Raw genomic sequence first — 72,089 nt, 5'->3', positions numbered from 1 at the left:
GGCAGCATCTCTGGAGAACAGGGATAGGTGATGTTTTAGGTTGAGACCCTTCTTCAGACTGATTAGGTCAGGCAGCATCTCTGGAGAATGCAAAGTAAAAGGTAATCTTTCAACCTTCTACACTGCCCAATGGCGCTCTCTGACAGTAAAGATTCATGACTAAACCCTGGAAAATATAAACCATTTTCATTAACTTAAGTGCCACATTTCAGTGAAGGCAGTCATTGATAATAAAACTCTCAACTTAATTTTCAGCTTCCCACACAGTCTTTGGTCATCTAAGGAAAAGATGTCTAAAAATCAAGGCTTCCAACCTGGTACAATGTTCAAAGTTTACAGCCAACCCTCTTGCACATGCCTTAAATATGATAATCAATAGCAGTTTCATTAAAGCATTAGAAAGATATCTCCATTATTTTCTCCATAAAATTCACTAGAAGGATAAGCAAACCAATATCCTCTCTGCATCCAATAATCCCAGGATTGAGGCTCAAATTACACTCCACTGATTCCAGTGGCATTCCCTGGTTAAATTCCTGGTACAGACACTCTACTTCAAAGTCCTTCATGGCAAGAGGTAATCAGGTGAACAGAGGAAAAGATTTAAACTTGTCCTCAAAGGTTCCTTGAAGAAAATGTAACACCTGCATAAACTCATGAGAATCCCTAGCCGATCCTCAGAACCATTGACAAGGTTTACAGATAAGCCAAGAGTAAACAGTGGAAAGAGCAGAGAACCTCCTAAAATATTCACCACAAAGCACCTCCTGACCCATATGCTGATCCCATTTGGCTTCACCAGTTACTTAAAAATCCATAGAAATAGCATGGAATCGAACTATTCTTGATGCAGTGGCTGAAAAGAAAACATCTAAGCCATATTGGACGGAGCAAGAAGCTTTATTTCCCAAATAAGTTTTGGCTTTAGAAATCCAGCAGCTTCACGGTCACCTTTAATGGTAACAATCTGTGATATCAAGATTTGATCATAAATAAAATTCTCACATCATTATGAGGATATTTTCTACTTATTTTGGCGGATTACCACAAATGATGAGGAAAATTACATTTGAGCATGGTGAGGCCAACGTACCGTGAAAATATTCTTTGCTAGTGCAAGTTATCAATAACGCATTAAGAAAAGGAAAACAATGACATTTATTTGTCATAATTTTATTTTACGTTCTTCTGTGTTTGTTGAGTTATTTAACAACGTAAGTTAGATCCTATATGAAACATAATGGCCATTTCATTGAGCTCCCATGAGAATATTGATAGTGTTCCAAAGGCAATCATCTGATTCCTCCGGTCTTGTACGTTTTTACAGCAGAAGGTTAAAAAAAAAGCAGAAAAATTAGATGCAAGATTGTAACATAACATTCCACCGCTTCTGAAGAAAACTCTTATCTTTGTTTTCCAGTTGGATTGTCGAAGCCGCAATGTGCCTCATGGGAATTGAGATAACACTTGAAAACCCACACTGTGAAACCTCAGGTAAAAGAAAACAAATGTAAAACTCTAAATTAATACCAGATTCTTACATTTATTTACAAAACCTAATGCTGTTCTATCTTTTCTTTTACATTTTCTAAATACACAATGCCTGATTTTATTTTAAATGTTTTCAGTGCCAATAGTGCATTTGTATTTTCACTGTTTTATATGTATATGTAATTATGTATACATAATTTTATATGCATATATACATTTCACATACAGTACTTAGGTTAGTAGGATATCTTGAATCAGGAATATTCATCTAAAAGCACATGCACAATAAATAAATGTTGCAATAAAAGATTTGCAATCTCTATCAAAAAGATTATTGTTGAACATCAGTCTTATTAGTCATCACCTAATTTCAGAAAGAGTTCCAGATCATCACGTTCCCAATGCCAAATCACTTACTGGTTCATGACTACATCTGATTGGTTCCTTTAGGTTATCAAATTATTGGTTGATAATCATCAGATTTCTATTTTATCAATTAAAAAAATAAAAAGGGATTAATGTAGGATTGAAGTAATGGGTACTTGTTGATCAGCACAGACAGTGGGCCGAATGGCTTGTTTCGGTGCTGTACAACTCTATGACACTGAAAATGTCCCTGAGGTTGCTCTTGACTGGGTCGCCAGTAGAAGATGTGAGAGGGGTTTGGGAGTACATTACTGGCCCCCCTCTCTCCCCCGCCCCTCCCCTGACCCCACCCCCAGCACTGGCGCTGAAGGATGAGATGAAGGATGGGAGGGGATCTTATAGAAATATATAAAATTCTTAAGGGATTGGACAGGCTAGATGCAGGAAAAAAATTCCCGATGTTGGGGGAGTCCAGAACCAGGGGTCACAGTTTAAGAATAAGGGGTAGGACATTTAGGACTGAGATGAGGAAAAGCTTTTTCACCCAGAGAGTTGTGAATCTGTGGAATTCTCCGCCACAGAAGGCAGCGGAGGCCAATTGAATGGATGTTTTCAAAAGAGAATTCTAACTGGGGGGTGGGGGGGAGGGGGGTTGTGGGTGGGGAGATAATACAGAACAATACATGTATAATCGAATTTATAATGTATAATTGAATTTATAATGTATGTATCATTGGGTACGATGGGCTGTAACATGTATGTGTTTTGTTAAAATTTAAATAAAATTTAAAAAAAAGAAAAAAAAAGAGAATTCCATATAGCTCTTCAGCTTAATGGAATCAAGGGATATGGGGAGAAAGCAGGAATGGGGTACTGATTTTGGATGATTAGCCATGACCATATCGAATGGAGGTGCTAGCTTGAGGGTGCCGAATGACCTATTCCTACATCTATTTTCTATGTTTGTATGTTTCTATGTTTAAGATTCTCAAAAAATATTATTATGGCAAACATGTTGCATATCTGCTGTAGATATCCACACAAAAAATGTTTAGATACTTCAGAGGAAGATGAAAGCTGCCATGTTGCAGGAGCTTGCACAGAAAGTTCTCCCCATAAAACACCCACTCACTTCCTCTCCCATAAATCAGGCAGCACACTGTAGAAATAGCTCATGTACACGTGCATTTAGTGTGCACCTCAAATTCAAATTTATTTCCCTGCCCCTACACTGACCTTTCTGTCTGAATTATTGACACATCCTGATGACCAAACCTGAAGCCTTAGGAATTATTGTCTACCTTACCTGAAATGTTTTGTTAAAACCCCACATACCTCCAAACCCTACCCTCAATTTTTATGAATATCAAACACCTCCTGAATCCATGACTCAATATTTTAACCGTCAGGAAAAGCTGATGCAAATCTACAACGGGTTTGTCAGGTGCACGCAGTACGCTCAATATGCAATGGCTCTGAGTGTTTTTGGAACAGTGGATGCTACGCTGGAAAGTTGACCTCACTTCTGCACCACACAGGCATGTTGTGCCTTTGTTTAAAAAAGGTTCTAAAAGTAAACCTAGCAATTATAGACCTATTAGTTTGACGTCTGTGGTGGGAAAATTAATGGAAAAGATACTTAGGGACAATATATATAATTATTTGGATAATCAAGGCCTGATTAGAAACAGTCAACATGGATTTGTGCCTGGAAGGTCATGTTTGACTAATCTTCTTGAATTTTTTGAAGAGGTTACCAGGGAAATTGATAAGGGCAAGGCTGTGGATGTTGTCTATATGGACTTCAGTAAGGCATTTGACAAGGTTCCACATGGAAGGTTGATTAAGAAGGTTAAATCGTTGGGTATTAATAGTGAGGTTGCAAGATGGATTCAACAATGGCTGAATGGGAGATACCAGAGGGTAACGGTTGACAATTGTATGTCAGGTTGGAGGCCAGTGTCTAGTGGAGTGCCCCAAGGATCTGTGTTGGGTCCACTGTTGTTTGTCATTTACATTAATGATCTGGATGATGGTGTGGCAAATTGGATTAGTAAATATGCAGATGATACTAAGATAGGTGGAGTAGTTGATAGTGAGGTAGATTTTCAAAGTCTACAGAGAGACTTGGGCCTTTTGGAAGGGTGGGCTGAAAGATGGCAGATGGAGTTTAATGCTGATAAGTGTGAGGTGCTGCATTTTGGTAGGACAAATCAAAATAGGACGTACAGGGTAAATGGTAGGGAATTGAGGAATGCAGTGGAACAGAGGGATCTGGGAATAACTGTGCATTGTTCCCTGAAGGTGGAATCTCATGTGGATAGGGTGGTGAAGAAGGCGTTTGGTATGCTTGCCTTTATAAATCAGAGCATCGAGTATAGAAGTTGGGATGTAATGTTGAAATTATACAGGGCATTGGTGAGGCCGAATCTGGAGTATGGTGTGCAGTTCTGGTCGCCAAATTATAGGAAGGATGTCGACAAAATGGAGAGGGTACAGAGGAGATTTACTAGAATGTTGCCTGGGTTTCAGCACTTAGGCTACAGAGAGAGGTTGAACAGGTTGGGTCTTTATTCTTTGGAGCGTAGAAGGTTGAGGGGGGACTTGATAGAGGTTTTTAAAATTATGAGAGGGACGGACAGAGTTGACGTGGGTAGGCTTTTCCCTTTGAGAGTGGGGAAGATTCCAACAAGGGGACATAGCTTCAGAATTGAGGGACAAAGGTTTAGGGGTAACATGAGGGGGAACTTCTTTACTCAGAGGGTTGTGGCTGTATGGAATGGGCTTCCGGTGGAAGTGGTGGAGGCTGGCTCGATTTTATTATTTAAGAGTAAATTGGATAGGTATATGGATAGGAGGGGATTGGAGGGTTATGGTCTGAGTGCAGGTAGATGAGACTAGGTCAGGGAGAATGGTCGGCGTGGACTGGTAGGGCCGGACAGGCCTGTTTCCATGCTGTAGTTGTTATATGTTATATGTTATATGTTATATGTTACAGTGATGAGCTAGTACCTGCAGCTCATGACTGACTTTATCGGTGATACGTGCTCCTGAATGTCTAAAATGTATACCTCCAGTTGGTAGTAGCTGCAAATAGGCAAAGCAATAAGACTTGTGCCTGTAAATTGTGCTGACAAGTGGTAAACAGCTGGGAGACGTCAGCAGCAGGATGTGGCAAATACATTCAGGTAGATGAGGAGGTGAAGAGGAACGGCATCTCTTACCTATGAAAGAGCAAGATGCTCTACAAATAGAAAGCATAAAATAATGGAGTGGAGAGGTTAATGGCAGTGGTCAACCCACATAGAATTTAAAACCCTCATAGAATTAAAACAAATTGATATCCTGTAAAAAAAAGCACAATCAATCCAACATGAGCTCATTTGCTGATCAAAACCCTGTCATCTGCCAATTTGCTGACACAAAGCAGCTGCACAAATAGTCAATTCCAAGAGATAACAACTGCTTATCCCACTGGATCAAGAATCTGTGAAAAATTAATTAAAAATGTCTAATTGCATTTTTACTGGTTCATGTAAACCTAAGCCCTGAATCTCATGAAAATGATTTCAGGTATTCCAGAGTACAGACAATGGAATGCAGATAATTAAGGATCCACTGCAGTGCTATTCCTGATAGTAAGCTGGTTTGAATTCAAAAAGATAAAATGCCCATCCTACAGCTCATGCCCCTGGAGTTCTAGAACAAATGAAGTGGACATTGTGGCAGAGAACTTTTGATCAAAAGTGCAAGTATAAAAGTTCTTGCTGTGATTCACACTAATTGCTTCCAATGCATGTTTGGAGACATGATTTAAAACTGCATCATCTATCCAGAAGATAGAATACAAACATACCAAGTGCACAAATCAAACATCACTTTGGCATGCCTGATGTGGGACTACTGTCTTTCCCTGCCTATCCACAATTACAACAGTCCAGTAATTGAATTGCTGCTGGTTGTGTAGATGTCCTGGCTGAGGAATTTGTAAATGAAAAGATGCCTTATTTCTGCATTCTGCAGTGATATGTCCTTATTTGAGGTTAGTGTCATAGAATGATACAGTGTGGAAACAGGTCCTGCGGCCCAATTTGCCGACACCAGCCAACGTCTCCCAGCTACACCCGTCCCACCTGCCTGCATTTGGTCCATATCCCTCCAAACCTGGCGTATCCATGTACCTATCTAACTGATTCTTAAATATTGGGAGAGCCCCTGCCTCAACTACCTCCTCTGGTAGCTTGGTCAATACACCTACCAGCCTTTGTGTGAAATAGGTACCCCTCAGATTCCTATTAAATCTTTTCCCCTTCATCTTAAACCTGTGTCCTATGGTCCTCGATTCATCTACTCTAGGCAAGAGACTCTGCATCTACCTGATCTATTCCTCTCATGATTTTATACACCTCAATAAGATCCACCCCCATCCTCCTGCCCTCCAAGGAATAGAGTCCCAGCCTACACAACCTCTCCCTTTATCTCAGACCCTCTAGCCCTGGCAACATCCTTGTAAATCTTCTTTGTACCCTTTCCAGCTTGACATCATCTTTCCTGAAACATGGTGCCCAGAACTGAACACAATACTCTAAATGCAGCCTTGTCAACGTCTTATACAACTGCAACATGACCGCCCAACTTCAATACTCAATACTCTGACTGATAAGGTTATGAGAGGGTGGTACAGTGTCACAGTTGGAAGAGCTGCTGCCTCAGAGCACCAGAGACCTGAGTTTGATCTTGACCCATGTTGCTGAATGTGCAGAGTTTGCACATTCTCCCTTTATCAGTATGGTATTTCTTCTGGGTGCCTTGGTTTCCAACTACATCCCAAAGATGTGCAGCTTTATATTAATTAGCCTCTGGAAATTGCCCCAGAGTGTAGGGAGTGAATGCAAAAGTGGGATAACATAGAAATAGTGAGATACTTCATATTCTGGTTGGGTAACTTACAATGTAACAGGCGCCAACGCCACAATATGGTCAAAAGCAGCAGCCACGGACTCCCCAGAACAACAACCAGAGACGACCTCACCTGTGGAAACTGTGGAAGGATCTGCCTGTCATGGATAGGCCTAGTCAGTCACACAAGGAAATGTAACCACAGATGAAAAAATCCCCCTCTCCAAGCAGGACAACGCCAAGCCGCACCATCATCTCCCGCAGATGGATGAATGCCAGAGAGTTTACAACCTGACATTATGAATATTGAATTCTCCCATTTTAGGTAACTAACTTACATTGCCTATCATATTCTCCAGAGATGCTGTCTGACCGAATGGCGCAGCAGTAGAGTTGCGGCCTTACAGCGCTTGAAGCACCAGAGACCAGGGTTCAATCTTGACTACGGGTGCTGTCTGTACAGAGTTTGTACAATCTCCCCATGACCACGTGGGCTTTCTCCGAGATCTTCGGTTTCCCTCCACACTCCAAGTACGTACATGTTTGTAGGTAAATTGGCTTCGTACAAGTGTAAATTGTCACTAGTCTGTGTAGGGTACTGTTAATGTGTGGGGATCACTAATCGGTGCGGACTTGGTGGGCCGAAGGGTCTGTTTCCATGCTGTATCTCTAAACTAAACTGAAACTAAACTAAAACTAAGTGGGTTTCTGCTGTACCTCATCTTAACATATAAAACCATTGTATTTTTCATTAACTGCAGATATAAATAGTATTTGGGAATTTTCTTTCAAGATAAACAAACATTTCTATTTTAATAGTGACATTGGAATGGAAAGAAAACTTCTTCAATAAGCCGTTCTGAAATGATAAAATCTTGATGTTGTGGGAGGGGATTTTTAAACCTACACACTTAATCTGTTTAACCTGAACATAGAAAATAGGTGTAGGAGGTGGCCATTTGGCCCTTCGAGCCAGCACCGTCATTCAGTGTGATCATGGCTGATCATCCACAATCAGTAACTCATGCCTGCCTTCTCCCCATTTCCCTTGATTCCACTAGCCCCGAGAACTCTCTCCAACTCCCTTTTAAATTCATCCAGTGAATTGGACTCCACTGCCTTCTGTGGCAGAGAATTCCACAAATTCACAACTCTATGGGTGAAAAAGTTTCTTCCCCACCTCAGTTTTAAATGGCTTCCCCTTTCTTCTTAGACTGTTTCCCCTGGTTCTGGACTCCCCCAACACTGGGAACTTTGTTCTTGCATCTAGCTTGTCTAGTCGTTTTATGATTTTATATGTCTCTATAAGATCCCCACTCATCCTTCTAAACTCCAATGAATACAAGCCTAGTCTTTCCAATCTTTCCTCATATGACAGTCCCTCATCCTAGGGATTAACCTCGTGAACCTACGCTGCACTGCCTCAATAGCAAGGATGTCCTTCCTCAAATTAGGAGACCAAAACTGCACACATTACTCTCGATGTGGTCTCACCAAGGCCCTATACAATTGCAGAAGGACTTCTTTGCTCCTGTTGTGGCGGCTCAAATCCTCTCGTTATGAAGGCCAGCATGCCTTTAGCTTTCTACACTGTCTGCGTACTTTTCAGTTTGATATATTGTTTAAAACAATATATCAAAATGCATGTTGCTCTGTGTTGATCTATACCTGTAGTCAATTTAAAGCAAGGTGACTCTAGAATAGAAAAGAACAATGACTCAATTAATCGCTGGTTTTAGATTCAAGGTATTGATAGTTATTAATCAATAGTCAATTTGCTACAATATTGTGCAATTTCAACATTAACAGCAGAATGAAATAGGAATTAGGGGATTGGCTGAATCCATTCTTCGCCCATGTTGAAACTGGAAGTTTCAGCAAGACAGATCATTACCTTCTCTGTCTATGATGTTTCTTTCAGTTCATCTCTTCATTGCAATTTCTCTTCCATCCTTCACTGTGCTACATTTTTGCCTTCATATATTTGTGAAACCAATTACTGCTATTTTTGGGGAGAAGGTACAGGAGTTTGAGATCCTGGAGTTAGAGCAGAGATTTGGCTGAGGAGCTACGTGTGCAGAGGGAGCACGGTAAGATGCTGGGAATGCATCCATGTAGGCCCCGGGCATTAAGAATTGTTGTGGAGAATATTTTGTTGCATATGCTTACAGATTGTAGTCAATAGGTCAGGAGTTGAGGATTCATTTGCAGAGGAGGGTGCTTGTCCTAAATCCTAGAAAAAAAGAGCTGAAGATGAGTTTATTTTGTGTTATGATGTTGAAGGCAGAGCTAATCAATAAATAGGAGTCTGACTCAGGTGTCCTTGTTATCTAGATGCTTGAGGATGAGTGTAGGGACAGAGAGATTGTACCTGTTGTTGACTTGTTGCAGCGGTTCCAAGCTGTCTGGGAGTTGATGTGTGGCATGACCAGGGTCTTGAAGCAATTCATGATGGCGGATGCCAGAACCACAGGGCGTTTTCATTAAAGCACTTTCCTTCTAAGGCACCAGGATGCTAGTACTCTTCTTAAAGCAGATGGGAACCTCAGAATGGAGTAGGGAGAGGTTACAGATATCTCGAATACTCCTGCAAGCTGGTCCATGCAAGTAATGAGGATGCATCCGATGTCTCCATCCAGGCCAATTGCTTTCTGTACGTTCACTGTCACGTAGGCCGCTCTGACATCTGTGACAGTGATTGTGGGTGAAGGTGCATCCAAGACTGTCAGCACAGGTGACACAATTTCACTGACCTTCTGTTCGAAGTGAGCATTGAATGTATTGAGGTCTTTGAGGAAGGGAGGTGTTGTTGCCAGTCATACTGCCTGACTTCATTTTGTAGCCCGTTGTAGCAAGTCTTGCTATAATTCACAGGTGTCTGTGCAGTCATACTGAGACTCTGCCTTGGTCCCAAATTCCCTCTTGGTGTCCTTGCTTGCTTTATGAAAGTCATATATAGATTTCTTATACCGCACGGGATTGTTTGACTTGAATGCCACAGAAAATATATTTATTTTTAGTGTTGTTGGGTCTAATGTGAATGTAAAAGCCCAGCAACTGAGAATTTTATTGTTCAGGTTCACATCCAGTGTAAATGACAAATAAACACTCATAGCTCCTGAATCTACTTTCCCCGATGATTTCAGTTCCATCGACACTAAAGGGTTTTATCATAATCCAGGACTTGGCAGCCAACTCGTTGTTCACCCCAACATAAAACTTCATTCTTTCACCACCAGCAGTCACTGAAATGTGGTTTGATTTACAAATTCACTGCAGTTACTCACCATATTACCCTGATAGCACCTCCAAAACCCATTCTTCTGCCACCAAGAGAGATAAAAGGAGCAAGTGAATGGAAATAACAACACACTCAGGTGCTTTGTCCTGGGTGCAGACTGCACCTGGCATGGAAATATGTCCCTGTTTCTTCATTGTTACTGGGTACAAGACCAAAGCCTCACCACCTGACATTACCATGAGAGTTCCTTTATCAAAATGTCAGCAACAGTTCAAAAGGCTGCACACCATCACCTTGTTACGTGCAAAGAGAATAGGCAATAAATGGTGACCTAGCCAGCGATACCTTCATCCCAGAAAATGAAATAAAACAAATGAATTAATTAAATCTGGCATTGCAGGCCACCTGCTTTGAATAGATTTGCAATCGATTTAGCAATGTTGAAATTAATTAATTTATTCAATTGATTTCCAAACACAACAGCTTGCTTTCATATGTCCATCAATACAAAATACTTCAGATCTGGGATATGAGCCAAGAACAAATTTAGAAAGAGAGGGGGATCTAGAAACTGAAAATTGTGTTATGTCACTCGACACATATTTCTGGATGTGTTAACACCAGTCAGTGCTGCAATATGGTCATTTTGGTGCAAGAGTTTCTTGTTTCTTAACAATGTCAAGCTTACCCTAATGACGTGAACTGTAGCAGCATGCCCAAGATTTAGGTGCTCTGGGATTTTTAACCTCAGATGGTTGACAGGCTGCACACTTTCCTCTGCAGCTCCCTCTACCTTTCTTAAGACAAATATCTGCTGTGTAACTGGTGAGATGCCTCTGAAGCTTGGGATTAGAGCGAAACGTCAGCATTATTATAGGTACAGATTACATTTTGTTGCCAGGACTCTGTTTTAATTATAGTTAGCAAAGAAACCAATTATAGTGTGGACTTAGAAATTTCAGTCTTTAGTCATAGTGTCTTGAAGAGAAAATAATTTATAGAGTTCCGAGTTGCTTGCAGAATTCTAATTGCCAACCTACTGAGATCGATCAGGCTTGTGTATATGGCACAATTTAAAGGTTATGTTCCATTTCCTAAGCACAACGGGAATGTGAAAACGAAAGGATCAAGAGCAAATAGATACTCTGTAGATTTTCAAGCAGACTACACAGTTAGCTCACAAAGGAATTTAAGATTTTATACAGCTATCTACCTGTTTGCAGCTACAACATGATCTTTACTAACCAAGTTGAAATGTGTAGCACTGTAGGTGGTGAATCTTTGGAATTCTATGCTCCAGAGAGCTGTTGCGGCTCAGTTGCTGAGTATATTTAATGCAATAATCAATAGTTTTTTTGGACATTAATGGAATGAAGGGATAGGGGTGAATGTAGAAAAATGACTCTGAGATAGTCAGCCATGACCTTATTGAATGGCGGGGCAGGCTTGTGCACTAAAGGATTTACTGTAGCTTCTTTTACTCATGTAATGTTAACATTCGCATAAACATTTCACAACTAATAGAGATAACTATTTTTACAAATAGCTCAAGAATTACTTTATGAAGAGAATGTCGCAAAATGAGGAGAGGAGAATAAACAGAGAAATAACAACAACTATTCAAGAGTCTAGTCTAGAGTGTTTTATTGTCATATGTACCAAAGTGGAAAATGTATTTCTTCCTTGCAGCATCACAACAGGTTTGTAAACACAGTACTATGTTTATAGATAATACTGTATAATATACAACCAAAACCAAGTTCAATAAATTAAAAAACCCAGTATAGTGCAAAATACAAAACAAAGCCTGAAGTCCCTCGTGCAAGCAAGGCAGTTCATAGTTTGGAGTTTATTTGGAGTTCATGGTGTTCAATAGCTGGTAGTCATTTGGAAGAGGCTGCTCCTGAACCTGGACATTGCAGGTTTCAGATTCCTATACCTTCTTCCCGGTGGCAGAAGATGAGAGTGTGGCCAGGTGGTGTGAGTCCTTGATGATGCTGGCTGCCTATTTGAAACAATGCCTCCTACGTCTGCTTTTGATGGTGGGGAGCTCAGTACCCATGATGAACCAAACAGTGTTCTCCACTTCTGTAATCTTTGTTCCTGGCTGTTCAAATTGCTGAACCAGGCCATGATGTAACCAGTCAATATGTTCTTAACTGTACACTTGTAGAATTTCAAGAGAGTATTTGTTGGCATACCAAATCTCCTCAATATTCTAAGGAAGTAGAGGCGTTGATTCACTATTCGTTCACAGAGACTGTTTTCTCTGGAACGTCAGAGAGTCTAGTCTAGAGTGTTTTATTGTCATATGTACCAAAGTGGAAAATTAAATTCTTCCTTGCAGCATCACAACAGGTTTGTAAACACAGTACTATGTTTATAGATAATACTGTATAATATACAACCAAAGCTAAGTTCAAATAAATTAAAAAACCCAGTATAGTGCAAAATAAAAAACAAAGCCTGAAGTTTATAAGGCTTTATCCAGTGAGATTATGATAGGCAGTTTATCTATAGTGTTGCAATATGTTTGCCACTGTGAGTAGGGTTTGGGCAATTGGAAGGGCTCTCTGATCATCTGGAGAGAAGGAATGAAATGATGTTGACTGGTCAATCATCAACAGTTACCCTGGAGTAGACTGGATTTACCTGGTTCGAATTTAACATTATTGAGCCTGCCACTGAGGATCAACTTCATTGAAGTCTCCATCATCTTATGAGTATTCTTATAACTACACAAACTTAATTTATACGAGTTGCTTCTGTGACAACCCACAATGAGATTTGAGATTAGCATACTATGTTACAGCGGAAACATTTGTTTCTATTTTCAAGAGGTGAATGGGAGATATGAGGAATTCCTCTTGAGTGGGATGAGGAACGGGATAAGATGACTGCATTTTCACCATGGCATAGGCATGCACTCATCATACTGAGTTGTGGGTCAACATTAAGTCCACACTATATAATTGGTTTCTTTGCTAACTATAATTGAAACGGTGTCCTGGCAACAAAATGTAATCTGTAACTCTAATAATGCTGACCTTTCGCTCTAATCCCAAGCTTCAGAGGCATTTCACCAGTTACACAGCAGATATTTGTCTTAAGAAAGGTAGAGGGAGCTGCAGAGGAAAGTAGGCAGCCTGTCAACCATCTTAATGTTTTATATACAAGACCATGTAGCTAAATTTAATCACAAGAAACTATGCAATCAGATGTATTTGCATATTTCTCAATTAGAATCTAATGTAGACTCAGAATATTCCTCTCTATCCACAACAGTCATTTGTTGCAAACTTTGAAGCCTGGCTCAGTCTCAATGAAATCATTCCAGCTTATATAGATGAGAAGGATGAGTGTCCTGCATGTTCTAATAGGTGACAATGCCAGATTAGAACAGATTAGAACACAACGAAAATCATATTACTGTATTTTCAAAGGGTTCCCAATCTCGTTGTACCCCTGGGTACAATGACAATAAAGATATATTGTATTGTATTGTATTGTATTGTATTGTATTGTATTGTATTGTATTGTATTGTATTGTATTGTATTGTATTGTATTGTATTGTATTGTTACAAAATCACCTGTTTAGAAGTTGCAAGCATCCACATCATGAATGCAAATGATCATTTTAACAAGGTTTTCAATACAATGACATTTTGGGAATTATTAATTTGAAACTTACACACATAGAAACATATAAAAATAGAAAATAGGTGCAGGAGTAGGCCATTCAGCCCTTCAAGCCAGCACTGTCATTCAATATGGTCATGGCTGATCATCCAGAATCAGTACCCTGTTCCTGCTTTTTCACCATATCCCTTAATTCTGTTAGCCCTAAGAGCTAAATCTAACTCTCTCTTGAAAACGTCCAGTGAATTGGCCTCCACTGTCTTCTGTGGCAGAGAATTCCACAGATTTACTACTCTCTGGATGAAAATGTTTTTCCTCACCTCAGTCCCAAATGGCCTACCCCTTATTCTTAAACTGTGACCTATGGTTCTGGACTCCCCCACATGGGGAATTTTTTTCCTGCATCTAGCCTGTCCAATTCCTTATGAATTTTATATGTTTTTATAAGATTCCCTCTCATCCATCTAAACTCCAGTGAATACAAGCCCAGTCAACCCATTCTTTCATCATATGTCAGTCCCGCCATTCCTGGAATTAACCTGGTGAACTTACGCTGCACTCCCTCAATAGCAAGAATGTCCTTCCTCAAATTAGGAGACCAAAACTGTACATAGTACTCCAGGTGTGGTCTCACCAGGGCCTGTATAACTGCAGTAGGACCTCTTTGCTCCTAAACTCAAATCCTCTCACAATGAATGCCAACATGCCATTAGCTTTCTTCACTGCCTGCTGTACCTGCATGTTTACTTTCAATTTATACAAGGACACCCAGGTCTCGTTGCACCTCCCCTTTTCCTAATCTGACACCATTCAGATAATAATCAGCTTTCCTGTTCTTGCCACTTTGTATCCACAAAGTATTCTAGTGGGTCAGGCAGCAGGTCTGGAAGACATGAAAAGGTGATCTTTTAGGCTGGAACACTTAGTCGGACTGATTGTAAGAAAGCTGGTAAAGAGGTGGGGACAGGACAAAGCCTGACAAGCGATAAAAATAGTCAATTATGCCCCAGGAGAGGCCCGTGGGAGAGATTTGGACCCAACGGGTCCACCTCAGTCTAGTTTCATTTAAATGTGCCCAAGAACAACACTAGTCTCACCTGCCTGCATTTGGTCCATATCCCTCCAATCTTGTCCTATCCATGTACCTGACTTACTGTTTCTTAAATGTTGGGAGAGTCCCAGCCTCAACTATCTCCACTGGCAGCTTGTTCCATACACCCACCATCCTTTGTGTGAAAAGGTTACCCCTCAGATTCCTATTAAATCTTTTTCCCTTCACCTTGAACCTATGTCCTCTGGTCCTCGATTCCCCTACTCTGGGCAAGAGACTCTGTGCATCAACCCGATCTATTCCTCTCATGATCTTATACACCTCTATAAGTTCACCTCTCATCCTCCTACTCTCCAAGGAATAGAGACCCAGCCTACTCAACCTCTCCCTATAGCTCAGATTCTCTAGTCCTGGCAACATCCTTGTAAATCCTCTCTGCACCCTTTCAAGCTTGACAATATCTTTCCAATAACATGGTGCCTAGAAATGAACACAATACTCTAAATGTGGTCTCACTGACGTCTTATACAACTGCAACATGACCTCCCAACATTTATACTGACTGATGAAAGCCAATGTGCCAAAAGCCTTATTGACCACCTTATCTACCTGCGGCTTGACCTTCAGGGAACCATGCACCTTCACTCCTAGATCCCTCTGCTCTACAACACTCCCCAGAGGCTTACCATTCACTGTGTAGGTCCTACACTTGTTAGACATTCCAAAATGCAACACCTCACATTTCTCTGTATTGAATTCCATTAACCATTCCTTAGCCCACCTAGCCAATCGATTAAGATCACAACCATCTGGTTAAACATTTGTTTTACTGTATATTTTCCATAATGATTTTATGGAAAAAAAAAATATATATATATAAATAGTTTGTAATATGCCTTGATATAGAACATACAGCACAGGTACAGGCCCTTCAGCCCATAATGTCTGTGTTGAACATAATTCCAAAGGCCAAATCATATCTGCTTGCACATAATCCACATCCCTCCATTCCGTGCATATCCATATGCCTAACCAAAAGTCTCTTAAATGCCACTATTGTATCTGCCACCAGCATTCACCACTCTCTGTGTAAAAACGTGGCCCACACATTTACTTAAAACTTTGCAGCTTTCACCTAAAAATTATGGCATCTAGCATTTGATATATTCCATTCTGTAAAAACAATTCTGACTGTCTGCTGTATCTATCCTCTCATAATTAAATATACTTTTATTAGATCTCCCTGTAACCTCTGGTGTTCCAGAGAAAAAAATCCAAGTCTGTCGAACCTCTCCCTGTAGTTAATATCCCCTAATCCAAGCATCATTCTGGCAAATCTCCTCTGCAACCTTTCTCAAGCCTTCACATCCTTCTCGTAATGAGGTGACCAATGCTGCACACAGTACTCCAAATGTGGCCCAAAGATGTATCATGACTTCCTGACTCTTATACTCAGTGCCCAGATGCTCAGATGCAAACCCAGTAAATGGCAAACATACCATATGCCTTTTCTTTGCCATCATTTGTGCTTATTGTGCAGGGTGGTTGATGATCATATAAAGCCCAGGACTTTGTGCCCATAGCACTATTTATATTAGCGCTCGATGTGTAAACAGTCATTTTTGGAGGGTGTGAAATTATGATGATTCCGGATCACTTCAAGCAACTTTGGATATTCACCCAGCCACTGCCAGCCATAAAGCTCTGTTGCATGGCCAGTTTAGTTCTACTGTACCTATGCGTGATTCCTAATGCAATGTTCCATTTGATCATTGACTAGGGAGTAGGTCATTAGACACTTCCAGATTAATCATATTTTGACAGAGCCCTTGAATTGATCACACCTTGTGGCTGAGAGCACCCCCCCCCCCCTTCTCCCAAACAAGTTACTGAATGCCCGACTTCCCTATCCATCAATATCACTCTTTATTTGTAATTGACCTAAAACTCTGCCTAATGCAGCTTCCTGAACTGGACGACAATACAAACTCACTGCTTGATGGGAATTGCCAGCTCTTTGGCTCCCACAGCCTGAGATCTGGATACTTTAATTTGTGGTCTCTTTAGTTATGCCACTTGTGAAACAAAGCACATAAGGATTATTTAACAGTGCCTGTGCTTCGGTTTTTGAACACTGATGAATTTCAGTGATGTGGACCCATGCCTAAAATGCTAATGGATCTGTCATGCAAAGATCCTGTGATGTGCTTCCTCCCCACAATTGCCACACTGATGAATCTTAAGGTTGTGGTCTTTTCATCGATTTGGCATTAGTATCGGAGAAATATGAATCAAGTTTGGTGTAACACCCAATGGTGATTTCTAATTTTAGGGATAACTTTTCATTTTCACACTCCCTGGGTCTACACTGTGATGAGCCCCCAGCAACCAGTTAACCAGCAATATATTTTCTTCTGCGTGCATTGAAGGAGGACAAAAATAGGTACGTGGATTTTAAATAAGGAACTTTCATATGAAGGAAGCAATGCCCGGCGCTACATTCATGGTGGTGCACGTGATTGGTAACAGGCTTATTCTACTATTACACTCAGATCCTCCCACTGATGGAGAAAGGTGTCAGGTCGACAGAGAATCCATATTCCCTGGGTAAAATAAAGATTAGGGCCTGAGATGGCAAGCTGCTATCATCCATTTCCTCTAGTAACTAGCCAAAGAGTGGCACTGGAGGAGATCTAGGAGAAAGATACAAGATATCCTAAAGTGGAGGGGGATGGAATCACTTAGAGAATATATGCCGTTGAAGAAGTTAACAGATCTCTCGTAAGCGCACACGTCTCCAAAAAACCTACAGAGCAATTTTTTTTTCATTCACACTGTTTGCCTTCTCCTCTGAAGTAAACTTAATCTCTCCTTTCTTAGATCATGCATTTGATCTGGAAATAGTCATAATAAATCAGTGGACAGCCAGCATCAGTGTTTATTTTCTAATTGGTCTGGCCTATACATTGATTGAACTGAGTGTCTGAGTAAGCCTTGCAGTGAGTTGCGATAAATAAACCCATAAATCAAAAAGTTACGATCCAGTGCTAGGTTTCCAACTATAATCTAATTATCTAAATCGGTCATGTTATGAGCATAAATGGCTCGATTCAAGCACAATGTTCTGTTTTCGGCATAGAGAAGAGTAATATGCCAAGATTTTTCTATATCCTTTAGAAAACCAGCAAATTCCATTATCTGTATTATAATTGTGAATGCCTTAATGAGACCCATTTTCTATTTAACTGCTTCAGTTCTACTTTGCAAGGTTGGGCTGCCCTCTAGAGACTATTTGTGGAAACATTCGTGTCCTCCTGCATTTACATGGCTCGTGACTCATCTGTAGACATTAAAACTAGATGTACTGAATTAAACATCAATGGGAACTATAATGCCTACATTAAAGAAATGGCAAAGCAGTGAATTTTAAAAAGACATGTAGAGATCCTGTTTATGCTCCAAATGATCTATAATCAAAATGCATCAAACCCCAAACGACTGTAACTGCACAGAGGAGATAATTCCATCCCTCCAGGCTCTGCTACACGTATCTCTGAATAGGGCAATGCCATCAGTCTCATTCCCCAGCGTTTTTGCTGTGACCCTGTAAATTAATTTTCATCAAGTTATTCTCTTAATGAAAAATTTAACTTCTTTGAGAGCAAATTAATCAGATTCCATCAACATATCTTTTGAAACAAACCCTCTGCCTTTAGCTCAATCACAAAAGCACACAACCAAGAAACCTTAGGCCGAGAACTCAAAAACATCTATTCAGCCTATATCTTCTGATGGAACTTGAATGTATTCCCGATGTTTGACTCACTTTTATAAGTTTGTAATGGTCAAGGCCAATTGAAGTATTGTTCCACTGGAAGTAAAACTTGTGGCTTTAGGTATGTGGATTCGGAAATGTGCTGTAAGTTTTCTGAAACCGCTTATTCCCATGCCGAAAAGACATGTTTAACATATTTTGAATTACTTTTCTTGATCTAGCTTGCAAAGAAATGACCCATCTATAAACTGGATTACAAAGCATCTCTGGAGAGAAGGAATGGATGGTGTTTCGGGTCAAAACCCTTCTTCAGACTGATACTTGAAATGGTATAATATGCAGACTGACGCACTAAGATACAATTTACACAGGTCATGGTGAGATCAGGGTAAATTCAATGCAGCAGTTAGTACTTGACAGTGTAGCACTCAGAGAAGGGCAACATTCACAATTATTGGAAAATGTGAATTCCCAATGGCAGGCAGAAACCAGAAACGAAGCTGCCATGTAAGAGAAAGTGGCAGCAAGGAAGAGGAAATGTTAGTAACAAGAGTAAGACAGTGACATTGATGTCCTGGTTAATGAGATAAATGTGGGACATCAATGTCTTTGAATTGTGGATACCTTCATTCGCATGTATTCTGCTGCATCATCCAAAAGATGTTTTTGGGCATAGCTAAGGGGTGGCACCAGTTGCTGTCTTACAGCGCCAGAGGCCTGGGTTCAATCCTAACTACAGGTGCTGTCTGTACGGAGTTTGTATGTTCTCCACGTGACTGTGTGGATTTTCCCCGGGTGCTCCGGTTTCCTCCCACACACCAAAGAAGGACAGGGGTGCAGATTAATTGGCTTTGTTAATGATTATAAATTGTCCCTAGTGTGTAGAATAGTGCTAGTGTATGGGGATTGCTGGTCGGTGTGGACTCGGTGGGATGAAGGGCCTGTTTCTGCACTGTATCTCTAAACTAAACTAAACTAAACATAGAAGAACATCTATCTTCAGTTATGTCATTAGAGGTTATCATAAGAAGCTTTCTCGTTCCTCCTTGGTAGAACACCATAAATCTAAACAAGAGCAGTAGAAGGGAAGATGGGATGGAGAAGTGAAGGAGAAAACAACGAAGAAGTTGATTTTAACCAAGGTACATCATTGCAGCTGCCATGCAAAACACTGGCAACATGAGCGATGTGAATGTTAGGTTCAAGGAATGTCTGTCACAAGGAGATAATCAGGTGGTTGTGGGCTGCGGTCTAACAACCGGTAATAATAATCAAGCGTGAGGCTTGCTAGACGTTGGGGGTTGGAGGAAGGGAACAGAGTCCTGGAATCCAGAGGAGTTAGATGAACGCTGGGATGAACGCTCACTGGGATGATGAGAATTATGAGAGGCTTGCTTGGTTGAATGTAGAAGATGACAATGGGTATGGAGGAGTACATTTCTAAGCTCCTACAGAATGTTATGCAGAGCCACAAGGCCGTTACTGCCTGTCCAGGTGGTATGCACTTCTCTGCAAGGGTCTAATGAAGATCCCACCGCTCTCAGGTGTCACAGCTATTGAAAGCACACAGAAAGAGGGGCCATGCAAAGTCTTTCACTTCACTGCTGATCCACATAGAGGTCTGAAATTTGCCTCATAGGAGCAGCTTGAAGCTGTATTACATCAACAGCAACGCACAATTCTTCATTGTGGGCAGCATACTGTTTAGTTTAGTTTAGTTGAGTTGAGTTGAGTTGAGTTGAGTTGAGTTGAGTTGAGTTGAGTTGAGTTGAGTTGAGTTGAGTTGAGTTGAGTTGAGTTGAGTTGAGTTGAGTTGAGTTGAGTTGAGTTGAGTTGAGTTGAGTTGAGTTGAGTTGAGTTGAGTTGAGTTGAGTTTAGTTTAGTTTAGTTTAGTTTAGAGATACAGCGTGGAAGCAGGCACTTCGGCCCACAAGATCCACACCGACCAGCAATCTCCAAACATTAACTCTATACTACACACACAAGGGACAATTTACATTTTTACCAAGCCAATTAACCTACAAACCTGTACATCTTTGGAGTGTGGGAGGAAACTGAAGATCTCGGAGAAAACCCATGCAGACCACGGGGAGAACGTACAAACTCCGTACAGACGAGCACCTATAGTCAGAATTTAACCCGGGTCTCTGGTGCTGTAAGGCAGCAGCTCTACCACTACACCATCATGCTGCCTTTAGGTTGCATTGATAACTAAGCGAAGTGAAGACTATGTGGACTAATGTTAATCAGTATCTGTCAGTTGGGACAGCTCCATGATTTCTTGTGATCACATTTAACACATTGAGCTTTTGCTGGCTCTTAGAGCATTCCCATTATTCTCACTCCCTACTCACTTCCCTATATTCCATTCTCTCTCACATATTCATCAACTCCCCGCTGTCCCACAACCCTTTATTCACTTGCCATTCACTTGGACAAAGGACTTATTTACAGTGGTCAATCAACCCACCTGCAAATCTTTGGGATGTGGGAGGAAATCTGAGCAACCAACAGAATCCTGTACGTGACATTCATCATGAAAAAATAAAAATATTGTAGCAAGCAATTTCTGAACTAGCTCAGGGCCACAATCATTCCTGTTATAATCTTGCAGTTAGATCTATAAAGCAAGATATAAAGTAATGTGATGCATTAAGGGCAGCACAGTGGTGCAGCGGTAGAGTTGCTGCCTCACAGTGCCAGAGACCAGGGTTCCATCCTGACCACGGGTGTTATCTGTACAGAGTTTGTGTGTTCTCCCCATGACCTGCGTGGGTTTTCCCTGGGATCTCTGGTTTCCTTGCACACTGCAGGTTTGTAGGTTGATTGGCTTGATATAATTGTAAATTGCCTCTAGTGTGTGTGGGATAGAGTTAGTGTGCAAGGATCACTGGTCGGCGCGAAGGACCTGTTTCCTCACTGTATCTCTAAACTAAACTAAAGTAAAATCGGAGCTCCTCAGTTTGAGTACTGGTGATGATTGGTGTCTGGAGCAACTCACTCATTTTGTAATAAGTGACGTTGATTGTGCAGGCTTCTTACAAAAAGTGTCATTCCATTTGGTGTTACCTTACACTCATGTATCCAAGAGCTGCTGTACTGTTCAACTGGGAGATGATGTTGCAGTGATATGTTGCTGGGAGTCTTCCTCTCCTTATTTATGCTCTTGCTCCTGTTGATCTCAAAGTTCCATTTCAGGGCCCTCCTTGACCTTCTTCCAGCAGCAGCTGCCAATTATGTTTGACAAATCTGTGCAATGTGCAACATGTAAATCTTAAAGGTTGAGAAGTTTATTTGATCTTACTGCAAAATGCGTGCAGATCACTGGTGGCAACAAAGTCTCATCTTCAAGATCCTTGTGGAATTTTCTGCTGCAATCCCAGTACATCTCTGGGTCTTGTATATCCCCACTCAGCTGCTGTAGTGCGAGAGGTCACGGCAGTAAATGATCCCACAGGAGCCATCCCACCTCACTGTAAAAATGTAAGGGGTCCATAGATCATCACTTTTTACCACATACACTTTGCCACTTGTCACATCTCAAATTACTCTCATATTTTATTCCAAAACATTATGTTCTCAAAGAAATTTATAATGTTAATGAATCGATACTAACAGGTTTTAACATTTCCCTGAGGAGACAGCTCATGGATTGACCAGTCACTCACTACATTCAGAGATTAATTCTGAATACATCCTCATTCAATTGCAGGCCACAATCTCTCATTCAACTGATCTAGGCTAAGTGCAATAACTTGTCATGGTCCACATTATCTAATCCCTTTAGAAACATAAAACATCGCAATCATATCATCCTGCATCCTCTTTTCCATTGAGAACATGCCCAATTACTATCACCTCTCATAATACCTCCCTGCGATCCTTTCAATCATCCTAGCTGGTCATCTCAGTATCCTTTTCACAATTAAAATGACCTTTTCATATTGCAGTTACCAGGATAAATTTAAGCCCAAAATATGACATAATAAGGAAGTTCCTGAATTCTGTCCAAATTTAGATAGAGACGACAGTATCAACAGTAAACGATCGTACTTCATACCAGGTGCAGTTCCGAATTAACATTCACTTGGTTGGTTGCTAGATCTCTCCCCGCCCCCCACCCCCCGACCTCCCCACACCCCCATTCCAGTTTGGCTTTAAACTGAACTCCAATATGTATCAAATAGACATTTCTGATTTTGTCTTGAATCCTTTATTTTGCCACATGATACCAGCTAGTGGACCAGCTAGCATCAATGTTTAGCACAAGAACATTGTCTATTGTCTATTGTCTATTGTCTATTGTCTATTGGTCACAGAGGCAGAGAAGGCAGCAAAGACGGGGGCAGTTAATTTCTAACTGGGTTTTACAATTACACGAGAAAATAAGAGATTATAATATTCACAGGGATATAAAAGTCTTGGAATACAATTGTCCTCAGGAGTCAAGAGGAGATAGAATTTGAGCAGGGAACCATTACCTCAGGAAGACTGGGGGCAATATATTTTAAACATGGGATAGCTGACAGGATTTCCCAGATTAACCAACTGCAAAACTTATTATTTTCAAGAGTTAAGAAAAGATGCTTGAAATATGTTAAAAAGACCAAATCTGATTTTGAAACATTAGCAATGGATCATAGAGCAATATACAGAGTGTTTTAAACATGAGACAGACTGGCTAAACTCCTGGGTCTTCAGCAGATCGAGTTTTATTCATCTTATGGAATAAGATGGCTATTTCCTTCATCAAGGTTCTCTTTCATAAGTGGCATCTATGCCAGCAATGTTCAAATGCCAAGAACATATTAAAACGCGTAGTTCTACATCCTTTACCTTTATACTATTGTCACGATTTGATACTCCAAATATAATTTAAAGGTAAGTTTGAATGGGAAACCATTGCCAGTGAAAATTAGGAGTTATATGTTTTCAACATGTGATGAATGAGAGGATGTCCCAGATTACTCTTGCAAATCTCGTTATTTTCAAGGGTTACTTGAAAAATTCAAATAATGTACAATAATTAAATGATGTGTTTTATATTTTTGCCATTGCTGATGTTAGAAATTGCTATCACTTATTGCCTCACACAAAGATTGTTCCTGAAACTCTTATTAATAAAATACAAACCCACTGAAAACATTTAAGAAATACCAATACATCAGATGCGACAATTAAGCATGGTTTTTTTGTGTAGATTTAAAAATAGAGTGTAATTAGCCCAAATTAAATCAGTGCATAATGATCAGCTGCTTTAGAATTCAATGTAGTTATATTCCACAGCCTGAAGCTAATAGTTCCTGATTCCCATACAGGTCCACCACCGATTTCCTGGCAATTGATGGTCTGATGCCTCCTTTAATCTGGACAAGAGTGCACATGAAATCCCCCTGGATGATCTCCCAAAAATGTGGCACCTCGGCTGAGTGAGGCGACCGATCTCGATCTCATCAGGACTTCCACAGCAGGACTTACAATCAGCAGGCCAAGTTTGCCCCCTGCGGCCGAGAATCTGGAACCATGGCCCGGCTAGAGCCGACAGATCTGTTCCTGAAGGTGACTGCCGTGGGTGATCGGCAGGTCAAGTTTGCCCCCTGCGGCATCGAGTCTGGAACCATGGCCCGGCTGGAGCCGACAGATCTGTTCCTGAAGGTGACTGCCGCGGGTGATCGACAGGTTGAGTTTGCCCCCTGCAACCAGAACTGCAGCCTAGCCAGTGCCAGTGGATTGGTTCCCGTAGCCATCTTCTGCGGCCAACTTTGCAGGCCAGTATTTCCTTCCCCCAGTGGCCTAGGCAGTCAGTTCCAGTATCGTTCGACTACTCTCAGAGACCAAGACCTCTGTTGGTCTGACAAAACAGATAATCGAGCAAGGCTCTGGAACCAAGGGTGCCGGAAAATCGGTGGTGGACCTGTAACTCTAAATTGTGGCCAAATTCTATCTCCATCTTTTCTTTAGAATTTTTAGTTATAGGTGGAAGCCTTTCCTGTTGGGTATAACTTGCAGATACAGACCATTCTTAAGAATTAAATATTCAATTGTGCAACATGGAAATTCATCCCACAACTGGGAAATATGCTGCAATTTATTCAAATTCCATTCCAAAACAGAAATAATTCCTACAGTAGAAACGAGGAACCGCAGATGTTGGTTTACAAGAAAGACACAATGTACTGGAAAAACTCAGCGGGTCAGGCAGCATCATCGCTGGAGAACATGAATAGATGACGTTTTGGGTTCGGACGTTTCCTCAGACTGATTGGGTTGGGGGAGGGGGGAGGTAGATAAAGCGGGAAGAGAGGAGGCTCAGGGGGTATATGGGGTATATTTGGATTCAATTGTTGATAATAAATTCTGTTACATGGTTAATGTTACACTTGAGTTTGTTTGCCATTTGTTAAGCTGCCATACTGACATCATCTATTATTTTTCACAACTGGATTTATGTGATTGTAATTCATGCATGACGTAATCATTTTCAGAAAAGGTATCCTTGCCAAAAACGGATCACACGAAAAGTTTTACTGAAAAAGGAAGATGAACAGCTGTAATTGAAATCATGATATAAATCCTAGAGTGAAAAAAAAAGTATTTTGCAATTGTGGAGGCTATGAACTCACAGGGGCCAAAATACAAGAACATTTAATTGAATTTTAAACCTCCAAATTGAAAATGACTGCAGATATTTCAGAATCTGTGATTTAATCTTCCTCGCAGGAAGCTCCCCATGTATGGTGCTTTTCATCTGAAATGCTGGAGAAACATCTCAACTCCAGCAAATATTAGCTCAAACACGATAAACATTGGAATTATTTAATTGGTAGAGGGCGATATTTCAGTCCAGAGGTATTTCAACATTTTTGTCTTCTCTGCATGGTTCCCATCGATTGTATTTCTCAAACAGGCCAGAAGCCACATCAGGACTGCTGCCTGATTTGAACATCTAACAGTTAGAGGCCATATGACAGCAGCTAAAACCTCACTAGCAGAGCTGAGTTACTCAGAGGAGAATTTTGGTATGAGGATCCCCAGGCTGGGTAGGTTGGATGATGGCTCCAGATCTTCCTGGAACTACTGAGGAAATATTTTGACTTTTACTGGAGGAAAGTCTCCCACAGCTATTGACTTTTTCAACCTGGTTGAATAGTTCCACTTCAGGTCAAACTACTAAGTTCAATCAGGATCTCAATTTTGCAATAGGTGGCCTGGCTTGTATAAATATTTATAAACTTACAATGCTCCCACCTGCTTTCTTGAGTCTCTTAGCTGTTGGAGAGTGCTGCAAAGTTAAAGTAGTGTCTATTATAATTCCAGCAACAAAAGATGATAAGGTGGACATTCTATTTAGAAGTACTCCTACTTCACGTTCTCCAGCTGATGGCATTAAAGTGCTTCTTAGACAAATAATTATGTTCTTCACAAACAACATAATCTATACTTATGTCACACTATGTTATCATTACCACAAGATAGAATATGAATATTCACAGCAAAGGAGGAGTCAGCTAACCATGTTCAACTCTCTCATTGTCCACATTTATATGCAGTTTGGTGTTGCCCTGAATTGATGAGTCCTCGTGGGAGAAGGTCTGCCTGCCAGACGTTGAAAGTTTTATTCCCCAGAAATCCTCGGCAGCCAGCTAAGCTGTTGAACTGCACTCAGGCTGTTAGAGACTGTGGCTTCTGGCCTGCTTCAGTCACACCTTACCCTTGTGCAGATTTGGTTGCCCAGCTAAAGGAAGGATGTCATTAAGTTAGAAAGGGGGTAAAAGAGATTCATCAGAATGTTATCTGGGCTTGCAGACTTGAGTTAGAGGAAGGCGTTGGAAAGGCTGGGATTTTTTCTTTGGAGTGCCAGAGGCTGATGGGAGACCATAATGAGGTGTACAAGATCATGAGGTGCAGGGATAAAATGAACACACACGGTCTTTTTTTGCAGGACAGAGGATTCTAAAATTGGAGGGAATATGTTTAATGTGACAGAGGTGGGATTTTAAGAGGGACTTTTTCTCTCATAGGGTAGTCCATATCTGGAAGGAGCTGCCAAAAGAAGCAAAGGAAGCAAATAGAAATATTACTTTTTAAAGGCATATGGACAGATATATGGATAGGTAGGGTGCTATTGTCTAAATGCAGGCAAATGGGAGTAGCCCAGCATGCTGTTAGTCGACATGGATAAGGTGGGCTGAAGGGCTTGGTTCCTTTCTGCATAGCTCTATGCCTCCATGACTAAAATACAGTTCAAGCAATTAATCAAGCTGATTAATAATTAAATTCATTTAAACTAACTCAATTAATTGAAAGAAAAATGCAAATTACCTGACACAGCTCCCTTCGAGCTGTTTCTCTCTGTTGAAATTAATGGAGTAACTGAACCTATACCTCAGATTTATTGGTGTGATCGCTGGCTAAACTGTGGGCAAGTTTAGCTCCACTGCTAGAATCTATGGGAGTACAACATAGGAACATCGTCAAAATGACACAGCAAGGACCTTTCAAAAAGTTTCTGAACTCCACAGATAGCATGAGTATCCCTCTGAAGTGCCCAAATGATCAGCTTGGACCTTTTTGCAAAAGAATTCTCTGCAAAATGCAAAGTCCTTTTCATATTGCTGTGAGGTCGTCAATGTGGTTTATTTATTTCAGACTTAATTCCAAGTTTCTCATTTTCAGGAGCCTCTTCATGAAATTTAATATAATTTAGTTCAAATTTCTTATTTGCATAGTCATAGTGGATTGTGTACATCTAGAAGTCTTAGTTCAAATGCCCCTGTAAATAGGCACAGGAAAGTCATGAATCTTAATTAGCGAATGCCATTGATTGCAATGCAGACAGCATGCCAACATTGAACTGCCTGCATATTTTAAAGATTTCACCATCAGAGTGGTTGATTGGCTAATGTATTAGCAGGGGACCAGAAGGCCAGTATTTACATTTTAAAGGAGAATACTATGCAGTTTATGCCAGTTCTGGTAGGTGTTTAGAAATTGAACCTGGCATGAGAAACAAGGAAGATTAACTCAATATAGAAGAGAACGGACTCCAAAAATTTCAAATGCTTTGCTGCAGGCTTAAGTGAACCGGTGATAATTAAGAAGTTTGTCCTGTCACACTGGAGGCAGGAAGCCCTCTAGAAACATTTATTGAGGGTACTGGGACTAGGCAGCCAGGGAGAGCAATGCCTGAATTCTTGCGCCAAGCACTTGGATGAAAATGCAATGCATTTAATGAGTGCTTAAAGCCAGCAAATGCGTTTTCAAAATGCTGTATCCCACCAGTCACTCAGGTGCTGACACCTTGTTTGCTCTGTGTTGTTGGGGGTGACTGTGAAGGTATGAGACACGGTGCCATTACCCCAGAGGGACAGGTCATAGACAAGTTTTGCCGCCAAAGATTCATGTGAGGGCTTTGACCTTACAATAGAAAGCTGATGAATGATGTGCTTAGCACGTTTGAAAGAATTTCTGGAAAGTGCATTATAACGACAGAAGAATGGCAAATTTGGCGAAGGGTTTTCCTGAAACTTCGAGATCATCTTTGTCCTACATTTTCCAGATTGTCAATTTCAATACAGCTACACCACCTCCAGCAACTGATGGTCCAGCAACTGATGGTCCAGCAACTGATGGTCCAGCAACTGATGGTCCAGCAACTGATGGTCCAGCAACTGATGGTCCGGCGCCTCCTTTAATCCAGACAAAATTACGAGAGCGCACTTGAAATTCACACAACCACCAACCATCACTAATCATTTCTTGATTAGTACAGGTATCAAGGGTTATGGGAAGAAGGCAAGAGACTGGGGTTAGGAAGGAGAGATAGATCAGCCATGATTGAATGGCAGAGTAGACTTGATGGGCCAAATGGCCTAATTCTGCTCCAATCCTAATGACCTAATCACTAGATCACTGGGTGGACACAGATGGCATTGTGTGTGGCACATACTTTTACAGGATGTGTGCCTCCGTTCAGAAAGAGTTATTTTTTGTGTCATTTAAGTTTCCATGGTGCTTTAGAGACACAGGAGGGGTATAATTAGTGGGTCAGAGGTGTATTGTTGTAATGTCATGAAGTGACCTCTATTGGCTTAGCAAAACGGATAATCTGGCAAAGCTCTGGAACCAAGGGTACTTGAAGATCAGTGGTGTACCTGTCATATCATGAACTCTACCATGCTGTACAGTCTACCTGCTGAAGTGGCAGCTTTATTGCAGCGGAGGAAATAGTTTCCCAATGTCTGAGTGCTGCAATAGAAGTGGAGGCTACTGAAGACACATGTAACTGCAGATACTGAACCTTCAGCAAAACACAGAGTGCTGGGGTATCTCCACAGTTCAGGCAGCACCTGTATGCTGCCTGACCCACCTAGTTACTTCAGCACTCTGTGTTTTGCCCAAGTTGAACCTTTTGAAAGTTGAAACTTTTGTCACACAGGATTATTGTTGTGTTAATTGTTAATTGATTATTGTTGCAAAGATGCTGAGTTACTGCCTCTGGGAACCAGCCCTGTGTCAAGCGAGTGGGATCCCGCTGATACTTCTTTAGAAGACAGAATTTGTTCTTCCGCCATTATCGTATAACTGTCCTTAATGTCTTTAGCCACCTCAGACTGTGCCACACATTTTAAGATTTTCAGTGTCATGTTCCCAGCCTGAGAGTTGTTTGAGAATGTCCACTATTACAGTCTCACCCATCGTGTCACATGCACTTTCTGCCAGCCATGCTACAGACATTGCAGTAATAATCCCTCGGAATAGGTATTGATTCCCATAAAACAGCCACAATGGCAATGAAAAATGAGGAAGGAGATCATTCTGCCTGTTTTGCCACTGTTCAGCAATGACTTTAATTTGCTATTGTCAATGACTAAAAATTATCATCGTCAGTGATAGAGAAAATGATTAAGTGGTGAATGGAAATGTTGGTTCTGGGAACCACACCTGTTTAAATTCTTCAAAGAATGCCAGTGCAGAAAGTTAAATTCTAGAGAGCTATTTTACCCCTTCCTCTCCTGCTCCTAATCATTATCTGTTTGCCATGTAGCTGTTGATAGCAACTGTCCTTGTGTGATGCCGCTGCTCTGCAGAATGTATCAGAGCACTATTAATCTTCGCACCTGGTTTGCAAATTGTTACAGAACACCTCCAGGGCAGAGCTGACAGAAACATCGCTTCAGGAAGCTGGCAGTTAGTTTCAGCCAACTTTGGATCATAAAACTATTTTCATTCTTTCCATACCATTCATATCTACTCAGGTTGCACAATGAAACCATCAGTTATGTTGGCACTGGATAGTCCTTGTGCTTAGTAACCACACTTTGGTTTGCCATGGTGGTTAAAACAATGGACTTCTACAGAATTAAGGTATCTTGACTGGTGCCAGCATTTTGGATGGTGACGTGGGTGATTTACTGCACACAGTTGCACATGAACCAGTCATCCAGTTGACCTTCAGCTTTAATGCAGGGCAGATGGATGTGCAACACAGGAGAAGCAATAAGTATGCAGTTAAGTGTGTCATCGAAAAGCCTCCAATCCAATTAGAGCCTATCTCTGGTAGGAATCCAGAAGAAATCCTTGACTTTTGATTCACCATTTGCTGGAGTGAACGGTAAGCTAGGAGGTAGCAAATACTTCTCCAACTCAAGTCCGGAAGGAGCCAAATCCATAAAAGCTCATTGGCACCTTGAAAACCACCAGCAAAGCTGCACGCACCATATTCTGGTGTCCAGACAGGGCTGTCAAGGGTCTCAGGTTGACAACAATCTATGAGGAACTCAAACAGGTGCATTTCCCAGCACACAAACCTGATTCCCCATTCATCCTTTTTGCTGTCCTTGTCACAGCATTTTCTCAGTGACAATCTATCTGGGGAAAGAGGGGTGGGGGAGAGTAAGAGTGGGGCTGGGGTAGGAGAGAATGGGGGGGGTGGGGGAAGAGAGAGTGGGGGAAAGGGGGGAGGTGGGGGAGGTGGGGGAGAGTGAGAGTGACGGTGGGGGAGGAGATTGGGGGGATGAGAGAGTGGGGAAAAGGGGGGGTCGTGGAGAAAGGGGAGGTGGGGGAGAGTTAGAGTGGGGGTGGTTGAGGAGAGCGTGGCCTCCTCAGTCACACCCTCTCCCCTTCCCTACCCCCCCCCCCCCCCCTCTATGAGGATTGGGCTTATATTTTTAAAGTTAGAGAGATTTTAAAGTTTAAAGATTACCTTTCAAACCGATTTCTTAAAGGTCTTCAGTGTGTGACATCACAATGGGACCCGCACGACTTTAATTGGGCTCCCCCCCACCCCAGAGGAGCGCGGCGCCAGAGAGAAAGCGAAAGAAGATGGCTGTTGGCAGGACAGCCGGTCTCCTGCTGCTGTCCACCACAATGGTATCAGGTATCAACAGACTTGCTTAAGACTGGTAAGGGTAAAACCTGGTACATCTGTCACACCATTGCCAGTGGAATTCTGTAGCTTGAAATGAGTATAAAATACATCATGTCTTGCAAGAAATCAATCAACAACCAACCTTCAGGCAGTTTAAATAACACTGTTGGGTCGGTCCTTTGCACTGTTTTTATTCAGGTGTATAAAGAAAATAGGTTTTTACGGGGCTATTAAGCTCCAAAAAGGCAGTTCCATACAGAAAAAGATCAGGACCTGCATACTCTGCATATAATGGTGGATGTTCACAGTATGGACTGATTCTCCCACCACTGTGCTCCTGCATTATTTATTCCATAAATGCTAAAGACACTGCTTTTACAACTCAAATGGTGCTCCTAATGCATAGAAAACAATCTCTAATGAACAAAATGTGTTGCCAGCGTAATCTTGTAATTAAGGCTTTGCATCATAGTGAGAGGTTTATCTATCAAGGCTTTTTATTTGCTATAATTAAAGTTATTCTTCAGAAAGGCCACCAAGATGCAACACATTTAGACACTTAAAGGTTATGGTGCCAACATGTTCCATCTCTGTTCTGTAATTATCATTTTAATACTGTACAAAATCAGATTTACTGGAGTCTCACTATTATAACACTATGTACAATATATGTGATTTTCAACTGTATCATTGTCTCAATGCATGCTATTTCAATTCTACAGGCAATGATGTTGAAACAAATCTTTTTTTTCCATGTTTTCTTATTAATTTTTAAATAACTAAAAGATGGAGGGAATTCTAATTCAGCCTCAGCACACATCCCCATATCAGGTGGGAGAGCATCAGGGGGTTTGAATGAGTTTCAGATAACAAATTGAAAAAAAACCTGATGGGAGAGCATCAGGGGGTTTGAATGAGTTTCAGATAACAAATTGAAAAAAAACCTGATGATGCTGTGAATCTGCTTGTTTCTTTGAACCGTGGTGGATACGAGTATCTAAGTCATGCGCTCTGGAAAGGCAGCTCTTCCAGTACATTTAAATGAAGCTGCTTCACAAACATTTTAGTAACAGTTTGAAATGGACATTCCCTGCCGAGGTTTCCTGTGATTCAGTCAATATGTTGGTAAAATATAGGTGAAAGGGTGAAACTACATTGAGATGGTTAACGGTCAGTAATCTATTTCAATGATCTGATCTGTTTTCTCAGCTTAATTTTGGGAAATGATTTGTGTGAATTTTAGTGGAGGGCAGAAGGATTGCCAGCTGAGATCCCATGTCACTCTCAAATGTGACCAACAAAATCATTGAAGTGTCATTTGGGCAACATGGTGGTGCAGCGGTAGAGTTGCTGCCTTATGGCGCCAGATACCCGGGTTTGATCCTGACTACAGGTGCTGTATGTATGGAGTTTGTACGTTCTTCCTGTGTAGGTTTGCTCGGGGTGCTCCGGTTTCCTCCCACACTCCAAAGACGTACAAGTTTGTAGGTTAATTGGCTTCAGTAAAATTGTAAATTGTTCCGAGTGTGTAGGATAGTGCTAGTGTGCAGGTGATTGGTGGCCTTGGTGGGCCGAAGGGCCTTGGTGGGCCGAAGGGCCTTGGTGGGCCGAAGGGCCTGTTTCCACACTGTATCTCTAAAGTCTAAAAGTCTAAATCTAAAGACTGAAGAAGGGTCCCGACCCAAAACAAAACTTATTCGTTTTCTCCAGAGAAGCTGCCTGACCGCTGAAGTACTCCAGCATTTTGTGTCTATCTGTGGAATAAACCAGCATCTGTATTTAATTTTTATTACAAAAGCATTTGAGCATTTGCCAAGTGTGCATTCTTTAAGGGTTTACTCTCAGGAGGAATTAAGTTCATCAGAAGGAACAATTTGCTTGGACTCTTTCTCAATAACTCACACAGTCACAGGGAGAACATGCAGACTCTGCAAAGACAGCGACTGCTAAGATCAAACCCGGGTCTCTGGTCCTGTGAGGCAACAGCTCGACTACTACGCTACTATGCTGCTCCTGTGCCACTGTGCCACTAGGGAAAGGATAACGTTGTGGCGCCTCTCAGAGGTCAGGCCACCCTGTGCATCAAATCCTTCGGCACATGGTATAGTCCTGGGATGGCCCAGGTATTGGGTCTATATAGTGGGGTTGGCGCTGGGGCAGTGTCCAGATATTCTCTGGAGCAGAGAAAACGTCCGACAGCCCAGCATTACAGTGGCAAGCGATTTGCCGATTCAAATAACTTCCTTTAACCCTCCTGGCTTCTCGCCTTATTTCGGGTTCGCCGACGCACCTTGACGTGCGTTACTGCGAAGATGATGGATCACAACGCGCCGCCCGCCGACGAGGCCCAGCTACTCGACCCGGCTCAACTCAACGCGGTAGGCCTCAAACTTCCAACTTCCTGGACCGCGCATCCAAATGTATGGTTTAACCAGGCAGAGGCCCAAATTCACCTCCGGGGCATCACCATTGACAGCACTAAGTACTATTACATGTTGGCGCCTTGGACCAGGAGACGGCCGGCCACATAATCACCTACCTGAACGCGCCCCCGGCCGATAACAAGTAGGGCGGCCTGAAGACTCTCCTGCTGTGGACCTTTGGGCTCAGCCGCATGGAGCGGGTGGCGCGCATCTTTAGAATGTCGGGCCTCGGCGATCGGCAGCCGTCGGCGCTGCTCGGCGAAATGATAATACTGATGGCGGGGCATCGGCCCTGTTTCCTTTTTGAATATGCCTTTCTCCAGCAGCTGCCCGACGATGTCCGCCTGCAGCTGGCCTCTTTTGATGACCTTCAGGCGCTTGGAGAGCACGCTGACGAGTTGTGACTGGCCAGGCGCAGCGATGTGGGTGCGCTGGACACTGGCTCTGAGGTGCCTGAAACCGCCCAGCTGTTCGGTGCAGCCGTCGACTGGGTTTCGGCTGTGCGCCGGCAGCCTGCGAAAACACCCCCTGCAGCCGGCGTGAGTTCGTCCGTGGTAACCCCGCCCCGCCCCAACAAGCACCAGGCACCACCGACAGACAGCGCTGGTGTTTCTTCCACCAGCGCTGGGGCACTGAAGCCCGTCAGTGCCGCCAGCCCTGCCCTTTCCCAGGAAACGCCAGGGCCGGCCGCCAGTAGTCGCTGCGGCGGCTGGCAAAATTCACCGCCTCTTCGCCTGGGATCGATGTTCCGGGAGCCGGTTCCTCGTCGACACCAGGGCAGAGGTGAGCGTCCTCCCCCTTTCCTCGAAAGACATTCACTCTGGCAAGCAGGGGCCTCGCTCACCGCAGCAAATGGTAGCCCCATCAATACTTACAGGGTTCGTCCCCTCCTGCTCATTTTCAGGGGTTGCCACTTCACCTGGCCCTTTACGGTGGCAGATGTTTCCCAGCCACTATTGAGCGCCGATTTCCTCCATCCCACGGCGTCTCCCACCTCCTCACGGTAGTGGATCGCTTCACTCGGTGGCCGGAGGTCATTCCACGGGCCAACATTTCCACGGCCACGTGTGCCCGGGCTTTCTCAGCTCACTGGATAGCCCATTACGGGGTGCCGGTGAACATCTCCTCAGACCGTGTTCACTTCTGAGCTGTGGTCGGCTATGACTTGCCTGTTGGGTGTGCAGCTTCACCACACCATGGCCTACCACCCACAGGCGAACGGTCTGGTGGAGAGGTTCCACCGGCAGCTCAAGACCGCTTTGAAGACGCGGCTTACCGCCCCCGAATGGATAGACGCACTGCCGTGGGTCCTGTTGGGAGTTCCCACTGCCCCCAAGGAGGATTTGGCGGCTTCCTCGGTGGAGCTAGTCTAGGGGCCCTGCTCACCGTAGCCGGGGAGTTTGTACCGCCATCCAGAACCACCCTCAACTGCCTTACAGCGCCTCCGCGAGCGGGTGGGTAAGCTCGCACCTGTTCGCACATCGAACCATGGAATTTTTCGCCCGCACATGCCAGCGGCCCTGCATGACTGTCAATAAGTTCTTTTGCACCGGGACGCTCGCCGGACGCCACTCCAATGGCCGTATAAGGGCCCTTTCAAGGTGCTGCAGCTTGGACAGTCAACTTTTGTGCTGGACATTGGGGGTCGGCGTGAAACGGTGTCAGTCAGTTGCCTCAAGCCGACTCACCTGGACTTCGAGGTTGCCCAGCCTCGCCCGCGGGACCATCCTCCCACACGCCCCCCTCCGCCTGCACCTTCGCCGGCACCGATGTCTATGGACATGGACATGCGTACCCGAGCCGGTCGTCGCATGCGTCCGCCGGTCCATTTTGATGCCTCTGGTTCTGGGGGGGGGGTCATGTGGTGCTTCTCAGAGATCAGGCCATCCTGTGCATCGAATCCCTCGATACTTGGTATAGTCCTGGGACGACCTATATTGTGGGGGAGTTTTTGGCGCTGAGGCAGTCTCCAGATATCCTCTGGAGCGGAGATAACGCCCGACCGCCCAGCATTACAGTGGCTAGCGATTTGCCAATTAAAATACCTTCCTTTAACCCTCTTGACTTCTCGCCTTTTCTCGGGTTAACCGACGCACGCCACAACGTCAAGTTAAAATATAGCGGATACTAATTGATGATAGAGGAGAAGACGTGGTAGTTTTCAGGTTCCAGCAGCAGAAGTCTAAAAAGGTCATAAGAATGGAAGAAATTAATTTTGAGAGAATACTTGCATGTAGTTTAACAAAAAGTAAAAATTGATATGGATATATAAATAGGAAGCAAATGGCAAAGGTAACTCTGGGACTTGTAGAGGATGAAGCTGGTGAGTTAATAACAGCAAGCAAACAAATGGAAAATATGATGAATACATTTTCTTGCATCAGTCTGCACTACATTTCTAAAATCCCTAAAAAATCAGATGAGCTGATGTTGAATAAGACGTTGGAACACAACAATATCAATCAAAGGAATATAGCATTGGAGAGACTCAAGGAAGCTAAAGGCAGACAAGTTCCCAGGAGCTCATAGTCTGCACACAAGCATTTTAAAGGAAGTGGCTGCAGAGATAAAAGGCCATTGCTTGACATTTTAATTACTCGTTAAACTCCAGGATGGTACCTGAAGATTGGAAAACAGACAATGTGACTCCCTTGTAAGCAGAAGACGGGGAAGTATAGAGCAGTTAGTATAATAGCTATTATTGGCATGATGCGAAAGTCAATAATGTTAGAGGAAATAGCTAATCATTTAAGAAAACTATACATAATTAAACCTATTCAATGTGGTTCTAAGACAAATAAATCATATTTGAGAAATTTGCTTGAAGTTTTTGTGGATATAATAGGAAAATGATAGAGGGGATGAGTAGATGTGGAATATTTAGCAAAAATATATTTATTTTTGTTAAATAATATTTAATCTGCAGAAAAAGGTACCATTTGATAAGGTGCACTTAAGAAATTAAAATCCCATAGTATTTGGGGAACTGTGCGAGAATGCTTTGATAATTGTCTGTCTCGAAGTAAAACAAACAATTGGAATATTATACTTCCCTTTTTGAACTGGAAGCAGTGTGTTTGAATTGCTGACACAGACGTTTAACTGATTAAGTGAAAGAAAACAAAATGAATAGACTATAGTTTAACTGAATTAATAGTCGAAGCATTGATAACTGGTCCATCACACGCTGGTGCTCACTGTGACTAATAAGTCACAATGGAAATGATAGTTAGTTTAGTTTAAGAAAATGTAAGAAAATAACTGCAGATGCTGGTACAAATCGAAGGTATTCATTCACAAAATTCTGGAGTAACTCAGCAGGTCAGGCAGCATCTCAGGAGAGAAGGAATGGGTGATGTTTCGGGTCGAGACCCTTCTTCAGACTGAAAACTGTTTAGTTTAGTTTAGTTTAGTTCAGAGATGCAGCGTGGATCCAGGCACTTTGGCCCACCGAGTCTGCACCAACCAGCGATCGCCACGCATTATCACAAGCTTACACACACTAGGGATAATTTACAATTATAGCAAGTATACAAGCCCAAGTCAATTGACCTACAAACCTGTACGTCTTTGGAGAGTGGGAGGAATCCAAAGATCTTGGAGAAAGCCCACGCGGTCACGGGGAGAATGTACAAACTCCGTACAGACAGCACCCGTAATCAGGATCGAACCAGGGTCTGTGGCACTGCAAGCGCTGTAAGGCTGCAACTCTACCACTGCGCCGCCGTGCCACCCTGTTGTTTTTGACATTGAACAGAAACTAAACCATTTGAATGCATAGATCAGTTGCCCACTTTGCAATATGGGAAATGTGATTGGAAATAACTGAGACAAGATGAATAAGGAAAGCCATACTAAGCAAAGAGAAAAATATGGACATGATAAGTTGTTAAAACTCCTTTATTAGTAACTTAAAGTATATTTACTGTTAAGACAATGATAATGTGAGTAATAAGACAAAGTAATGCAAATGTCTAGATTTTACATTGTTAGCCTGCTGGATACCAAACCCTCTATACTAGTGGCAGTAATTCAGGCATTTGAATGACTCCAGCGAAAGAATAATCCACCTAGGAGACTGAAAATATACTTGTGTTAAAGAGTGGGAGCACTTTGAAGTTCACACTCAGAACACTGTCAAGGGATACGGAGCAGCTGATGAGCAGCACCAACTGTTCTTTGTTACGTTGACAGCCAAAATGCAATCCTATCCACAATTTCCCAGATGATATTTAAAAAATATACTTATTAAGTGTGATTGGATGATTAAAATATAACAATTATGCTATAAGGAATTCCTTTTTGAGGTTTGATCTAGAAAGCATTATTGAAATTGAACACATTGTTTCATGTTGAATCCAGCTCCTGGAGCGAATTGCCAGCTTTTAAAAATCTGCACATTGATAAACATGAACATTTTTTTTAAATAAAGAAAAACATAAATGCATACAAATTGATCACACTGAGAGGCAAGCATATCTCTTCATAGCTGCGGATATTTGCTATTCAAGTCATTACAATTTAAGAAAAAAATGCTGACATTTGTGTCAAACACACAGAACTCTTTTTTTTTTTTAAAGATTAATTTAAATTTTTTACACACACATACAAAAATGTTGCAGTACTTGACAGTATGAAGGAAAACCACACAAATGACTCAGGCCAAGAATTAGATCACATAATTGCGTTTTTAGTTTCAGTGCAACATATATGTAATGGATTTTTCTCAGAGTGATACACAGTAATGCCAGCATCTGAGTTATTTTATATATTTCTCAAAATTTAATCTATGTTAACCTGAGTGGAATTTGCATGTTCTCCCTGCAACCACATGGGTTTCCTGCTGGTACTCCAGTTTTCCTCACATCCCAAAGACATGGGGGTTTGTAGGTTAATTGGCCACTGTAAATTGATCCTAATGTATAGGAAGTCGATGAGAAAGTGTAAAAGGGTGATCGATGGTGGGCATGGACTTGGTGAGCCAAATGGCCTGTTTCCATGCTGTATCTCTAAACTAAACTAAACTGAACTAAACTAAACTGTGGAGAATTACACTTGTGTGGCCGATGCATTTTCATTGTCAGCCATGTACAGAATGTGTGATTATATTACACAACACAGCTTTTAAGTATTGTCAGTTGAAAGGAGATCACGCTTATCTAAAATAAGTCAGTCATTGGATATTCTCATTTTCATTGTTGAGTTGAGAATACTCCTTACACTGGGTGCTCCAATGGTGCTCCATTGTCATGGTGCATGATCCAGAACTGTGACGTAGGAGTTGCAGGAAGAGCAGGCATCCCGGTCAAGATCTGAGTATGCCACAGCCTTCTCTGTTAGGACAACGTGTGATTGTAGGCGACCATGGCTGAAATGGTGGTTTAAACTCTTACACCAAGAAAACCAACAATGTGACCTCCTCACTTGAGTTCAGTGTTCATCTGTCAATCTCTAAGAATGGGTACTGTGTGATTGAATGTATCCCAATGTTGTCTGTGCATGGCTAAGGTTAGGATATCTGGCAAAATGCCAGGAGTGTGATGGAACACCGTGGGACAGTGTTTGTTTCATGTCTTTGAGTGTTGATCTGTGTGTGTGTGGTTAGGCATCTGAAGAGAATTATTCTGGCAGTTGATGGTAGGTAATTGAATGGTGGATGTGATCATTGGGGCACCACTTGAAACATACCTGTTGCTACATTGTTCCATTCTTCTCCAGAAGTTTTTCCGTGTAGCTGATCTTAAAGAACTGTGATCCCTGGAACATAACACCGCCCTCTGGGAGTACATTTCATCTATTTTATCTATTGGAAACTCCAAATGCTCGTCTGTGCCCTCATTAATGCCTCCTATTCTCTACCATCACTCTCTCTCCCTCTCTCTGTCTCACACTCACTTTGTCTCTGTCTATCTCTCTGTCTGTATCTCTGTCTCTACTTGTTTGTCTGTCTGTCTCCCCCTCCCTCTCTTTCTCTGCAAATTTTCAGCAGCACTGCGATGCAGCTTTGTGCCAATTGACATTTTAAAGATTGGAGCTCCAAGATGAAGCTGACCAAAAGTGATATGTTTATAATGATCATGAGTGCTGCTTCTTTTATTAGGAAGCATTACCAAGTGTGAACGACATTACAGATCACAAATGAAAAACAACATCTTAATGATCCATGAATCATACAGATCAACCACTCAGGAGTATTTCAATCTTGTTATTCAGGAATATTTAAACCTACGCCAGAGCTTAAGACAAACAACCAGAAGAGATATGGGTAGTAAGTCTGTAATATCAATAGTCCAGGAACGTTTTATTTCATGGACAAAAAAAAATTGACTTGATTTAGTTTGGAGAGATACAGTGCAGAAAAAAAGTTTTTTTAGGTACGTGAAGAGGAAAAAAATAGTCAAGGCAAATGTGGGTCCCTTGAAGACAGAAGCAGGGGAATTTATTATGGGGAACAAAGAAATGGCAGACGAGTTAAACCGTTACTTTGGATCTGTCTTCACTGAGGAAGATACACACAATCTCCCAAATGTTCTAGGGGCCGGAGAACCTAGGGTGATGGAGGAACTGAAGGAAATCCACATTAGGCAGGAAATGGTTTTGGGTAGACTGATGGGACTGAAGGCTGATAAATCCCCAGGGCCTGATGGTCTGCATCCCAGAGTACTTAAGGAGGTGGCTCTAGAAATAGTGGAAGCATTGGAGATCATTTTTCAATGTTCTATAGATTCAGGATCAGTTCCTGTGGATTGGAGGATAGCAAATGTTATCCCACTTTTTAAGAAAGGAGGGAGAGAGAAAACGGGTAATTATAGACCAGTTAGTCTGACATCAGTGGTGGGGAAGATGCTGGAGTCAATTATAAAAGACGAAATTGCTGAGCATTTGGATAGCAGTAACGGGATCATTCCGAGTCAGCATGGATTTACGAAGGGGAAATCATGCTTGACAAATCTACTGGAATTTTTTGAGGATGTAACTAGGAAAATTGACAAGGGAGAGTGGTGTACCTCGACTTTCAGAAAGCCTTCGACAAGGTCCCACATAGGAGATTAGTGGGCAAAATTAGGGCACATGGTATTGGGGGTAGGGTACTGACATGGATAGAAAATTGGTTGACAGACAGAAAGCAAAGAGTGGGGATAAATGGGTCCCTTTCGGAATGGCAGGCAGTGACCAGTGGGGTACCGCAAGGTTCGGTGCTGGGACCCCAGCTATTTACGATATACATTAATGACTTAGACGAAGGGATTAAAAGTACCATTAGCAAATTTGCAAATGATACTAAGTTGGGGGGTAGTGTGAATTGTGAGGAAGATGCAATAAGGCTGCAGGGTGACTTGGACAGGTTGTGTGAGTGGGCGGATACATGGCAGATGCAGTTTAATGTAGATAAGTGTGAGGTTATTCACTTTGGAAGTAAGAATAGAAAGGCAGATTATTATCTGAATGGTGTCAAGTTAGGAGGAGGGGGAGTTCAACGAGATCTGGGTGTCCTAGTGCATCAGTCAATGAAAGGAAGCATGCAGGTTCAGCAGGCAGTGAAGAAAGCCAATGGAATGTTGGCCTTCGTAACAAGAGGAGTTGAGTATAGGAGCAAAGAGGTCCTTCTACAGTTGTACCGCGCCCTGGTGAGACCGCACCTGGAGTACTGTGTGCAGTTTTGGTCTCCAAATTTGAGGAAGGATGTTCTTGCTATGGAGGGCGTGCAGCGTAGGTTCACTAGGTTAATTCCCGGAATGGCGGGACTGTCGTATGTTGAAAGGCTGGAGCGATTGGGCTTGTATACACTGGAATTTAGAAGGATGAGGGGGGATCTTATTGAAACATATAAGATAATTAGGGGATTGGACACATTAGAGGCAGATAACATGTTCCCAATGTTGGGGGAGTCCAGAACAAGGGGCCACAGTTTGAGAATAAGGGGTAGGCCATTTAGAACGGAGATGAGGAAGAACTTTTTCAGTCAGAGGGTGGTGAAGGTGTGGAATTCTCTGCCTCAGAAGGCAGTGGAGGCCAGTTCGTTGGATGCTTTCAAGAGAGAGCTGGATAGAGCTCTTAAGGATAGCGGAGTGAGGGGGTATGGGGAGAAGGCAGGAACGGGGTACTGATTGAGAGTGATCAGCCATGATCGCATTGAATGGCGGTGCTGGCTCAAAGGGCTGAATGGCCTCCTCCTGCACCTATTGTCTATTGTCTATTGTCTATTGAAATAGGCCCTTCGGCCCATCAAGTCCATGCTGACCCGCTGGTACACTAGCACCATCCTCCACACTAGGGATAATTTACGATCTTCACTGAAACCAATTAACGTACAAACCTTTATGTCTTTGGAGTGTGGGAGGAAACTGGAGCACCTAGGGAAAAAACAAGTGATCACGGGGAGAACGTACTAACTCCATACAGACAGCACCCGTAGTCAGAATCAAACCCGTGTCTCTGGTGCAGTAAGGCAGAAACTCTACCGTTGTGCCACCATAATGATTACAAAAACATTACAATTTTGACAGAACAGGTTAAAAAGCAGTTAATTATAGGACCAGGTAAATATATATATTTAAAAATCCTGAGTCCTAAACAGAACTGGCAGTAACTGGCTGCTCAGGACTAGTTCCCCTTCCTTGAGCAGCAAAGTTTCTTCAATTGTTATTTAAGTCAATGTCTTAAGTCTAATTGCAATGTGTAAGGCAAAGCAGCGCCTTTACCACCTTAGACAGCTGAACAAAGTCAAAGTGTCTCTGAGGATCCTTCATTGCTTCTACTCTGGGGCTGTAGAGAGCATCCTGTCCGGCAACATTACAGTCTGGTTTGGGAACAGCTCTGCCCAGGACAGGAAGGCCCTGCAGAGAGTAGTGCGTTTGGCAGAACACACCATGGGAACCACACTCGCCCCCCTGCAGGACCTATACATCAGGAGGTGTAGATCGAGAGCAAGCAAGATTATGAGGGACCCCTGCCACCCCAGCAATGGACTGTTCCAGATGCCATGGTCAGGCAAACGCCTCCGCTGTCACGCTGTGAAAACGGAGAGGATGAGATGGAATTTCTTCCCACAGGCCATCAGGACTGTTAACTTTTATAACTCCAGGGACTAAATTTTGTCTTCTCTGTATTAACTTTAATTTATATGCTGTAACTGTAATTCTTTTTTTTTTGCACAATCCGCAGGCATTGCCACTTTCATTTCACTGCACATCGTGTATGTGTATGTGACAAATAAACTGGACTTGACTTGACGTCCTGGAGCACAGTTTGCTTATTAATTGTGTAGCATCAGCAGTCAATTTGAAGACATCTGTGGTCGAGACTAAAAAAAATCTTCAAAACTCACATAGGGAATGTATTCTCTGGATACCCCAATTTTCATATATTGTAACAAAGATTTGTTCATAGCTCAATAATTTTAAGCATTTACAACTGCTCCAGCATTTTCATTTACAGCTGCTCCAGTAACATTTAGACATATAATGAATGATTCCCGATGGCTAAAATGCATATATCAAAGCTTAATTTTAAGAATCAAAATCTGTCAGATGTATCTAATCCTGGTGTTTACTTTGGATATTTTCAGCAATTATATTTAAAGATTTATGACTTTAGATGGATGAATGCAAAATAGTTTGCTTAGAGTGAGTATTTACCCTGTCTACGATTTAAACCGGGTCCAAATCTATATAGTAAAACTCTTGTTTGTATGTTTGTTTGTTTGTTCCTGAACTACAGCCAAAACGGTACATGATAGCACGACAATTTTGGCCCATCTTACTCACCACAGTCCCTTTGGTGCTAATGGGAAAGGTTTCATTGAAATTGGTGTTATATTTTTAAAGTTAATCACATTTTAATATTTAAATCTATCTCCTGGGGAGGGGGTAAGGGGGGGAGGAGGGAGGATAAGGGGGGTTTGAGGGGGATAGAGTGGGGTGGGGTGGAGAGGAAGGAGGGGGAGGGGAGGGGGAGGGGGAGGGGTGGGGAGGGAGGGGAGGGAGTGGGGGAGGAGAGGGTGCTGCACCAATGCAGGAGAAGTTTGGGCCAAACGGATCCACTTGATCTAGTAAATAATTATAAATAACTAACATCTAGAAATTCAGTTTTGATTCATCCTCTAGTCATCTTAATTATTGTAGGATTATAAATGCAACATTATTTATACTTATTTTGAGGTCACTTTAAAAAGAGCATGAGAATCACAGAAGTCAATATAAAGCTATGAACTAAACTACCCGGCTTCCATGGAAAAATAGAGCTCGATATGTCTCTCATAAAGTCCCATTTACAGGATATTCTGAAGGGAGTTCATCATCATGTCATATGTTGAAAGGCTGGAGCAATTAGGCTTGTATACACTGGAATTTAGAAGGATGAGGGGGGATCTTATTGAAACATATAAGATAATTAGGTGATTGGACACATTAGAGGCAGGAAACATGTTCCCAATGTTGGGGGAGTCCAGAACAAGGGGCCACAGTTTAAGAATAAGGGGTAGGCCATTTAGAACGGAGATGAGGAAGAACTTTTTCAGTCAGAGAGTGGTGAAGGTGTGGAATTCTCTGCCTCAGAAGGCAGTGGAGGCCAGTTCGTTGGATGCTTTCAAGAGAGAGCTGGATAGAGCTCTTAAGGATAGCGGAGTGAGGGGGTATGGGGAGAAGGCAGGAACGGGGTACTGATTGAGAGTGATCAGCCATGATCGCATTGAATGGCGATGCTGGCTCGAAGGGCTGAATGGCCTACTCCTGCACCTATTGTCTATTGTCTATTGTCTATTATCATCCACTCGATGATATTAAATTAACAGATAGGACCAGCACAACAATAGGTACACTAATATTTACCATTTGGTGAAAAAGTGAACATTTAAAAACCTCTGGTTGTTGCATCGCTCGTTTCAACAAATGCAAGCAAAATCAGTGTGCATGAGAAATGACTCATTAAAGTATTAACGTCTCTTTAACATGTTTGATATTAATTCTTTCATAATCTCAGCACCCAGAGGCATTTTGTAACTGATTAACTACTTTTAAAACGGTGTCACTTGTGAGTATATTTGTACACAGCTATCTTCCACAAGCAACAACGAAGAAATATAGATCTTCCCAAGTGAGTGGTTAGGTTCCGAAAGAACCCTGTGTTAAACAAAAGTTTGTTCAGAATGTGATACAGTAAATTGGTATATTTTCTGAAAGATACCATCAACCATGGATGAAGCTGGATAACATTCTTGTTGCAAGGATACAAAAGCAAACCCCTTGTTTTGACAATCTGATACAAATACAAGTGATTAAATGACCATTATTGCTGGATGGAAGAACATGGGTGTTCAAGGGAGGCTTCACCCCCTCCTCCCCCATCCTATTTCATATGGTTGGTTTATTTAACAGACTCCTTTCCATGGACCCGATCAAATTGATTGTTAAACTGATTTTTATGAACCTGTATTTGAAGGACAGTAACCAAGTACATACCCTACCAATTGTTGCAACAAATATTTTTTGTACTCAGTAACAAACTAAATTAGACCCCTTGTTGTTGTGAAGCTTTAAGTGAGCCAATCTTCCCTGTCCCGCCTGCAACTGGTCCAAAACGCCGCAGCGAGACTCCTGACGGGTACCCGTAAAAGGGACCACATCACCCCGATTCTGGCCTCTCTCCACTGGCTCCCTGTACGGTACAGAATCAACTTCAAGCTCCTCCTATTCACGTATAAAGCCCTAAATGGACACTCCCCCCCCACATCAAAAATCTTCTAACCCCCCTCTCTAACTCCAGGTCCCTCAGATCGGCCGACTTGGGGCTATTTACTATCCCGCGGTCTAGGCTTAAACTCAGGGGTGACCGCGCTTTTGCGGTTGCAGCTCCTAGACTGTGGAACAGCATCCCTCTCCCGATCAGAACTGCCCCCTCCATCGACTCCTTTAAGTCCAGGCTCAAAACATATTTCTACTCCCTAGCGTTTGAGGCTCATTGAGGAGGCGCTGTGAACTGTTTGCGTGCTACTGTATGTTTTCATTTTTTTTTCTATTGGAACCTAATCAAATGTACAGCACTTTGGTCAACGTGGGTTGTTTTTAAATGTGCTATACAAATAAAATTGACTTGACTTGACTTGACTTAATCTTTCTCATATTTATTAGCGGTCAACCATTGGACTGGGTTGTAAATCTCCCTCAGCTTGTCTATAAATTGATACTGTTGGATGATTTTTGCCCACTGATGAAGAACAGTTTCTCTTTTTACAGATGCTGCCTAACAGATCCACCATTTTCTGTTTTTGTTTCATGCTCAGAACCTTGAATGAATGGCAGCACTTTCAGCATTGTAGCACTCTCTCGGCCCTGTTCTCGAGTATTACCTTGGATTATATGGCTCGTGTTTCTGGATTGGGATTTTAACAGTTAACTTTTATGATTTAGAAAAAAGAGTGCCATCACCGAGCTGGCAACTGATGCATGCTTCTTTGATAGGTTGAATAGATTGTGCAGAGTCTTTTATACTCGGGGGAATCTCATCAAATTCATCATTATATCTTACAATTAATATGAAGGATTGTAAAATTTATTGTGCATCACATTAAATGACCTGAAACTAATATCTATGGTACAATCTCTGTCTACATCTGTGGAAACGCACAAGGGAACGTTTTTTAGATATGATATGAATTCTAAAGGTGACTGTATACTAGAGGTGGCCTCACAAATCTTGCCTCGGTCGGATCAGAAGCTGGGTTGCTGACCCGACCTACCTCTTGAGTCACACGACCATTTACAGAGAGATATGAATCAGAAACCTCTTTGCATCAATGGGCAAATGTAATAGCTGACTTAAATGTCACCTTCTGAACAAGGGCGGTTGAAGGCTGAAGGGAAGTGTGAAGGAGCTGTGATTTGGAGACTAATGTTCATGGAGAGGAAAATAGAAATAACACTGAGCTCAAAGAACAGCCTCCCGGACTGAACTTTGAGCTCAACAGGTAATCAGGCCTTCCAGTATTTATAGAATTTTAGATAATTTCAGATAATAATTCTGTTCTTGCCTCCTAGTTGCTCCACAATAAAATGTGTTTCTTTTACTTGTCCCATCACGACCTCCTCTTACCTTCCACAATCATTCTTCACGATAATCAATTCTCCTTGTATTTATATTTTACCACACCATTCCCCTTTCGTTTTTCCCTGCTTCCAACTTTCTCTGCATCTTAAAAGCAGCTTATCTTTAATGTTTCCTATTTCTGATGAAAGTCTATCAGCCTGAAATATTTCCTACTCCCAAGAAGGAGCCTGACTTATTCCAGTATTTCCAACATGCTCTGTTTTTATTCAGGTTTACAGTATCTGGCATGTTTTACTTTTAATACCTAGTACTTTGGAGGCTTCTCTTCAATATTTTAATGAATATGTAATTGAGAAGGAAAAGGTCAATGCTGGATATCACTGCTATCTCCAGTGCTATTACATTTACCACCTCACTGGTTTGATTCCTGGGAGACTACCACCTGTCTGCTGACATCAGTAAAGTTGGCTCTGCTCCTGTGGCAGCAGTGTAGTAGGTGGTCTGTATTTAAGAACAAAAGGAACAGGGGAAGTCAGTACAAGCATTTAACCTTGCCCCACTACTTAACAAATTCATGGTTGATCCGATATTTGCCTTTAACACTTTCCTGTCCAATGCCTCAAACCCTTAATTCACTTGTGGCCAAAAAAACCTATTCATGCCTGCCCTGAAGATACTACTGATACAGCAAACAGACTCTCAGATAAAATCCTCTACATTTTAGTCTTAAGTGGACAACAGTTTACCTTTAGACTGTGCCTCCTTATTCTAAACTATCCTAGATTAGGAAGCACCCTCATGAATACAACTTGACAAGACTCCTCAGAATTGTAAATGTCAATGAGATCACCATTCATTTTTCGAGATTCAATCTGTGCAGTTGATCTTATTGAAATGTTCTAAACAGCTAAAGTTTTTTGGAAGGCAGATGAAGGTAAATATTTCCCCTGGTTGGACACCTAGAACTGTGCAGCAGAGTCTCAAAATGATGTGCTCAACTAAGAAATGTGTTCACCTGGACAATAACAGTTGCCTACCTAAGAGGGATCGCCTTATTGAAGAATATAAGTTCCTGAGGGGGCAGGACAGGGTAGATGTCAATATGTTTCTATGCATAGAAAAATCTCAAATCAGGGAAGACAATTTCAGGATTAGCAGATGGTCATTCAAAACTGAGGTATGCAGACATCCTTCACACAGGGTGCATATCTATGAAATAATCTATCCCAACAGGTATTGGAGGCTAGTCATTGTGGGTATTTGAAGAGGAAGGAGATAATAAGTTCATATGTCATAGGAGCAGAATTAGACCATTCGGCCCATCGAATCTACTCTGCCATTCAATAATGGCTGATCTATCTTTCCCGCCTAACCCAATTCTCCTGCCTTCCCCCCATTACCCTGACACCTGATCTGTCAATCTCTGCCATAAAAATATCAATTGACTTGGCCTCCACAGATGTCTGTGGCAATGCATTCCACAGATTCACCACCCTCTGACGATAGAAATTCATCCTCATCTCCTTCCTAAAAGTACATTCTTTCATTCTGAGGCTATGCCCTCTGGTCCTAGACTCTCCCACCAGTAGAAACATCCTCTCCACATTCACTCTATCCAAGCCTTCTTGGGAATCTTGTGAAAGATTAAAGAAATAAAGGCTATAGGGGACCATCAGAGAAGACATGGTTCAGGACAGATCAGACATGATTATGTCAATAGGAAGGCAGATTGAGGGGCTGAGTGGCCAACTCATAGTCCTATTATCCGGGGGAGAGTGGGGGTGGGGGGTAGAGAGAGTGGGGGTGGGGGGGAAGGGGGACAGTGGAGGGCGGGGGAGGGTGGGGGTGGGGAAGAGGGGAGAGTGGGGAGTGTGGGGGGAGGAGAGAGTGGGGGTGGGGGGAAAGGGGTGGTGGTGGGGAAAGGGGTGGTGGTGGGGAAAGGGGGGGTGGGTGAGAGTGGGGATGGGGGAGGAGAGAGTGGGGGGAGGGGGTGGGGGGGAGGGGGGGGTCTCTTGGTCTAGTCCATTAAAAATGGGGACCGTAATAAATGTAGCAATCCAAGCGCGACCTCGTCAAAGATTTGTATAGCTCCCACAAGGCAATCTTTCTCTTGTAGGCCATTCCCCTTGCAAGAATGGATAGAGTTCTGCATGAATGTCAGGAACATGACTCAAACATCTAAGTATTGAGTGCACATTAAAGCAAGGGGAAATTTTAATGAGTAACCAATTAAAAACTTGTACTTTTAAAAGTCTCTCTTGTCCTTGGTATTTACATAATGTTTTATAACAAAAGAATTAGTATAGTAGCTGTTGCAATGATTTTGTAGTTTAATTAATCACAAAGGCAATTAATGAAGGACTGGAAAGAAAATCTGCTGTTAGCTCACGGAAGAGTGCACGAGAAATACTCCCTGCTTCTGCTGCAAATGATGCCATGAGGTTTATTCTCATTCGACTGAAAGCTAAAACTTTCATTCCATCTTCATCTGAATTTTATCTCTTTAGTTCTGTGCTCTAACATAAGCTAACATAAAGGCAAAAGCATAATTTAAAGCTGCAGACTTGTAAATGCCAGTCCTGCCAACCGATTAAAGCTGACATCAACAATAATGCAAAGGAAGAACCAAAAAGCTGGAATAACTCAGCGGGACAGGCAGCATCTATGGAGAGAAGGAATGGGTGATGTTTTGGGTCTAGACTCTTCTTTAGACTGGTTAGGGATAAGGGAAACGAGAGACATAGATGATGATGTAGAGAGATAAAGAACAATGAATGAAAAATATGCAAAAAAGTAATGATGATAAAGGAAAAAGGCCATTGTTAGCTGTTTGCTAGGTGAAAATGAGAAGCTGGTGCACTTGGGTGCGGCAGGGATAGAGAGAGAGGGAATGCCAGGGTTATGAAGTTAGAAAAATCAATATTCGAACCACTGGGCTGTAAGCTGTCCAAGCGAAGTATGAGATGCTGTTCCTCCAATATGCATTTAGCCTCACTCTGACAATGGAGGAGACCTAGGATGGAAAGGTCTGTGTGGGGATGGGAAGAATTAAAGTGATTAGCAACCAGGAGATCAGGTAGGTTCGTGCGGGCTAAGCGAAGGTGTTCAGTGAAATGATCGCCCTGCCTACGTTTGGTCTCGCCGATGTATAAGAGTCCACATCCTGAACAAAGGATACAGTAGATGAGTTTGGAGGAGGCACAAGCAAACCTCTGCCTAACCTGAAAGGACTGTTTGGGTCCCTGGATGGTCGAGGGAGGAGGTATAGTGGCAGGTGTTGCATCTTCAGCGGTTGCAGGGGAAGGTACCTGGGGAGGGACTGGTTTGGGTGGAAAGGGATGAGTTCAACAAAAAAGCATTGAGAATTTAACAGAGGAAAAGTTGACCTCAGTAAGATATTACATTGTGATACCATTTATGTAACATCTAAAAACATTGACCTTGAATTTCCTTGGTCTTTTCAGCACAGGACCGACGGCTTAGAAATTGGATGGTGCCCTATGCTCAAGACACCGAGTGCTATCGAATAGGCTTTCTCTTATCAAGCTGCACTAGGATCTAGCCAGAAAGGATATATGTTAATTGCAGGGCCTGGCATGATTTTGTGGGAGGGAGGGATAATGGAGGGGATGTTTGATGGGTAAGAATAGTCACCAGGATGACAACCAAGAAGGAAGGGATTCATAGATTGGCCAGCGGGAGGAATAACTGGTATCTGTCTGTCAGTAAATGTAAAGGTGGGGGGAGCATTCAGTCACTGTTCAATGAGGGAATAGGTTGGGAGATAGGTGGATGAAGGCTATTAGATGGTTGATAAATGGGAGGGAATGTCTATTGCTAAATGGATGGATAGATTGGGTTGAGTGATGGGTGGGTTGAGAGACTGCTCAAGTGGTCAGTGTTTTGGAGAGGGGGTGGGTGATCGATGGATGTTGGGGTCAAGTTGGACAATCGGCATGAGTTAAGGGCTTGGTATATCAGTACTATTGAGGGATGATGGAAGAAGTTCAAGGAAAATCCATGCATTAGGAAAATAAAGCCAGTTCCCCGATGTTGGGATGGGCCTGGCTCAGGGAAAGTCCCTGTAAGTCACATGCGATGGAGCTAACGCACAAGTGACTGGCAGCTGTGGCAAGCCAGGGCAAAGCTGATAAAAATCATGGAAGTAACAGCCAGAAGTGCATTCGATGTCAATGAAAACCAAAATACTGCAGATGCTGGATATATGGAATAAAGGTAGGTAATGCTAGAAACACTCCACTGCTCAGGCAGTATCTGTGGAAAAATAAACAGTTAATGATTGAAATTGATGCCCCACTGTCAGAACTGGGGAAGAGACAAGTCAACTTACAGTTGAATTCCTGTCATTTGCTAACCCATTGTTCAGAAATCCCAGTGATTCAGCATCTGGCACATAGATGCTAATTTCCCCCATAATCCTTTAAAAATCAAAGGGCTCTGTTTGTTGTCCTTTTTCTAAACTCATCATTGACCATTTCCAGCCCTCCCTTTAAACTCATTGGGATCCATTATCCCATCTTTGCTTTCATCTCATTGCACCCCCTCCCCTACACTTCCTTTAAACTCACTGAGACCCTGTTTCCTGCATTCCCTTTAAAGTTAACTGAGCATCATGTTTTCTGCATTTCTTTTAAAGATACTCAACATCCCTGGTAGGCCAGAATGTGCTAATGTAGAGAGAAAACTACATCAACATCATAAATAGGAGGCCCGGTCTATTCTAGAGAGGAAGTAAGTTGCCTGAAGCTGTAAACATTGACATTGAATCTGAAGGCTGCAAATGCAAGACAGAAGTTGAGGTGAGTTCTTCAAGCTTTCATTGAGCATCATTTTAGAAGACCACAGCAGATTTATCAGAGTGGGGGTAGAAGGGAGAATTAATGTGAAGATCAAGGTCACTTGCAGACAGAATGCAAATGTTCTACAAGGTAATCATCCAACAATGTCCTCTTCATTGGACATTAGTTTGTCCAATGAAGACAAGGCCACATGGTGTAAACTGAATGCAGTGGACTAGACTGGAAGAAAAGCAAGTGAATCAGTTTTTCACCTCGAATAAATTATTTTGGTTTGGCAAGCTATGGTTGAATGGATCTGTTGGAACAGTCCTGCTTGTTGACGTTAGATAAAGGTAAAGGTTAGCTGTGAAGGACTGGGAGACAAGGCTGGAAGCAGTTGTGGAGAGATCTTCTGAGTAATGAGGTACGTTACTGTCCTGGAGACAACAGCCTGCTGTTCATGATCCAGAGGGAGGTGTGTGGAGATGATTGAGAGCTGATGCTTGGCCATTGCAAGGCAGAGGTTGTTTTGCCAGACCACACCAATACCGTTATCAGCTGGTCTGCTGATGGTATATGTTATTCTTATTTAATGGAGTTCCTCAAGTTTAGAAGATGTTAGTTTAGAGCAAGTGAGGATAGTGGAAAAATTCAAGGTTGTCAATGCAGCATCGTCAGTTAGCAATAAATAGATCTGGAGAATGAGGCCAGAGGGAGGGGTCCAGGTGGAAAGGAATTTTGGAGACAGTAGATAGGATCTACATTCTTGAGTAAAAACCCTTGGCAAAACAAAAGGAGCACAGAAATGGATCTGATGGCTAAGAATTCAGTCATGCCAGGCTAAGGTGAGTACAGAGGGGGAACAAAGCTATGCCTCCACTGTGGGACAATCCAAAGGGATAGTGCAAACATGGCATGTGAGGAGATTAGGGAGAATATTGGGGCCAAGGGCATGTGGAGGGGAGTTCTGGAATTTGTCATCGTTGACATCTGAAATATCACAAAGATCATAAAAGTCACCTGTTGCAGTACTGAATTTAGCGAACAAGTGCAATTACAGACCAAACAGATTTGAAATAGAGTGAGTCAATGAGTTGGAAGCCATTGCATTTGTCTGGTATCTGGACATTACACACCAAACCATAACTAAAGCCCATTATTGTAAGTCACCAATTTTTCCAAAAGAAATTGGATGATAAAAGTCTGGTGCTAATTTCTTGGTAATATTCCACAAAATAATACATGAAGTTAGCCACGTAAATATAGACTCTTGGATTAACTTTTAGAAAAGAGGATTCATTCTAAATATTATATCTTGGGATTACTTCTAGATTTGGCATACTATTGGAGAAATCATTTTTTTAGTGAGATATTAACTGCAAGATTTATTTCGAAACAAGGAACTGCAGATGGTGGATTATAAAAAAAGATGCAAATTGCTGGAGTAACTCAACATGTCAGGCAGCATCCCTGGAGAACATGGATAGGTGATGTTTTGGGTCGAGGCCCTTCTTCAATAAGGGGTAGGTTATTTAGAACGGAGTTGAGGAAGAACTTTTCCACTTAGAGAGTTGTGAAGCTGTGGAATTCTCTGCCTTAGAAGGCAGTGGTGGCCGATTCTTTGGATGCTTTCAAGAGAGAGTTAGATAGAGCTCTTAATGATAGCGGAGTCAGGGGATTATGGAAAGAAGGCAGGAACGGGGTACTGATTGTGCATGATCAGCCATGATCACGGTGCTGGCTCAAAGGGCCGAATAGCCTACTCCTGCACCTATTGTCTATTGTCTTCAGACTGGCAAGATTTCTTCTTCAGGCAAGATATATCTGCCCAACTGAGAAGATAATAGAAATCCAACGGTTCTATTCACAATTAATGGGCTGCTAACTTTCATCCTCTAAATCTCTGCTTTGACTATATCAAATTGTAAATGTATTTGGCTAAAAAAACTAAAGTGTTTGTGTTTATTGCTGGGATTTGTAGCAGACGCATATTATACCCACTATATTTTTCTGTGTATGTAATATTTTATTCAAAAACACAAAGGGTTTATTTGAATGCTTGTGTTAAAAGCTAGGATAGATCTTACCACCTTTTCTGGTTTGCCCATTTCACACAACAATGTTGAAGGTGTTGATATGGGAGCTTCCGCTACTAGCTGGCGTTACTCTCTATTCTGCCTTGTAAAACATAATTACACTGTTGCAGTACTGAGGTGCATTGATAGAAAACTACAATAAATGGTGCCACTCAAGTATCTTTCATAGCGAATTCATTGCTGATGTTATCAAAATAATAGTGTGACTAACTTCTGTTATGCCTCCCTCCTGTCTCTCGATTGAACCATCCTGAAATCAGTCATAAAACATGTATCCAGCGCTTCATCTTGATCCCATCATGTATTCCTGTATGATAGTCTTGTGAATGATATGCTAGTTTAATTTCCGTTCAAAATCTCTGCAAGCAACCATTACAACTGTTGAATGTAAATAATTGAAAAGAAGCATCGACTGCATTTCCCTTGCTCTTCTTAATCTGATGGTTTCTTGCCTAATATTGGCGATAGTGCCCATGAAGAGAAAGGTGACATGCCTCAATGATTACTGACCAGTGACACTAACATCTGTGGTGATGAAGTGCTTTGAAAGGTTGGTTATGATGCATATCAACTCCTGTCGTAGAAAGGATCTGGGCCCACTTCAATTCACCTCCGGCCGAAGAAGGATGATGAATGTTGTGGAAGAGTCTAAGCCCGAGTCACCGATACAGTAATATGATAGGAGAAGTCCCAGTGTTGAAACTCTGGACCCCAGCTGAAGCTAGAGCCATGGTTGCCGAATCTCCAGATCCCTTAAGAAAGTCCCATGCATTTCTTAATTGGTTAATCTAGAATGACAAAATAAACTGTGGGAAAATGTGATAACAGCGCTTGTGAACATGGAAAGGGAGGGACTGTTTGCCCAAGTGAAAGAGCTGAAGCCCCCAAAAAAGGGACAGTATTGCACAGAGAGAGGGGGCTGGGGACGAGGAAGAAGCAGAGGAAGGGGGACAATGGCAAATAAAAGATACCACATGAGATACATGCTGGAGATGTGGTAAGAAAGGGCATTGGGCTCGAGATTGCAGATGTTCCCCACAGCTACAGCAAGGAAATCAAGTCAAGTCAAGTCAAGTCAAGTTTATTTGTCACATGCACATACACGAAGTGCAGTGAAATGAAAGTGGCAATGCCTGTGGATTGTGCACAAAAAAGAATTACAGTTACAGCATATAAATAAAGTTAATACAGTTAATACAGAGAAGACAAAATGTAGTCCCTGGAGTTATAAAAGTTAACAGTCCTTATGGCCTGTGGGAAGAAACTCCGTCTCATCCTCTCCGTTTTCACTGCGTGACAGCGGAGGTGTTTGCTTGACCGTAGTATCTGGAACAGTCCGTTGCTGGGGTGGCAGGGGTCCCTCATAATATTGTTTGCTCTTGATCTACACCTCCTGATGTATAGGTCCTGCAGGAGGGCGAGTGTAGTTCCCATGGTGCGTTCTGCCAAACGCACTACTCTCTGCAGGGCCATCCTGTCCTGGGCAGAGTGTTCCCAAACCAGACTGTAATGTTGCCGGACAGGATGCTCTCTACAGCCCCAGAGTAGAAGCAACGAAGGATCCTCAGAGATACAGTGAATTTCCTCAGCTGTCTAAGGTGGTAAAGGCGTTGCTTTGCCTTACCCACCAGTGCGGCAATGTGCGTTGCCCATGTCAGATCCTCATGTGCGTTGCCCATGTCAGATCCTCATGTGCCCAATAGGGAGGGTGTCCAGCCCCTTACTGATACTTTTATAATCTCTAGAACAGCCCCAGCCCCACTCCCGTTACTGGGAAGACAGGCTCTGTACAAACTGGGAGCGGCTTTACACTGTACTGCAGATGGCATAGTTATGGAACTCCCTCAAATGCAGAACCATCAATTGCTAATTTAATTAAGAACAAAGAACAGGATTAAGGAGGAAGATCAAAAGATGCCCATCCTACATTGTTGGCGATTGAGTAGCAATCCGTACGGTTAATTAATTAATCAAACCCTTCATGCTCTACAGAGAGTGCAGGATTCAAAAGGCCAGTATTTACAGTATCTTGTCGAAACCAGCCAAGAACATAAACAAACGCATTGCACGGCATTATATACGCACCTCCCTAATCCTGGATACCAGGAAAAAGTCTCCCCTTGGTTGAAGAAACTCGAATATTTAACTGTGACCCCTTATTTGTTTTTTAGGGTCCCAGGATTAGGAATAATGGTCCACCTCTCTCAAAACTCAAGGATCAATTTGAGATGGGAGCACTTCTGAGTCACACTTGACCGTAGCAACTAGACCTCCAGCAACAGCGAAGGAAATAGAAGAAATGATAATAAAGCTGAAGGACAGTCAATTCATGTTTTAAAGTTGCCAATTGAAAAAAGAGAGGTCCAGATTGACTTTTTCAATGACACGGAAGGAAAGATCACATGGATCAGTGAGGAATGGGATGCTATTATTGAAAAGCAACAGCCTCTCTCTGAGGATCCGCCAAGGTTATCAATGGCTCTGATCCAAGTACCCTCTGAACTATGGATAAAGATATCAGTTCTCCAAAGGAGAGTCCCTGGACAGACAAACTTGGAAACCTGACTTTTATTGATTTGTTAACATAGAATATAGGAAATGGAAAGGTACAGCTCAGGAACAAACTCTTCGGCCCACAATGTCTGTGCGAACATAATGCCATGATATACTAATCTCATTTGCCTACACATACTCCACACCTCTCCATTTCCAACATATCCATATGCTTATCTAAAAGCCTCATAAATGCCGCAATTGTATCTGCCTCCAACACCACCCCTGGCAGTGCATTCCAGGCATCCTCCATCCTCTATGTAAAAACTTGCACTACATATCTCCTTTAAACTTTACCAAACTCACCTTAAATCTATGCCCTCTTGTCTATGACATTTCAAAGGTTCTAACTGTCTGTCATATCAATGCCTCCCATAATTAATTTACTCATATTAAGGCTAACCTCTCCCCCCTTAAACGTACAGCCCTCTGTTCACTCTGCAGCAAACCCGTGGTCGTCTGGTGTGCCGACTTCTACCGGGCTGAGGCCAGGCGACAACTCTCAGATGCCTCCTCCTACTTATCCTTGGACCATGACCCCACAGACGAGCACCAGACCTTAATATCACACACCATTTCTGATTTTAATATATCCGGCTCACTGCCCTCTAAAGCCTCCAAACTTATTGTTCCCCAGCACCCACATGGCCTGATTTTATCTTCTCCCCAAAATCCACAAACAGAACTGTTCTGGCAGACCCATTGTTTCTGCTTGTTCATGTCCCACCAAATTAATTTCCACTTACCTCGACTCAATCCTATCCCCCCTGGTCCAATAACTCCCTACCTATGTCCAAGACACCTCACACGCTCTTTGTCTCTTCAATGACTTCCGTTTTCCAGGCCCCCACTCCCTCATCTTTACCATGGATGTCCAGTCACTTTACACCTCCATCCCCCACCAGGAAGGTCTTAAAGCCCTCCGTTTTTCCCTCGATCACAGAACCAGCCAATTTCCATCTACTAATGCTCTCCTCCGCCTAGCAGAGCTGGTTCTTACCCTCAACAGCTTCTCCTTCGACTCCCCCCACTTCCTCCAAATCCAAGGCGTCGCTATGGGCACTCGCATGGGGCCTAGCTATGGCTGCATCTTTGTAGGGTACATCGAACAATCACTATTCCAGGATTACACTGGCCCTATCCCTAAACTCTACCTCCGCTACATTGACGACTGCATTTGTGCTACATCCTGCACCCATGCAGAACTCACTGACTTCATCAACTTCACGACTAATTTCCACCCTGCACTCAAATTCACTTGGACCATCTCTGACATTTCCCTACCATTTCTGGATCTCACCGTCTCCATCACAGGAGATAGACTATTGACCAACATCTACTATAAACCTACTGACTCCAATGCTATGTAGACTACACTTATTCCCACCCTGCGTCATGCAAAGACTATCCCCTACTCCTAAATCCTCCGTCTATGCCCCAGGATGAGGTTTTCCATACTGGATCATCGGAGATGTCTTCATTCTTTAGGAAATGGGGGTTCCCCACTTCCTTTATAGACGAGGCTCTCACTAGGGTCTCCTCGATATCCTGCAGCTCGGCTCTTGCTTCCCCTCCCCCAATTTGCAACAAGGACAGAGTCCCCCTTGTCCTCACCTTCCAACCCATCAGCCATCGCATACAACATATAATCCTCCAACACTTTTGCCACCTACTACTGGCCACATCTTCCCATCTCCACCCCTTTCTGCTTTCCACAGAGACCGTTCCTTCTGCAACTCCCTAGTCAACTCGTCCCTTCCCACCCAAACCACCCCCTCCCCAGTTACTTTCCCCTGCAACCGCAGGAGATGCAACATCTGCCCCTTTACCTCCCCCCTCGACTCCATCCAAGGACCCAAACAGTCTTTCCAGGTGAGGCAGAGGTTCACTTGCAGCCCCTCCAACCTCATCTACTGTATCTGCTGTTCCAGGTGTCAACGATCATTTCGCTGAAACACCTGCGCTCAGTCCACCTTAACCTACCTGATCGGCCGGTTGCTCAGCTATGCACTCCCTCTCCCATTTCCAATCTGACCTTTCCGTCCCGGGACTCCTCCATTGTCAGAATGAGGCCCAGCGCAAATTGGAGGAACAGCACCTCATATTTTGCTAGGGTAGCTTAGACCCCAACGGTATGAACATTAACTTCTCTAACTTCAAATAGCCCTTGCTTTCCATCTCTCTCCATCCCTTCCCCTTTCCCAGTTCTCCCACCAGTCTTACTGTCTCCGATTACATTCTATCTCTGTCCCACCCACTCCCCTGATATCAGTCCGAAGAAGGGTCTCGACCCGAAACATCACCCATTCCTTCTCTCCAGAGATGCTGCCTGTCCCGCTGAGTTACTACAGCATTTTGTGTCGCCCCTCAACCTTCAGCATTTTAGAGAAAGCAATCCAAGTTTGGTTGATTGATTGAAAGATACAGCATGGAAACAGGTCCTCTGGCCCACCAAGGACCATCGATCGCCCATTCACACTAGTTCTTTGCTATCTCGATTTTGTATCCACTCCCTCCCTACACACTAGCGGCAATTTACAGAGGGCAAATAACCTAGAAACATCTTTGGGATTTAGAATAAAAACTGGAGCACCCAGTGGAAACCCACATACTCACAGGGAGAATGTACAATCTCCAAACATACAGCACCTGAGGTCGGAATCGAACCAGGGTCTCTGATGCTGTAATGCAGCAGCTCTCAGAGCTGCACCACTGTGCTCTGCCATTATGAAGTGGTTTATACAACCACTCCTTATCGCTAAATCCCCTCTTCAGGCAACATTCAGATGAACCTCTTCTGCATCCTTTCAAAAAAGCAGGATTAAAAAAATTCTTCTGCATCATTCACTAAATGACCATGGAAAAGTTTGGTATAATATCAAGGGTGATTTAAGTGTTCTGTGCATTTCAATTTGCAGAATGAAGATTAAGTAAAAAAAATATAGAGGGATGAGACAACAGGACTGTTTTGAAAAAGGACTGATAATCAGTTTGTAGATAGGCACTGACTCTTGGAGGATCATTCCACAGGAGTTGATAGCTGGTGTGTTCCGAACACCATCTTTCATGTGTACAAGACTGGGCAATGGAGACAGTCACTGAGAGACAAGCTCCAGAGAACCAGTTGGCAAATAACCCTTTATCTTACCAGCAATCAGAACAAAAGTGATTGGAAATGTTTTTTGCTGACCTGGCTTTTAATCAACCAACAGCAACTCCTGGGGAATCAGCCCACAATTCTACAACTTACAGGCTTTTAAAATCAATAGGAATTTCTCAAACATGCTCCACTGAAATGTTTCCTGATTCTCAATTTCACGGTTGGAACAATGGTGGCAGGAATGGTGCTTTATTGTGTCAGCATTTCAATTAATTGGCAATGATTGCCAAGGTTTCCACCCACAGGGGTAAGTGGTTCTCCAGAGTGTCACTGAGCACTTCTTCATGTGCAAGAAGAGCCATCAACAGCAGCTTTTCAACAAGGCCAGAACGTTTGAAATGCTATGTCCAAGTAACTTCTGGACACTGTCCCTATAACCAGACATTAACTTGTGGTGGTTATTTCATCCACCTAATCTACATTATTCCCTCCTGTAGATAGACACAAAATGCTGGAGTAACTCAACAGGTCAGGCAGTATCTCTGGAGAAAAGGAAGGGTAATGTTTCAGGTCGAGACCTTTCTTCTGTCTGAAGAAGCGTCTTGACCTGAAAAGTCAAAATAATTCTTGACCCAAAGAATTTCTAAGTGGAGACAAGCAATCATTTACAGAAACTGGAGATAATGGTTTTGAGGCTGAAGTCAGCATGGAATAAAGTGAGAAATCCAAGAGTTAAGTAAAATATCTTTGCTTCCAAATAGCTTGCATGTAAATAGATGCAGCATGGTGGCACAGCAGTAGAGTTGCTGCCATACAGCGCTTGCAGTGCCAGAGACCAGGGTTCAATCCCGACGAAGTGTGCTGTTCTGTTGAGAGTTTGTACGTTCTCCCCCATGACCATGTGAGTTTCCTCCGAGATCAGTTTCCTCCCACACTCCAAAGACATACAGCTTTGTAGGTTAATTGGCTTTGGACTAAGTGTAAATTGTCCCCAATGTGCGTAGGATAGTGATAATGTGCAGGGATCGCTGATTGGTGAGGACTTGGTGGGCCGAAGGGCCTGTTTCCCCGCTGTATCTCTAAGCTAAACTAAAAACGAAAAATATAGGGGCAATGAGTGACAATAGCAAAACAGATCTCATGTTGTTAATGATTTGTCAGAAAGATACATCTAGCGGATGAAGCTGAATTAGTTATAATGATATAATAAGTAAAGCATAAATGTTCTCAAAAACCTACACATTAAGTGCTGGAAATTGAAGGAATAAAGAAAGCACTGTGAAACTTGTTGATTCAAATTCCATCATCTCCAACAGGGGAGGACTGTACAACACCATTTAAAATTTAATTTGTTGAACACAATTTTAAAAAAAAAACATTTTTTATTACAATTTAAGCATTATCTAATTTCACAGGAGTTTCAAAGTTATGGCAAAGATATGTGAAATAGTTGCAATGGACAGAAATATTCAAGATCTTTGCACGCAAACTTTTTAAAATTTGAAGCCCAACTCATGTTTATCTCAAATTTCAAAGTATTAGATTTTGTAGAAGATACAGAGCAACTTTAAAGAAATGAAAGCAACTTGTCAAACATCTTTTGACTTTAAGAGGTTGCCCTAGAAAATTGCAACCTATTCAATATAAAATTGTCCTTGGGATGTTCCCAAGCAGAACTGCTCCCAGCAGGACCTACCTATTCACAGCAATTAGACCTTTTGATCTTATAAATAAATAACTCCACCAAGCCGTGGGATTAAAATATCATGCACAACTTTAATATAATATCTTTATGAAAACCTACAGCTGCTGCTCACCATGAGAGACTGCTGGGATTGCTAGTAACTAAAAATGCTTCATGGGTCTCCACTTGAAACTCCACCTATCCCTTTTCTCCAGAGATGCTGCTTGACCCGCTGAGTTACTCCAGCATTTTGTGTCTATCTTTGGTGTAAACCAGCAACTGCTGTTCCTTCTTACACATGCTTCATGGTCTGTCTGAAGCATTGCCACATTCTCTCTTAAACAGTTTGAAATTCGGTCTTGCGATCAGACGTCATGGATCTGTGGTAGAATAATAATAATTATATATTCCTTTATTCATCCCACACCGGGGAAATTTACAGCAGCAAAGTGGATAGCAAGAGAGCAAGAGATCATTCATTATAAATAAATAAAAGATACATAAATTGTCATCAGTTTTCTGTGATCAGTCATCAGGTCTTAGCTGTTATTGTTGACTCGTCTGCTGGGAGCAGTGCTGGTTATGCAGTCTCACAGCAGCGGGAAGGAAGGATCTCCTATATCTCTCTTTCACGCACTTGGGGTGAAGGAGTCTGTCACTGAAGGAGCTACTCAGTGCAGTGACAGTGTCCTGCATGTGGTGTTAGTCGTTGTCCAGCAGCGATGTTAGCTTTGCCATCATCCTCCTCTCTCCCACCACCTGCAATGAGTTGAGGGGGCAACCCAGGACAGAGCTGGCCATCCTGACCAGCTTGTCGAGCCTCTTCCCTACTGAGCCGAGATGCTGCTGCTCCAGCAGACCACTCCATAGAAAATGGCCGATGCGACCACCATGTTGTAGAAGGTCCTTAGGAGTGCCCTCTGCACTCCAAAGGACTGGAGTTTTCTTAGCAGTTAAAGTCTGCTCTGGCCCTTTCTGTATAGCGCATCGGTGTTTACAGTCCAGTCCAGTTTATTGTTGAGGTGGACACCCAGGTACTTATAAGAATCCACCCTCTCGATGTCCATTCCCTGGATGTTCACCGGTGTCGGGGGGACCTGGCTGCGCCTGCGGAAATCTACCACCATCTCCCTGGTTTTCACCGCGTTGATTCGGAGGCAGTTCCGCTGGCACCAGTCCACAAACTCCTTGATCAGTTCTCTGTATGCCATGTCCTCGTCGTCCGTGATGAGGCCGACGATGGCAGAGTCATCAGAGAACATCTGTAGAAAGGAGTTGTGCCTGAAGTCCGCAGTGTACAGGGTGAACAAGAATGGAGCTAGCACTGTTCCCTGTAGAACCCCAGTGCTGCAGACCACCCTGTCCGAGACCAGGTCCTTTGTCCTCACATACTGTGGTCGGATGGTGAGGTAGTCCAGAATCCAGGATGTGAGGTGGTGATCCACTCCTGTGCACTCCAGCTTGCCCCCCAAAAGCCCCGGCTGGATGGTGTTGGAATGCACTGGAGAAATCACCCACTTCTGGTCCCCCACGGCCCGGGAGTCTGGTTCCTTGTACCCAGAGATGGTTTTGAGGCCTCTCCAGACATTCATCAGAATATTTAGCATTTCATTCATTATGCAAAAAAGTCACAATGAAAAAAAGAATTGTGTTTATTAAAGCTTTCTCTTAAGTGTTCATTGAGGTAAAGGAAAGAAACTCAAGAAAACGATGTTAAACTTTGAAATATGTTATTTTTTGCACCAAATTTTTGGTATCACTTTAATAAAAAAACGTAACAACATGCATATAGCACTAATGTAAGTAAACACAATATGGCCTGTTAAAATATAATTGATTAATTTATATAATGGTGACTATATTGCCAGTCCTGTCTGTCATCATACAAACACTTATATTAGTGTTAATTACCAGCAGGTGGTGAAGATGCAAATGGCCTGCAATACAAAGATACATTTCATGAATTATAAAATTACTTTTCAAACAAAACAGGCATTTTAAATTAATCATATTTTGTACAATATAATCTTGTGAAAAATCTTAAGCTTTGCTGTACAATTACATGGAGAAGAAGCAGAGGACTCTATAGTACAACCAAAAAAATTGTTTCATGTTTATGTTCTCATAGTTATTTCTATAACAAGACATTTTGGTTAATAGTCTAGTTTAGTTTAGTTTAGTTTATTGTCACGTGTACCGAGGTGCAGCGAAAAGCTTTTAAACATTTAAAGTTATTTTATTGCTATTATTTTCAAGTAAAATTGCTTCAAATTGCTCAATTCATTTTAGTGGCAGGAAAATTGCAAATAGAATTTCAAAGAAGGATGAATAAAATTAAAAACTGTCAAACCAAAACCAGGGACTCAGCTAACAGTCTTGTGTTCAACAATAACTTTGCATATAAACATTTTAGCAGTTTTTAGGAGAGAGATAGGATATTTTCTGGTGATAGATGCAATTCCCCAATTATATTTTTGCAATGGCAAAAGTCAGAACTGTACATTACCCTTCAAATCTAACAGAAACTACTGGTGCAAATGCACACAGAAACACATACAGGGAGTTTCTGCGAGTGATTCCCTGTCTCACAGCAAGCTGCAGTTTTGTGGACATCTACAGAAATCAATGCATCGAGGGTACTTACATATTGTGCTCTGCATAACCACACTATTATTGGCTTAATATACAGTAGATTGTGTTTGGTGACTTTAAATAGCCTAATGTATGATGTATTGTACATCGCTCAAATAAACATTTAAATATAGAGTCAATTATAAAATACGAAATTGCGGAGTATTTGGATAGTAGTAACAGGATTGTTCCGAGTCAGCATGGATTTACGAAGGGCAAATCATGCTTGACTAATCTTCTCGAATTCTTCGAGGATGTAACTAGGAAAATTGACAGGGGAGAGCCGGTGGATGTAGTGTACCTTGACTTTCAGAAAGCCTTTGACAAGGTTCCACATAGGAGATTAGTGGGCAAAATTAGAGCCCATGGTATTGGGGGTTGTACTGACATGGATAGAAAATTGGTTGACAGACAGAAAGCAAAGCGTGGGGATAAATGGGTCCCTTTCAGAATGGCAGGCAGTAACTAATGGGGTACCGCAAGGCTCGGTGCTGGGACCGCAGCTATTTACAAAATACATTAATGACTTGGAGCAGGGATTAAAATAACCATTAGCAAATTTGCAGATGATACAAAGCTGGGTGGTAGTGTGAACTGTGAGGAAGATGCTATGAGGTTGCAGGGTGACTTGGACAGGTTGTGTGAGTGGGTGGATGCATGGCAGATGCAGTTTAATGTGGATAAGTGTGAGGTTATCCACTTTGGTGGTAAGAATAGGAAGGCAGAGTATTATCTGAATGGTGCCAAGTTAGGAACAGGGGACGTACAACGAGACCTGGGTGTCCTAGTGCACCAGTCACTGAAAGGAAGCATGCAGGTACAGCAGGCAGTGAAGACAGCCAATGGAATGTTGGCCTTCATAACAAGAGGAGTTGAGTATAGGAGCAAAGAGGTCCTTCTGCAGTTGTACAGGGCCCTAGTGAGACTGCACCTGGAGTACTGTGTGCAGTTTTGGTCTCCAAATTTGAGGAAGGATATTCTTGCTATTGAGGGCGTGCAGCGTAGGTTTACTAGGAGGGCTGGCTCGAAGGGCTGAATGGCCTACTCCTGCACCTATTGTCTATTGTCTATTGTCTATAAATGCATGAAAAGGTAATGGGTCTATGTTGTACTCTGCTTCCATGAGGATGATATTCTGAAAAGGAGTACCATCAGAAGACCCTTGGTTATCATATGCTGCCGATGAGAGGTTCAATAGAAAACAGACAATAGACAATAGCAGCAGGAGGTGGCCATTCGGCCCTTCGAGCCAGCACCGCCATTCAATGTGATCATGGCTGATCATTCTCAATCAGTACCCCGTTCCTGCCTTCTCCCCATACCCCCTGACTCCGCTATCCTTAAGAGCTCTATCTAGCTCTCTCTTGAATACATTCAGAAAATTGGCCTCCACTGCCTTCTGAGGCAGAGAATTCCACAGATTCACAACTCTCTGACTGAATTTTTTTTTAACTCATCTCAGTTCTAATTGGCCTACCCCTTATTCTTAAACTGTGGCCCCTTGTTCTGGACTCCCCCAACATTCTGGAACATGTTTCCTGCCTCTAGCGTGTCCAACCCCTTAATAATCTTATACGTTTCGATAAGGTCTCCTCTCATCCTTCTAAATTCCAGTGTACACAAGCCTAGTCTCAATCACTGGCTGATCACTCTCAATCAGTACCCCGTTCCTGCCTTCTCCCCATACCCCCTCACTCCGCTATCCTTAAGAGCTCTATCCAGCTCTCTCTTGAAAGCATCCAACGAACTGGCCTCCACTGCCTTCTGAGTCAGAGAATTCCACACCTTCACCACTCTCTGACTGAAAAAGTTCTTCCTCATCTCCGTTCTAAATGGCCTACCCCTTATTCTTAAACCGTGGCCCCTTGTTCTGGACTCCCCCAACATTGGGAACATGTTTCCTGCCTCTAATGTGTCCAATCCCCTAATTATCTTATATGTTTCAATAAGATCCCCCCTCATCCTTCTAAATTCCAGTGTATACAAGCCTAATTGCTCCAGCCTTTCAACATACGACAGTCCCGCCATTCCGGGAATCAACCCGGAATAGATTAATGGATTTCAAAAACATAATTAAGTTTCAGCTCCTTTCTCTATCCTATGTCAAGTATATACACCAATTGTCAATGACTATGACACTATAACTCACTGTTATTGTATAAAAAAAAACATGAGCCAGGCCCTTTGACCTGTGTGGGGATATCGGATCTGGTTTAGTCAGTGATTAGCATTTTAAAATTGACCATGTCAAGAAGATCTTCTGATATCAACATTCACAGAACTTGCATAAGCAGCATTGTTATCCAATAATTTTTAAGGGATGAATGTAATTGTCAGTTGGTTACAAACAATTACCAAACTAAAACTTGTGCTTAATTGATAATGTAATGGTACCAATTTCCAGGTGAATACTTAAAGGCCTGTCCCACTTAAGCGATTTTAAGGCCACTGCCGGTGACTAGGCTGTCGCCGACAGTTCGCCGGGGTGTCGCGGGCATGATCGTGAGGAGACTTCCAAAAATCGTAGCGGGTCTCTGCGGGTCGCTGAGAAATCATCCGGTTTGAAATTTCTCGGCGACAGCTGGCTTGTCGGCAGGTATCGTTGCTTATTGTGGGCGCTGTCGCATGCTGTCCCCAGGTTTGCAAGGTTGTCGCCTGTACTTTATCATGACATCTCATTCAAAGAGTTTGAATAAAGTAGATTATGGTTATTTTTTTTTAAATAGGTATCGGAATTTATTGAATTTCTAAGTACTTTATCATGACATCTCGTTCAAAGATTCGAGTTGCATTCATTTTGACCATTAAAATCAAACGCTGACACACGCACTGCGCTATGAGAACACTTTTCATTCATTTATTTAGATCTATGAGGCAAGCACATCCACAGGCATTTCACTACGTTTATTAAAGGCCAAAGCTCACACATAGACAGACACTACTAACACAAAGATAAACTGAGTTTTACTGCTATGCTGTTTGTAGGGGGTATGGCACACCTGACCATAAGGACAGCAAGGTCCCCTACTTTTTCAGCATTCTTAGGGGTTTATTCTCTCCAAAATAACTGGTCCAAACTTCCATTTCTACCAATAATCACTTTCCAACTCATAAGAGTATTTCATCCAAAGCAGGGGACAGCCTTTTACTTCTTGGCTTCATATTTTCATCCAAGGACCCAAACACTCTTTGATGTAGCAGCCATTCACTTGTACTTATTCCAATTAAGGGTGTTGCATCCAATTCTCTTGTTGTGATCTCATCTATATTAAAGAAACCAACTGCATTTTGGATGATAGTTCGGGAGAACATCTCTCTTCAGTTTGCAGAGTGACTCAGAGTTTCCTATTTCCTGTCACTTAGACTCTGAATAACAATACATCCAAATTGTGTTCAAAGTGATGATAATTTGTGTCTCTGCAACCTTTTCATGCATTCAGTTCCACTCACCTACCAATCTCTGGGTGAAAATTGATTACCGCCTCTTCCCTCTAAAGTTTTGACCCATTACTTTAAATCTGAATTCCTTGGCTTTTGACTTTTCTGTTGTGGTTAATTGGCCATTTGATTCAGTCTGTCCAGAACCCTTACAATTTTATGCACCCCAATTAAGTCTCCTCCCTTGCTCAGACTCCCTTGTTTGAAAGAAAATAGCACTGGTTTATTCAATCCTTCCTCCTCGCTACAATATTATATCTCTGGAAGCATGTTTTTGAAAATCTTCTGCAGTGTAATTACATCTTTTATCATTTTCTTTCCAGACCTGTATGCAATATTCAAGCTGTGACCTTCAGGTGTTGAATACAGTTCCAAATAATCTCTCCAATCTCACGTTTCATGTCTTGGCTAATTAAGGTTAATAAAATTCATTCTGTTCTTGACTCACATTTTTCCAGCAATATTTGTTTTACAGCTTAGTTTAGTTTAGAGATACAGCACTGAAACAGGCCCTTTGACCCACTGAGTCCGCGCCGACCAGCGATCCCCATATATTAACACTATCTAACACACACTAGAGACAATTTTTACATTTAGCAAGCCAATTAACCTACACCTGGACGTCTTTGGAGTGTGTGAGGAGACCGAAGATCTCGGAAAAAACCCGCGCAGGTCACGGGGAGAACATACAAACACCATACAGACAGCACCTGTAGTCGGGTTCGAACCCGAGCCTCCGGTACTGCAAGCGCTGTAAGGCAGCAACTCTACCGCTGCACTACCTGGTACCTCTCGTGGTATTTTGAATTTCATTTGACTGCTCCGATTGATAACTCATTAAGAGTGCTTTGATGTTAATTTTTCTTTATACCCACTTTCAACCAGCACCTAGGGTGGCACAGTGGCACAGCAGTAGAGTTGCTGCCTTACAGTGCCAGAAACCCACCTGTACAGAGTTTGTACGTTCTCCCTGTGACTGAGTGTATTTACTTTGAGTGCACCAGTTTCTTCCAACACTCCAAAGACATACAGGTTTGCAGGCTGATTGACTTTTGTAAATTGTAAATTGTCCCTAATGTGCAGGATAGTGCTAGACTATGGGTGATCTTGTTTGGCATGGAATCAGTGGACCAAAGGGCCTATTTCCAAGTTGTATCTATAAAGTCTAACATCTAACCAATCTCTCCTATCTTCACCTTCTTCCTGAAGGTAGGAGAAAGGTGAGTGCATTGCCAGAGTGGTGTGGGTCTTTCACGATATGAGCTACCTTTTTGAGCCAGTGTTTCCTGTAGATCCCCTCGATGGGGAAATTAATACCAGTGATTTATTGGGATATGTCCACCTCATTCTGCAGCCTCCTTTGCTTTTGGGTGCTCATGTTACTGAATGGCGGTACTGGTTCGAAGGGGCGAATGGCCTACTCCTGCACCTATTGTCTACTGTCTATTGTCTATTGTCTATTGAACCAGGACATGTTGCAACCAATCAATATAAGGTCATAAGTGATGGGAATAGAATTAACCCATTCGGCCCATCAAATCTACTCTGCCATTCAATAATGGCTGATCTATCTCTCCCTCCTAACTCCATTCTCCTGCCTTCTCCCATAACCTCTGACACCTGTACTAATCAAGAATCTATTTATCTCTGCCTTAAAAATATCCACTGACTTGGCCTCCACAGCAAATAATTCCACAGATTTACCACCCTCTGACTAAAGAAATTTCTCCTCATCTCCCTCCTAAAAGAACGTCCTTTAATTCTGAGGCTATGACCTCTAGTCCCAGACTCTCCCACTAGTGGAAGCATCACATCCACTCCATCCAAGCCTTTCACTATTCAGTATGTTTCAATGAGGTCCCCCCTCATTCTTCTAAACTCCATCGAGTACAGACCCAATACTGACATACAGTAAACTCCATCGAATACAGGCCCATATGCTCATCATAGGTTAACCTATCCATTCCTGGGATCATTCTTGTAAACCTCCACTGGACCCTCTCCAGAGCCAGCACACCCTTCATCAGATGTGGTGCCCAAAATTGCTCACACTATTCCAAATGCAGCCTTTCCAGCACCTTCTAGAGCCTCAGCATAACATCCCTGTTTTTGTTTACAAGCACTCTTGAAATAAAAGCTAGCATTGAGTTTGCTTTCTTTACTACCGATTCGACTTGCAAATTCTCTTTTTGGGAATCCTGCACCAACACTCCCAAGTCCCTTTGCACCTCTGATTTCTGGATTCTCCCCACATTTAGAAAATAGTCTGTGTGTTTATTCCTACTAACAAAATGCATGACTTCACACTTTGCTACATTATATTCCATCTGCCACTTCTCTGCCCACTCTGCCAACCTGTCCAAGTCCTTCTGCAGAGTCCCTGGTTTCTCTACACTACCTGCCCCTCCACCTATTTTCATATAATCCGCAAACTTGGCCACAAAGCCTTCAATCCCCTAGTCAAAATCATTATTATACAACATGAAGAGTAGCGGCCCCAGCACCGACCCCCTGAAGAACATGATATCTACCAAGCATCTGTAGAAGTTCTACAGAGTATTCAGCAACATGCCACGTCTCTTCAAACTTCTGATGAAGTAGAGGCGTTGTTGAGCTTCCTTGGTGATTGCATTATTATGTTGAGCCAAGGACAAGTCTTCAGAGATATGCAGGTCCAGGAACCTGAAGGTGTTGATTCTCCCACTGTAGTTCTGTTGATGAAAACAGGTTCATGGAACCCCAGCTTTCTATACCTGAAATCAACAATCAGTTCCTTGGTCTCGCTTACTTTGGGAGCTCTCTTTTGTGTACTTTGACATCGTTAATTGTTTTTCATAGAACAATGGTATAATTGGCAAATTTAAAGATGGCATTAGAGCTGTGTTTGGCTTCACAGTCATGGTTGTGGAGAGAGTAGAGCAGGGGTCTGAGCACATGGACTTGAGGTGTTCTTGTGCTGATCTTCAGTGAAGTATTGTTGCCAATTCGTGCATGTCTCTATATAAGGAATCTTTCAGGGTCACTTTCAGGATCAAGAACAGTTTATTCACATCAACCATCAAGCTCTTGAAATACACTGCACAACCCTAACCACAATCCTAATATGCAACAATCTATTATGGGTTTAGTACTGATTTCACTTTCACCTTTAAACTTCAATTTTGTACTATTAATATCTGGATACATAGTATCACTGATTCTAGTTTAGTTTAGAGATACAGTGTGGAAACAGCCTCTTCAGCCCACCGAGTCCGTGCTGACCAGCGATCCCCGCACATTAATACTACCCTTCACACACTAGGGACAATTTACATTTTTTTTTATACCAAGCCAATTAACCTACAAACCTGTTCGTCTTTGGAGTGTGGATGAAACCTAAGATCTTGGAGAAAACCCACACAAGTCACGGGGAGAATGTACAAATTCCGTACAGACTGCATCTGTAGTCGGGATCGAGCCCGTGTCTCTGGCACTGAAAACGCTGTAAGGTAGCAACCCTTCTGCTGCGCCACTGTGCCATCCTGATAATTTATTATATTATTGATTATTGTATATTTAATTGAATGGTTGTTGCATGAATGTGCCTGTAAAGAAAGCTGCAGCAAATTACAATTTGTTTCGTTCCTGATGCATTTGACAATTAAGCACTCTTGACTGCTATTTCTTTGTAGTCATGATTGGAAGCCCACTGTTGCATTCAGGCATTCATGTTGAAAGAAAAACTCATCTCAAGTTCATGTAGACTTCAGTGATAAAAATTGTCCTTAAAAATTGTTCAGTCACTCACAATGAAATTTGAAAATGGAGAGAAGGCAGGTACAGGCTACTGAGCTGGATGATCAGCCACGATCATATTGAATGGCGGTGCAGGCTCGAAGGGCCGAATGGCCTACTCCTGCACCTATTTTCTATGTTTCTATGTTTCTATGTTTCTATGAAAAAGCAATTTTGTTTACTATTACGCTTAAGATTTTGAACAACTTTACACTTGATCTATTGTATAAGGGTTTGAGTAAGTTCATGTGTAAGATATACGAGGCTTGAATAAAATCTGCATGACTATACTGCATGAGGCAAGTTAGGATGTAAAATAATAAGATACCTGAATGACGTATAGTTTCACGCAAAGCATACAGAAGCCCACATTTCTTCAAATGTAAACAAGGTCTTTATTTATGCCCAAGAAACTGCTCCTGAATTGGATCAAGTTGGATGTGTTTTCATGGCAAGTAGGAAAAATACATCCAACTTGATCCAATTCAGGAGCAGTTTCGATTTGGGTTCATGACCATTCCCTGATCCTGTTGTTTTAGGCAGGTTTGCTAGTGCTACACGTGTGGGTTTAAACTAAGTAGTGGGGGGGGAGGGGTTGACAAATTGGGAATATGAAGATGGAGTTAAAGGGGAAGCGAATACAGGAGAAATTGCAAAGGACTCTCGAATAAATGGGAAGGGAAGTTCTAGATGGGATAAGAGAGTGTCAGGGCCAATTGTGACCGGTGTGAGAGGGGAGGTGAATATCGAAGTTAAAGTGTTGTATTTAAATGCGCAAAGTATAAAAAATAAAGCGGATGAGCTTGAGGCTCAGTTAGACATTGGCAAGTATGATGTTGTGGGAATTACAGAGACATGGCTACAAGAGGACCAGGGCTGGGAACTGAATATTCAGGGGTACACAATGTATAGAAAAGACAGACAGGTGGGCAGAGGGGGTGGGGTCGCTCTGTTGGTAAGAAATGATATTCACTCCCTTGCAAGAGGTGACATAGAATCAGGAGATGTAGAATCAGTATGGATAGAAATGAGGAATTGTAAGGGTAAAAAGACCCTAATGGGAGTTATCTACAGGCCCCCAAACAGTAGCCTCGACATAGGGTGCAAGTTGAATCAAGAGCTGAAATTGGCATGACACAAATGTAATGCTACGGTGGTTATGGGATATTTCAATGTGCAGGTAGACTGGGAAAATCAGGTTGGTAATGGACTCCAGGAAAGAGAGTTTGTGGAGTGCCTCCGAGATGGATTCTTAGAACAGCTTGTACTGGAGCCTACCAGGGAGAAGGCAATTCTGGATTTAGTGTTGTGTAATAAACCTGATCTGATAAGGGGACTCCAGGTAAAAGAGCCATGAGGAGGCAGTGATCATAATATGATGTTTTACTCTACAAATTGAGAGGGAGAAAATCGGAAGTGTCAGTATTACAGTATAGCAAGGGAATTACATAGGCATGAGGCAGGAGTTGGCCAGATTTGACTGGAAGGAGGCCCTAGCAGGGAAGACGGTGGAACAGCAATGGCAGGTATTCCTGGGAATAATGCAGAAGTTGCAAGATCAATTTATCCCAAAGAGGAGGAAAGATTCTAAGGGGAATATGAGGCACCCGTGGCTGACAAGGGAAGTCAAGGACAGCATAAAAATAAAAGAGAAGAAGTATAACATAGCAAAGAAGAGTGGGAAGCCAGAGGATTGGGACTCTTTTAAAGAGCA

Source organism: Rhinoraja longicauda, chromosome 15 (assembly GCF_053455715.1).
Source record: "Rhinoraja longicauda isolate Sanriku21f chromosome 15, sRhiLon1.1, whole genome shotgun sequence".
Classification (NCBI taxonomy): Eukaryota; Metazoa; Chordata; class Chondrichthyes; order Rajiformes; family Arhynchobatidae; genus Rhinoraja; species Rhinoraja longicauda.
Note: the sequence above shows the minus strand (reverse complement) of the source record.